The sequence below is a fragment of the Polyodon spathula genome, chromosome 3, assembly GCF_017654505.1.
Source record: "Polyodon spathula isolate WHYD16114869_AA chromosome 3, ASM1765450v1, whole genome shotgun sequence".
Lineage (NCBI taxonomy): Eukaryota > Metazoa > Chordata > Actinopteri > Acipenseriformes > Polyodontidae > Polyodon > Polyodon spathula.
In genome coordinates, this window is record NC_054536.1 from 90556994 (window position 1) to 90629082 (window position 72089).

The window sequence follows — 72089 nt, forward strand, 5'->3', positions numbered from 1 at the left end:
TTTCGCTGAATATTTTTTTTAATTGATCTATTAAACCATTTTGGCAATTTAGTTTTACATTTAGATTTGTCTACTTTAGGGATATAATTGTTTTGCGCCTCTAGTACTACATTTTTGAAGAACAACCATCCTTCTTCTGTGGGTGTTTTCTCTATTTTACTCCAATCTACTTCTGTTAGTCTCTGTTTCATGCCTTCATAGTTTGCTTTTCTAAAATTGTAAACCTTAGCTTTAGTCTTTACTTTTGAGGATTTAAAAAACACTTCAAATGAGACCATGTTGTGGTCTGAGTTTGCCAGTGGTTCTCTGACCTCTGTTTTAGTTATTCTATCTTCGTTATTTGAAAAGACTAAATCAAGGCATGCCTCCCCTCTAGTGGGTGCCTTCACAAATTGTGTTAGGAAGCAGTCATTTGTCATTTCCACCATTTCTATTTCATCCTTCGCGCTACCCACCGGGTTTTCCCATTTTATTTGGGGGAAGTTGAAATCCCCCATTAGTATGGCTTCTCCTTTGCTACACACATTTCTAATGTCATTGTATAACAGATTATTTTGCTCACCGTCTGAATCTGGCGGTCTATAGCATGCTCCTATTATTATGCCTTTTGAATTTTTGTCTGTTATTCTGACCCATATTGATTCGGTTTTATTTTCTTTGTCCAGGTTTAACACCTGGGCTTCAAGACTGTTTCTTATGTATAGCGCTACCCCTCCTCCTCTTCTGTCCTGCCTGTCTTTCCTATACAGTGTATACCCACAAATATTATATTCGTCCCCATCACTCTCAGATAACCACGTTTCTGTAACACCTATCACATCATAGTTACCTGTTAGTGCAGTAGCTTCAAGTTCTAGAATTTTGTTTCTGATACTTCTAGCATTTAGATAAATACATTTAATGGTTGTCTTACCTGAGTTGTTGTTCTTGTTTTGATGTGGTCTCCCTTCTGTTTTTTTGTTGATTTCTCCCCCCTTCCTTTCTAGTTTAAATGCTTCCGAACCTGCTCGAGGATCTTTTCTCCAAGTAGACTAGTTCCCTTGTTATTTAAATGCAGTCCATCCCGTCTATACAGATAGTCCTCGTTGTAGAATGTGGTCCAATGATCAAGATAGGTGAAGCCTTCCCGTGTGCACCACGTCTTCAACCATTGGTTTTGATTTATTATTTCCAGCTGTCCATATGGTCCTTTGCAAGGTGCGGGTAGTATACCAGAAAATACCACAGTTTTGGTTTTCTCTTTTAATTTCCTTCCTAGCTCTCTGAATTTGTTTTGCAGGGATTTTGGTCTGTCTCTTCCAATGTTGTTTGTACCGATGTGGACGACTACTACCGGGTCGTCTCCTGTTCGTTCTAGGAGCCTGTCCACGTTCTCAGTGATGTGCTTGACCGAGGCTCCCGGAAGGCAGCACACTGTTGTAGTAAGGGGGTCCAAACTGCGAATTGAACTTGCTGTGTTTCTCAATATGGAGTCCCCAACAATCATGACCTCCCTTCTTTTTACTGTCTTGTCACCACTGTCAATAGGGTCCTGGATGTTGTTCCTTTCATTCTCTTGTTGTTGGTTCTGCTCATCACAATTCTGAAGTGACTCAAATCTGTTGGTTGTTTTGATTTCTGGTGGTTGTGTTTGACGAAGTTTCTTTTTTTCCCTGCTTCTGCCTACCTGAACCCAGCTGTTCTGACCTTCTATCTCCCTGGTGGCTTTCAGTCTGTTAGGGGTGATGCAGACTTCCATGAATTGTGGGTGTGCCAGTTCCTCAAGATCTTGTTGCTGTCTCACTTCTTCCAGCTCCATTTCTAGCATACTTACTAGTTTATGCAAATCCTGGATCGCGCGGCACTTTACGCACACTTGGTTTAGCTCCGCTGGGTTTTCTCGGATTTCCCACATCAAGCAGGTGTCACAGATTACTGGCTTGAAGACCATGTTGAGGGTTTTTTTTTTTTTTTTTGAAGTTTAGTTTCTTCTGCAGCCGTCAACCTACTTTCAAACTGCTTCGAAACTGCTCTGTACTTTTCCACGCTGTACTTCTCCCACTCGCTGTCGCTGGGAAGACTGCCTCGTTTAACTGCGTTGTTCTGCTGTGCTGTCGGCTCCTCCCCTCGCCCGTGTCTCAAAACGGCGCTGAATTTGAATCAGCTGCTCCGAGTTTCAGCTTGTTTGTTATCAGAAAAACACACGCGGCTGTGTTTTTCCCCAATGTCCTCTGTTTTCTGCTTAAAGCTATTCAAGATGCAATTTCTCCTTTCTGCTTCGAAACTGCTCTGTACTTTTCCACGCTGTACTTTTCCCACTCGCTGTCGCTTCCACTCGCTGTCGCTGGGAAGACTGCCTCGTTTAACTGCGTTGTTCTGCTGTGCTGTCGGCTCCTCCCCTCGCCCGTGTCTCAAAACGGCGCTGAATTTGAATCAGCTGCTCCGAGTTTCAGCTTGTTTGTTATCAGAAAAACACACGCGGCTGTGTTTCCCCAATGTCCTCTGTTTTCTGCTTAAAGCTATTCAAGATGCAATTTCTCCTTTCTGCTTCGAAACTGCTCTGTACTTTTCCACGCTGTACTTCTCCCACTCGCTGTCGCTTCCACTCCTTATGTGGAGAGGACGACAGCGCTGCGTCAGTCTGACCAGCTCTTCGTCTGCCATGGGACACGAAAGTTGCGACAGCCCCTTTCGAAGCAGCGACTGTCGAATTGGATTGCGGACATAGTTTCGGCTGCGTATGATGGTGCTGGCTTTCCTCCGCCTGGGCAGGTAGCCGGACATTTCACGAGAGGTGTGGCTACGTCATGTATATATATATTGCCAGATGTTTCAGGCAAAAGCTTTTCTACAGCTGTGTAGAAAGAAAAGTAAAGACACTGCAGTGAACTTGTTGATTTAATTAGCAGCACAAGGGGTTTGATTAACTGATTCACATCCACTACTTTTTCACTTTATAAAACTCCAAATTGAAGAAAACTAAGTAAACATGTAGATGGAACAAACCATATTTGGTAAAGGCTATCATAATTGGTCAAAAAAACAGTTGGACTATAAACCCAGCCAAATGGATGCACGAGACTCCAACACTCAACAGTGCCGTGATTTTAAGAAGCAACTCTGTAGTTCCAACACCTGAGAACTCCAGTTCCAGAGAGACAGGCTGTAGCAGTTGGCTTTGGTGTGCTAGTGCTGTGGAGTTTCAGAATGCTGAAAATGAGACAAGTGCTCCTGGCATTGTCCGCAGTCTGTGCTCTGCTCTCTGCAGGTACGTAACAAGAGATTAAAGTCACTTTGATGCAGAATTAAAACACGTCTTAATTATTTTTTGTGATATGAGGGTGTTTTGGTTCTAAATAGATTTTTGCAAATTAGATCTGACTCTATTTATAAAAAGTCCTAATTAGGATTTTTTTTTTTTTTTTTCCATTGGCACTAGGACGCTTCCGTAGAAAACTTTTTATCTAAAACATTAAAACATTCTCTCTGCACCTGCTGCCACCAAATAATGTATAGAGCAGTGATGGGAAATTCCAGTCCTGGAGGGCCGGTGTCCCTCCTGGTTTTTGTTCTAACTGTACCCTAAATTACTTAATGGGACCGATTAAGTGCTAATTAGCCAGCAGTTTTGCTCTGAGATCATGTTTCTCATGCCACTGTCTGATTTATTTCTAATCTAATCCGCTAAGCTTCCGCTCTGAATTGCAACTCGTGCGTGCCGACAGCCACTGGAACCTGCACAGACACCACCATGACATGCCCCGGCCTCACAGCCCCAGTGTGCAGTCTTGGCAGAGGCAGTCAACGCAGGTAAGATGGAAAAAAAAAGTTCTTTAAATGAGTCACAGTATTATGAGTGTGTTAAATTGGTGATATGATGGGTTGTTTTTTTAACCTAAACAAATTTTGTATAAGCATTGATTTTTTTTTTCTTTTTTCTTAGAGATGGTCTTATAATTGTTTCATCATGTTACTAATATTTAAAATATTTTCAAACACATTTATTTTTGGAAGTAATATTTAAATAGTTTAAAATAATAACTGAAAAAAAAGAAGTAAAATAGTTTAAACATTTTTTTTAAAAACTAATTTAACCTACATTTGTCCCAGGTCTGATAGACACAGTGTCTATAGTAAGTATTCACCCCACTTGGGCGTTTTCAGTTTGTTGTGTTACAACCTGAAATCTTGTGCATTTAAATGGGATTTTTTTTTCCCTTTGATTTACACAACATACTCAACACTTTGAAGAGGCAAGAGAATTTTATTGTGAAACAACCGTTAATGAAAAAAAAAACAACAAAAAACTGAAAAGTCTTGGTTAGAGAAGTATGCACCCCCCCCCGACTCAGTACTTGGTAAAACCACCTTCTTTTGGGGATTCTGAAGACAATTGGTTGCACCTGAGCTTATTTAGGAGAGTCATAGCAAAGGGGGTGAATACTTATCTAATGAAGACTTTGCAGGTTTTTATTTTTAATTGATTTGATTTTTTCATAAATCAAAGGAAAAAAAAAATCCCATTTAAATGCATCAAGATTTCAGGTTGTAACACAACAAACTATGAACACGTCCAAGGGGGGTGAATACTTCCTATAGGAGCTGCACATAGATAGAAAGTAAACTCCAGAGATACATAGATAGATAGAAAACCCACAATAAAACATGAAAGACAGGCTGTGAAAAGTGCCCCCTTGTTTTTCAGCCGGTACTAAAAAAACGATCAACAGAGTCGTGCTCAGAATCTGAAGCCCGCAATGGGCCAGTATCCGTTATCTTTGGAATCAGAAGGACAACTGTGAATGAAAGACGTTGCACCACAGATTTGTGCAACACTGGGTCAGTTCCAGGTAATAGTATTCAAATTACAGTATGTAGATTAAACTGCATGGAGGGCAGGGGAGCTATCATAGACACTCACTGATATTCACTCTGGGTGGAATGGAGGAAGCTGGCTCGGTCGTGGCGATCGGAGGAGGAATTCTCCCACTTAACCTTCGGCTCTTCTGAGCTGTGGGGGAGGTAGGGAACATAATTGGGTATTTTAAATTGGGGAGATATTGGGTCACTCTGACAAAACCATTAAATGGCCTTAAGGTAAGCAAATGGGGAAAACAGGGGCAGTGGAATTAACAGCAGAATCATCTTTAACCACTCCAGCACTGCTACAGCAAAATATATACCCCTTCTGGTCTGGAGTGTTATGGATGCATGGGAGAGGACTGCAGAGACACTGTGAAGTGCCTTGGCATTGAAGACCGTTGTCTGAAGGTTGTAGGTGAGTCAAACTGCAGCTTCTCCGTAGTTTCATCAAGAAGCCTAGACTAACCAAGCTCCTTTGATTTGGTAGTAAGGGTCGTTGTTCACAAGATCTAAGATATTTTGTTTCTACATTGTGGGAGTACAGCAGCATCTAGGATTGAATCTACAACCCACCGGTCGAGAGCTCAGAGTAAATTGTGCATAATTTTTAGTTGGTCTAGCCTTAGCAGTCTGTTTTTGCGCATTTCTCTTTTACTTACTATATCACGCCTTGCAGGCTCTCATTGTTTAATCTTGTTTTTCCTTCTTTCTTTCAGTTGAAACACAGGGACTTAAGATACTGAGGAAGGGATGCGCTTCCAAAAATGTTTGCATTTCTCAATCCATGCAGATTCCTGGTTTATCCGGACTAATGAACTGCTGCAAGGGCAAACTGTGCAATGAGGCCCGCCGGGTCAGGCAGAACATCCTGCTGCTGTTGCTTCCACTTCTAGCTTTCAAGCTCCTTTTTTAAACCAGGGCTGCCCTCTCATGACCAACGCTGATCCTGGAGATCATACCTGAAACAGAGGAGGAACACAAATAAAAATAAAGGCGGCTGAGGAAAATCAAGGTGAAACATACAGAATTCACGAAAACAGAAAAATACAGAAACTTAATTTGGCTGAAGATCTTGACTTAGAATGTTGGATCCCTCATTTCTCACAGCTAGAAGAGGAATTCAGCCACACCGAACACAGTAACGACTACCTGTTTGTTATTTAGTTTTCTTTTGTTGGTTCATGTTTCGTTTAGATTTACAGTGTCATCGTACTTTTCTGTTTTCATGAGTGACTTTCCTCAGCCTAATCATTTTTTTCTTTCTGTTTCTGCTTCTGTTTCTCTAATGTAATTTGTACGTGGTGTAATATATTTAGACATCGCATTTGCGTGTTTTCTTATATTGTTATTTACAAGTCAGGCTATTTAGGTAATGGACTTACTCCAAATTTTTTTGGTAAAAGTCCACATACAATGTCAATAAACAAAATAAGATGAAATAAACAGAAAAACATTAGTATACCTACTGTAAACCTGGTTCCCTGAAAGAGAAGATGGCCACCAAAACATTGTTATGGGGTATACGCCTGCCTATTGGTAGGTGTCACTGAGCTCTTTCTATCAAAGCTGCTGCCAATAGGTCCCCTCCTTTCGGTGATCCCCTCTGTCCCGCCTACCAAGGGTACATAACCGTCATGCAGGAGAGCCTCACCCTCTTTTCCGACGCGATCTCATGGTTGATGGCCATCTTCTCTTTCAGGGAACCAGGTTTACGTTAACGTTCCCTTTATATTCGAAGAAGGCCACCAAAACATCATTATGGGAAAACGAGTACCAGAGCTGTCGCGAGGGAGAAAAGAACGGCAGCATATGAGGGACGCCTTAGCCCTGCCTGACCGAGATCAGTGGTGCGAGCGTGCAACCTCAAGGACCCTAGTGCCCATAGAGGGCCCATATCACATTCAAGCGATAGAACCTGGAAAAAGTATGTGGGGTAACTCAGCTAGCCGCATCACAGATTTCAGCCATGGAGGCACCTCTAAAGAGGGCCCATGACGTAGCCACACCTCTCGTGGAATGTGCGGCTACCAGGCACTAGGTGCCAAAGTGTGCCTCTCGTCTGACTGAGGAGATCTCAGCGAAGAGGGATCTCCCAGGGCGGGCCGTTCAATAGCTGGCACAGGGTTGAGAACTAGATTCTCCTGTGCCACCTGGGGGCCACTAGGATAACTGACGCTTTCTCTGACCGGACCTTTTCCAGAAAGGCCGGGAGTAATGGCAGAGGCTGGAGTGCGTAAAGGAGCGCTCTGGGCCATATGTGGGCCATAAGTGGACTGCCGCAGCGATGGAGGGAGTACCACAGGGGGCAGTGTGTCATCTCCGCCGAGGCCAAGAGATCGACCTGCGCCTTCCCGAACCGTTCCCAGATGCGCTCCACCACCTGAGAGTGGAGCTGCCACTCTGACGGATGCGGGCCCTCCCTTGAGAGGCGGTCTGCTGCCCAATTCTCAGATCAACCAGTCGTCAAGGTAGTTCATCACTCTGACCCCTTGCAGACTCAAGGAGGCAAGGATAGCGTCTACGCACTTTGAAGGGAGAGACCGAACAGCAGCAGCGAAAACATGTACACGCTACCCTGAAAGGTGAAGCAGAGATATTTCCTGTGCTGTGGACGAATGGGAACGTGAAAATACGCGTCCCACAAGTCCGCAGTGGTAAACCACTCACCCGTCCAGTCAGACTGGAATATGTGATGATGAGTCAGCATTTGGAACCTCCTCTGTTTCAGAAACCGGTTGAGGAACTGCAGGTCCAGGATGGGGCAAAAGCCACCGTCCTTCTTCGGCACTCGAGTAGAACCCCTGTCCAAGAGAGGTGGGATCTACGAGACGAATGGCGCGCTTGTCCAGCAAGGCTGCCACTTCGGTCTAGAGCACCGAGGCCTGAAGCAGATACGTCATATACGCCGTCATGACGCCGCGAGAAAGGAGACTGTCCCAAGCTAAACTGAAGCGCGCAACCGCGAGCATCCATGCATCAGAGGTGCAAGCATGCCAGTAGTGTAGCTGTTGTGCTTTGAACTAGGTCTGAGGCCGCCAGCCCTCAGGGGTCCTGCTGGGGTGGCTGAGGCAGGGTTGGCTGTGGCGGTTGCCTAGGGCGGGTGCCCTGGAACCGCCTTCTAGGGTGCTGCTGCGTGGGCTGGCCACAGCCACAACTACCACGTTGCGGGAGGGTCCCATCTCTCGACTGAGATGAGGCCTGTAGGCTGTAGGAACAGGCACCATCCTGGTGACTGTCAGCGTCGGGGTAGTGTGCCAGCCGCTCGACCTATAACGCAACATGGCTATCTGCCTTGATGCCTGGCATTCCCGAAGAGACCGCTGCAGGATCTCCTCCACTGCTGGGCTAAAGGTATGGCCTGGCGATATAGGCACATCCAACAGCGCGCCCTTATCAGTGTCAGGCATCTGCGCCTGCACCTGCGACAGCCATAGCTGTCTGCACATGACCACGGGGCCCGCCAGGCTCCGGCCCAGGGCCTTCCCCTGCAGGCCGGAGATCTGGAGAAACGTGTGCGATAATAATCGCAACTCTGTGGCCACTGGCTCTGGGAGTGGGGCATCACGCAAAACACCATCCATGTACGCAACTATCATACTGGATGTATTAGCCAAGAGGGTACTCTGGGCCCCCGCCACGTAAGCCCTCCGGACATATGTCTCCGTAACCCTGCACTGCAGGTTCGGGCACACAGGGTCCATGGGCATACCTCCTACCAGTGGAGCTTTGATCAAGGCTGCGATGGTGGAGTCTATGGGGGGGAACCCGGCCAGGCCCAGCTTCTCCGCCCCCTCCAGCGAGGCCAGTAGAGAACTGTCTCAACTGAGCTGGCGCTGTGGCTGGGTGGTTCCAGGAGGAGCGCACCTCCTCCATAAAATCAGGGAAAGCCGGGAAGGGTTGAGCTCGAAGAGCCACGTCATGCGGCTGAAAGACGGAGCGACGTGGCTCTGCCTGCACTGCCCAGGGGACCTGTAGGTACACCTGACAGCGGCAGCGCGCTAGTAATCGAGGAAACCTTGGAACTAGGGGCCGCTTCAGCAGGGAACTCAGGCTCTGCCTCGACCTCCATATCCGGAGGGAAAGTGAACTCCCCCCGTGAGATGGCGATAGAGAGAGCGTCCTCATCCGTGCAGCACCGGGTCTAATGCGCACGGAATACCGAGTGCACCGAGTACCACGTGCACAGAGTACCGTGCAGCACCGAGTCCCGTGCGCACCGCATGCACTAAGTACGGGGCAATAGATACTGTGCACAACGCATGCACCGAGCACCACGTGCACCGAGCACCACGTATAATATACACCGAGCACTGGGCTACCACTTGCACCGAGTACTGCGCACGCACCTGCATTAAGTACAGTGCAGCGCTAGGCACCGCGTACCATGTGCAGAGTACCGGTGCAGCACCGGCGCACTAGCCTGTATCGGTATAGCGAGTCAATAAGCACCGTGCAAACCGAAGTAGCGCAGGCTGAGTCTCACTCACCGCAGTATTAAAAACACTGGGGCAGCTATGCACGGTGCCTACCCTGACCACGTGGTCACACACCTGAGCAGCGTGTAGCGTAGAACAGGGGGACATGGCCGATTGACTTTATAACACAGTAATACAAAAACTGTTTTTATAATACAAAAACAGTTAAATATTACAATATTAAATATTGGGGAAGAGCACACTGTCTGCTTGATTGTAAGACCTACACACATGGTGAAGGCCAACGCAGCCCGCGTAGGTCTCAACTCAACAACGAGAAAGCCTCGGTGAGGAGTACACAGCTGGTCCGGCTGTAAGCAGCCGCGCTGCAGCTAGTCCTTTGTGCAAGCACGGGGATGCGCAGCTACAATCAAAACATGGCCCAACCTGAGGCCCGCAGGTGGCTGGTGGGCTAACTCGACAGCGGGGACAAGGCAGGCCCAGCCCTGTGGAGTAACAGCGCTCTCCCAAGTAAGAAAGGGTGAAAAACACACACAATCCTTAACAATAATACTTACCATACTAAGACGTACAGACAGAGAGAAGCAGCCTGACATGGTTAGCGAGCAGATGCTGAAGAAATAAAAAAAAGGCTACGAATTAAAGCTACAGATTCTGGGAAAGCAGTGTAGGTGGCTTTCAGCACGAAGTGCAGTGGAACTAGCAGCAACTCACGTAGTGCTTTTTAAGAAGAAACACAGAGGTCTTACCGTACCAATCTTGAGAAGTGAAAAGAGGGTGAGGATCCCCTGCACGACGGTTATGCACCCTCGGTACGCGGGTCCAAGAGAGTGACCGAGGGGAGGGGGCCTATCGGCAGCTTTGATAGAAAGAGCTCAGTGACTCCTACCAATAGGCAGGCGTATATCCCATAACAATGTTTTGGTGGCCATCTTCGAGTTTAAAGGGAAACACTGGTTAATCTTGCAGACAGTTCATACATAAAATAAATGAATAATATGTCAACCTAATACCCAGGATAACCCAAAAAGTCAACCATATGGACTTCTTTCCATTGGGCTCCTGTTACGAATGAAAAGGGTCAGCATAGTATTGTGATTAATATTATTGCAGACATATAGCACAGATGTAACATTACTATTGTGAAATAGGGCACCATAGGCATAATTTATATTATAGAAAATAAAAGTTGGTAGACTTTGAAGAGAATTCATAAACTCGTCAAATCTACAAGACTGGTATTTTGTTAGTTTAAAAAAAGGCAATTTTTTTCTTGCCAAGATAATTGTCTATAAAAATAATTTATGTTTAATATCATGCAATGCAATTTTATTCTTAGCGTTCAAGCTGCTCATTTATATATGTTAAAGTATATCACAATCTAAATGCATGTGTGTGTGTGTAGGTTAGGGTTAGTGGGTGTTTTCAGAAGACTTGAAGCTTGAATCTATCTATTCAGCTTCCTGTTTTGTCATTCTACTTATTCTGCTTTAACACAACTGAGGTTTTTTGTTTTTTTGTTTGTTATTATACCAGAACATGAAACCAGAGTGTGCTTTGTGATTCCTTCAGGGCATCAATACCAATAATAATAATTAAAATGTTACAGAGACAACCAGCTGCCTTGTTCTTGTTTATATTGTCAACGCTTTGTTTTTTATATACTGTCACACCTCCCCCCCCAGCCCGATTACTTATATGTTGTTTGCTTATATTTGCTATTAAAGGGTTAATATGAAAAATTTGATTTAAATATTTTTAAGACCAATTTAGTGCTACCACTCCATAATACAAGATTCTGATTGGCTGAAGAGCTTCTCCTAACCAGTAGATAGACAGTCTATCTGGTGACATGACAATGGTGTGGCGCATAAACAAATAGAATCCAATTAAAATACAGTTTCAAGGGTTGGTTGGTTTGGGTTTCCGTTCGCTCAGTATATTCTACTTGAGTAAACCAGGCTTTTCACTCTACATCATGCAAATGAATGGGAAAGGTGGGGGTTGATATGTAAATTAGTTATGCTGTTTTTGAAGATTACCAGTGAAATGTTATGAAAATGTGGTTTCCATGTGTAGAAAACTGGTAACTAGTGAATGTAGTGAAACTACTGCTGTAATAAAGCAAAATATCTTGTGTCTGGTTGGTTAACTGTTAGAACATTGCTTTGCCACCTATTTCAGTGCCTCTAAGAACCTTTTTTACATTGGTTCTATATACTCTACTTGCAGACTTTCTGTTTTGTCATGTAAGCTATGAAACATGTATTGAAAATTGGAGTTTGCAAAACAATACGGTACCGGTATTATAAATTGTAAAATTTACAAACTGACTTGATAAGAAGGGTTAAAAAATGTGCTCTTTGCAAAATGCTATTAAATGTGTCTTTGTCCTTGAAAACGATGTTTCCTCCTTGCTGCAGACAAGTCTCCCACATCACCTTGCCTTTTATATATCACCTTGCCTACTGTCTGACAGCGGCAAATTAATGCCTGCTTTTCAGAGTTCTTAAAATAATCACGCAAATACGAGGCCCGCAATTAACGGCAGCTTTAATAAATTAGACAGAATATTTAATAGACCTCTGTGGCAAAGTGGTGAATGGATACAGGTAAGTGCAGTGCAGAGAGAAAATAGACAGACAATGAACTTCAGGTGCAACGGTGTTTACTGATATGATTAGCAAAGTCCACACCCTTATGGCAAACATCTGTAAATAATAAATGCTGGAATGATACAGCGGCGTGTATGACTCGAACTGTAATCCCAAGGTTTGACCCACAACCAAAAATCCAGGTTTACATGCACACCCACACTAAATACAACACAAACACAGTTTTTAGTGACAGTGAATAAGTGCTAGTGGTGTAAATACAGTTCTCCGTGAAATGCAGGGGTGAAAGTGATGTCCGGGTTGATGCTAGCTTACGCTACAGCTCTGGATTGTGTTACTGGTAGTCTAGTTAAGACAAACAACAGTTACAATGAACACTAACAAACACTCACGGTTTTCAGCAAACAATGGTCTCCTTTAGGTTAAATCCAACCAAATTACAAAGGAGCAGATTACTTCCCTATTTATACCCTCCCTCATGACCCCTTGGTGAACAATCCGTTTCTCCAATCCGCAGATGCCACGCCGTTTCCAGTCCGGGTCATTGAGTTTGGGTACCGTAGCTTCACCCCTTTCCTAGCCGTCCGACTTCCACCTACCCACGGGAATAAACTGTCATACCTTTTAGTCCAAGGTACTCTGTTCTTTTACCTAGCGCCCTCACAGATCAGGAGGGAGATCTAACACCAAGCGTCATCCAATGTCTATCACAACCTCATTTGCAAAATCCCCTCCCAATTTTAGCGGTTTTGCTCAGACACGCCCCAGAATTACATATGCATATAGAGAATTACATATGCATCAACGGCAAAGTACAGAGACATTGCTCCTTCAAATCACGTATTAATTGAGTGTTTTATATAAATCCCATCCAAAAATTGAGAACCCTCAGCGCTTGTTTACGGTTGTAAATCATGCGCAATCCTCTTATAAATCTGGGCCAAACAGACACACACAGAACCCACAGTCTGTGTAATGCTTATCAGTTAAATTTTTACAACATTTTCTGAAAATGAAAAAAAAATTAAGTATGTTCTCGTGTTTTCATTGTCCCGTTTTTTCATTCACAAGGGTCATAGTCAGCCAGTACCGTAACGTGGCAAACAAAAAACAAATAAAATAAATGTACACAAACTTTTCATTTTTTGTTATACTGTTATTTCAAGTATTATTTTAATTATTTAAAATGATGCACATGTGCAAACACCTGTTCAGTACAGTGTTCGTTTTCCCGAAGCATAACATACATTTACTTAAAGCACAACGATGCTGAAGTTGGCTTCTTATTTGTCAGCTTATTACTGGCATTGCAGCTTCTTATTTGCTTATCGCAAATGTAACACAAATTGAATAAGTCACTGGGGTAGTTCAGGGGTTAAATCACTGTATTAGAGTCCCTCGGTGCACCCAGGGACTGTGGCTTGTTTGTCTGCATTGATTCATCTGCAGAATGACAGTAGTTACTGTCTTGCTATGAGGTGACTGATTGGGAACAACGTGGCTGCAAATCAATTTCCAATCAGTCAATCATCCAACCAAGTGTTTAAAGGAGAGGTGATCCTCCATAACAAAGGGATACCAGGGGGGGGACAGGCTGAAGCCGTGGTGGGCGAGTTTAAGCAGACTGAGGTGGCGGGCCTGTGCAGCCGGCAGGGTCTACTTGACAGTGGGGATGCAGGGATGCGGCAAGGCCTAGCCCCATGGAGGACAGCATGGCTGGAAAAATCACTCGACAGCGGGGATAAGGCAAGGCCTAATCCTGAGGAGGACACGTCCGCTCACAGGAGAGAGAGAGATAGTACACTGTTTACAAGGCCCAACTCACCAAGGTTATAGAGAATTGGTTAAATTAATGGCAGTCTTAACCGCACACATAAACATGGCAGAAAAAAAGAAAAGGGAACAAATTGGTGAAGTGTTTCCTTTTCAAGCAGAAATGTTTTCTCCTATTTTCCATCCTAGAAAAACAAATAAAGACAGAAGGCAAAATGGGAGGGAGCATCACTAAGACAAGGCTGGGATCTGATGGGAGAGCACTCGGATGGTAACAAACACCAGTCAGAGGGAGTCGTAATGCAATGTGACCAAGAGGGCGAGGTTACTGGGCCATCTACGGCAGATGCTACACCAGCCCCTCTCAATATACCGCACATGTGGCACTCAAGCGCAGACCTAGTGTGGGGTGAACATAATGACCCATCACTAGTGCATGCTTGAGGACAGGTCCGGTCTATTGAAGGTAAGGATGTTGATGTCGCTGCGGCACTAGTATTTCCGCAAGGGGCAATTACTGCATAGGATAAACCTAGCCGCAGACACAGGACCTCCTGTAACACAATTATTGGTTCCCTGTTTTGTCGGCCCAAGATTAAGAGTCTGGTGCATGATATCCCTTTTGGTGGGCACCTCGGAGCTGACAAAACAAGGGAACGGATATTGGCTCGATTCTATTAGGTAGGACTTCAAACTGATGTGTCGAAATATGTAGCCACATGCCCAGACTGCCAGCGAGTAGCGCCGGGTCGAGAGCGCCTTGCCCCTTTTGTTCCACTGCCGATTATTTCCACTCCTTTTGAACGCATTGCAATGGAAATAGTGGGCCCTTTGCTACCTTCTGACTGGGTATACGGATATATTAGTGGTGGTTTCATTGAGGTCCACTAGTGCCGCTGCAGTAGCCACCGAGTTGCAGATTATGGCTAGAGTAGGGATCCCCAAGGAGATCTTGACTGATCATGGAAACAACTTTCTGTCAAACACGCTACAGCAGGTGTATAAAATATAAAAAATGTGTCCCATCAGGACCTCTGTTTATCATCCACAGACAGATGGTTTAGTGGAACGTTTTAATCAGACCCTAAAGCAGATGCTGATTATCAAACAGTGCTGTTTGATAATTTTATCTATAAACACTAACTTTACATCTTACCATAGTTTAATCCTACTTTGCATTTTTGAGATGAGAATGTTTATGTTCAACTGACATGATTTTATGATACTACTAACTGTACCAAAATCATCAACTGGTCTGCTTTTAATTCATTGCTTGGTTTTCAATCAGTACTGGCTGAATGTTTACTCCACAATAAAGCCTATATCAAAGCTCTATCTATCAGCCAGGCTATAGTAATGTTAAGGACATAGGGTGATATTGCATTGACGTGGATATTGTTAATAAACATAGTTACTTTGTTATTTTTTTCTTCCTTTTTCTTGTTGTTTTCAATGGAAGTAACCCAGTGCATGTTTTCTAATAAAACGAGTTTCAATACCAAAAAAAAACCAAGTGCAAGCCTAAAATTAGAACAAACTCTGACATTAAATCACAATAGAGATTGACATTTGGAGAAAATAGCCAAGGCGAAGTAAGCGTTAACAGAATACCACAATTTGAAGTCTGGATTCAGTTAAAAAAGCTACAGTATTTACGATAGGTTTTTGGTGCACAATAATAATAAAAGATAACCACAATCTAAACATACCTTTTGTTTTTCACACTTTCCAGCTTTGGCTGGCCTGTTTGACTTCCTTCAGGATGTCCTGCTGTCTCCATATCTACTCCAATGACGTCTTTCGCTCCCTTGTGCTGACTAGCCCTTCTTGTCACCTACTTTGTCAATGCAGTCAAGGAAGGAGGGCTCCATGTCAGCTGTCTTCCTCTAGTGCAGCATCCACAGTCTTCACACATTTCTAATAAGCTGATCTCCGGTAAATCTGAGGCACAGCGCAACATCCTCAGCAGATCTCTCTTCCCATGGGCACAGAATTCAGTACTACAGGAGGAGGAAAGCAGAATCCTTGCATGACAGAATTTAAACCAAATGTCGATGTCACTGCTGCTACAGCTGGCTTCCAATTTAGGGTTAGCCAACTTTACTGGATGTATTTTTCCTTTCTTAAAAAAAAAAAAAAAGCTGAACAAATTTGGTGTAAAATGCTTTTTTAATCTATCCAATTGTTGTACTGCACCTGTCAATTAATTAGTAGTACTGTACATGTTCTTGTGTAAGCTCTAGTGTAAAATAGACATCACAGATTTACATGAAGCACAGGCACACTGTAGGCTGCTGAAGCCAAATGTATCTCCTCCAGCACATTTGGGTCTCGAAGTGCTGTTATTATTTGCCAAGCATCCTCAATAAGTAATGGGTTATACCCAGGCTCACTCACGAAGGTTTAAGTCAAGGCTGACACCAATGGCCAACAGTCTATTAGAATTGTTTTAATTCATAAACATTGACTCTGAAAAATAACATTCTTTAAATAACTTGCGAGTTAAAGCTTTGTGACTAGGGTTCATCATGTGGGGTAATCCCCATCTATACTCCTTTTCTTGGAGAGAGCACCACTGATGTGCCACATATTACTTCCAGCAGGTCACATGGTACAGAATCAGTAGCTAAGTCTTCATTCAAACCACAAGATTAAAATTTATGTATCTTTTAAAATACATGCTAATATGATTGTGAATCCCCAGGCAATATTCTACAGGCTGTTATATTAAGTGTATTCTGCTGTTCTTCCACATGGAAGCAGTGCGCTATAGAACAAGGTTGGTCCTGTATGAACAATAACACAACTGTACAAATGAGGCAGCTGTACCCTCATCATAAAGATGCACATATCCAAGTGTCAAACAGAGACAACTGAAGCAACAATGGCACTAGATATACAACTATACATTTAGGAACATCTCAATTGTTTTGGAGAACCAACAACTATAGTTTCATATAAAGATATACAATTTGTTGAACTGAAACTATAGCTGTTTATTTCACACCCACTTCTCAAACTGAGCGCGGATGAGAGGAGGTGGATGATTGAAAGCCATTATATTTAAAATGTGAGGTTCTTAAGCATTTTAATTAAAATAATATTCGTCCTTTAGTTATATCCTTCAATAAATACCATTGTGTTGTCAAGCGAACGTGTTCAGCAACACTAATAAAATGAAGAAGTGTTCAGTTTTTTGCTTTTGAATCCCCAGGGATGGCATATGGTGGCAGGCTATTGAAATAAACAGAGAATTTGTTAAAAATTGTAATAACCACCATTCCGGACCCCTACTTAAACATTCATAAACTATTGTTGTCTTTGACATTGCCATATGCAGTGCCATTTGTGAGCGTATGGAAGGCCATTCGGGTCAAAAACACATTATTTAGTAAACATACTCATTTTAATTTAGTACATATTGTAATTCTAATTATTACACTTACTAATTTGGCCAATCAAATTACTGAAAATGAAATAAGAGCCAATTAATTTAAAGAAAATAGTATGAGTAATAAAGTATCCAATTTAAAGTCACCTTATATTTCTTTATTGGGTAAAATTCTTTTATCATAGTAAAGTGAATATATATTAAATTTGGGGGAAAACATATATATATATATATATAATATTATATATATATATATAGGTTATATATATATATAGAGAGAGAGAGAGAGAGAGAGAGAGAGAGAGAGAGAGAGAGAGAGAGAGAGAGAGAGAGAGAGAGAGAGAGAGAGAGTGTCCAGGAAATTAAACAGATTGTGAAACACATAATCCATAAAATTGTGGCCTGAAAACTGTGACAACCCCAGTTTTCCTGTGGTCTCATGCCTTTCTGCCCTGACGCATAATCATATGTGTACTGACCATCGAAACCTTTGATCCTGAACCCAGCATCTTTGACAGATGTGCAAATTGTATTGAAAATTGGTGCTAAACTGTTCTGAAAGTTTAGCAACATAGCGCTTACTGGTGCTAAATTAATAAATACCGCCCTAATCAGCCCACCTTAGAACTTCTCACAACACACAAGCCTTCTCTCTTGTGGATGAGTGTGGGTGGGTCATGTGAGCAGTCCAGACCAAATGAGAAACTATCATCATCTATGGTTGCTAATGAACAACAACAACAAATTAAACATTGCTCGCACTGAGGTACCCTGCCACTAGAATCCAGCTCCAAATTTGCATGCAGATCCTTGACATCTCAATTGTTTGAATTGACGGAGGAGGTGGAGCTAGAGAGCGACTTGGACGATGGCCCCTAATTTTGGTGAGTTCCGACCCATTTCTGCTGGAACCTCATGATAAAAGTTATGTGAACCCATGGGAATTCATTTATAACACCAAGACAAAACTGGTGATCGGAATTAATAGAAATAAACAAATAAAGAAATAAATACAAACAAACATTCATATACATGTACACAACAAACACTGTTTCTGCATTCAGTATTTTCATGGTTTCCACAACAATACAAAACAGCCTTTTGGAATCTGTCACAACTGGGTTATGCCATTATAATCTAACATACTTAGATTCAGAATTGGGCAGACACATGGCAATTGACATTTAATATATAAAAGAATCTAAGGTACTGCACACAGGCAATAAATATGTACATTACAAATACCACATGGGAGATACTGAAATTGAAGGAGGAGCCTATGAAAAAGACCTTGGACTTTATGATGACTCAGAAAAGTCTTAAATTTAAATTTAAATCAAGGGCCCTGAATGGATGCTCGCCATGGTTTGCACTGGATTCTCCAAAAGCCATGCCAGTATGAATAATAAACTAGCCTCCTTAAAAAAAAATGAAATTAAATATATATATACACACACACACACACACACACACACACACACACACACACACACACACACACACACACACACACACACACACACCGTCAGATGTGGGGGTAATTTTAAAAGTTGAAGACAACGAAATATCGCTTTATAGCCTGGAATTTTTTTTATTTCATTTACCTACACATCCTACCCCACAACTTCCAAGTGTAAAAAATATTCTAGAAATTTGTAGAAAATTAATTAAAAATAAAAACTGAAATAGCTTGGTTGGATAAGTGTCCACCCCACCTTGTAGATGTAACCAATCGCCTTCAAAACCACACACCAAGTTAAGTGGCCTCCATCTGTGTTAAATTGTAGTGATTGACATGATTTCAGGATAAATTCAACAGTTCCTGTAGGTTACCTCTGCTGGGTAGTGTATTTCAAAGCAAAGACTCAACCATGAGCACCAAGGCGCTTTCAAAAGAACTCCTGGTCAAAATTGTTGAAAGGCACACATCAGGGGATGGATATAAAATATATCAAAGGCCTTGAATATCCCTTGGGGTATGGTCAAGATGATTAAGAAGTGGAAGGTGTATGGCACCACCAAGACCATGTCTAGATCAGGCCATCCCTCCAAACTGGATGAAACAGCAAGTAGGAGACTGATCAGAGAGGCTACCAAGAGGCCAATGGCAACTTTGCAAGAGCTACAGGCTTTTTACAGCCAAGACTGGTCAAAGTGTGCATGTGACAACAATATCCCAAACACTCCACAAATCTGGCCTGTATGGTAGGGTGGCAAAAGGAAGCCATTACTCAAGAAAGCCCACCTTGAATCCCGTTTGAAGTATGTAAAAAAAAAAAAAAACACTCAGGAGATTCTGTAGCCATGTGGCAAAAAGTATTGTGGTCTGACGAAACTAAAACGGAACTTTTTGGCCTAAATGCAAATCGTTATGTTTGACGCAAACCCAACACAGCGCATCACCCAAAGAACACCATCCCTACTGTGAAGCATGGTGGTGGCAGCATCATGTCAGGGGGGTGAAGACTTATCCATTTATTTTTAATATATCATTTTTTTCTCAATAAAAACTTTTCCCCTTAACAGTGTGGAGTATGGTGTGTTGCTAACTGAGAAAAAAATAATCATTTAAATGCATAAAACTCTGACACACTGATACAACAAAATGTGAATACATTATGAATACATAGGCACTGTATATATATATTATATATTATTATATTATATATATTATATATATATATATATATATATATATATATAATAAAAGATTAGCACAGGTATTCACATGGCTACTGTACCAAGTGCAATTTCTGATTCACGGTCAAGGGTTAGCAGCTTTACTACCTTGCTACACACTATTCATATTAGCAATGTTTACAGCATAAATTAAATTTCATTAAAGCTGTTCATCAGTTACCAGACAAGGGTCATAGACTACTAATTTGTGCTGCCTAAAATACACATCACTGCCTGTTGTACTTATCATATGCAAATAAATAACAATTACTGAACGGAGCGAACGGGCTGCACCTTCACCAGCAGCAATCACTAAACCTTGGGAGAAATGTCTTTAACAAGGAAGCCTTCTCACATTTCTATCTGATTCTTTATTATTATTATTATATTTTTAATAATACTTCCAATAATAGTCCCTGTATTTTATTGCAGTTATTACAGGCAATACCACACTAAATTAATACAGGCATACAGAATTAATTTAAATAAATAAGCTACTGGGATAATTGAAATTAAACTATATTTGTTTTCATTGGTTTGTTTTTTGGTTTAAATAAATAGTGAACGGTTTTAAAGAAAACCGAAATGCTATGATGAGTTTGAATCCAGTGAAGCTAGCTGAATTCTACTGGGCTCAGACCATTCTACATTACATAAATATAGGGTATAATAATATAGTGGCTGCTGCATTTGTAACTGTACATTGTCCTGCTATTCAAAAGATATGTGGTGTGAATAAGCATAGGGATTTTCAACATGGATAAAGGTTATTGTAGCTTCCTTTCTGCATATTGATCACAAAATGACCGCTGTTGTCAAGGGTCATTTGAGGTCAAGTGACAAAACTACAGACCGTCTGTGCATTACTGCAAATGTTAATACATCAGTGAACCACTGGAGCATCTTAAAGGCCTTTGAACCATGCACCCGCCCCCACCCCCGACTATACAGAATACGTTTGACCTGTTTCCTATACAATAGTGTGTGGGGAGGGGGATAGATAATTGAAGCAATTATATGTTATTAAACTATTATCGCAACATTCTATTAAAAAAAACACAGCGTTTCATAATGCAGTGGCAAATTTTGCTTGTAATAATGAACTACAGGTATGTACATATTCATTCTTCTTTTCAGTGCCTCAGCAAAATAACATATATAAATAAATAAATAAATAAACTCACGGATGTTGTCTCCAGCCAAATATCCAGCTTTACACCATCTGTCATCTGGCTTGGATTCAGCAGGCACACTCCTTCAGTTTTAGCTCTAATTGTGTTTAATGCTGCACTAATTATTTCAATGGGGAATAATTTTGTACAGTCAAAGTTGACTCATTTTATAAAGTGGAAGCTCTTCGGCTACAAATTGGCAGGTCTCATCCTTCATTTCTCCTAAGCGTTGTGCCAAATGGGAATAAGTATATGGTTGCTTTGTGACCAAATGTCATGTGCTGGGCAGAAACATTGATCCTGGCTATTAATCACTCTGCAAGCCCTCCCAGTAATCAAAGGGCACAGCTGCAGTGATATATGGTCAATGTCAGAGCAGAAAGCCCTTTACAAGACTGCATGCCTGCCAGCTGATGGCCGGTATGTTCTACGGCACACAAAAAGCCAGCCCAAACTGCCCAGGACAATTAATCATCACCTCTAAGTGTTCACACTGTCATTAAACACCTTTACTGACCAAATTGTCTAAGGATTCTTACCCCCCAATTACTCAACAGAAGCGAACAACCCTCCTCTTTCATTCTCACCTGGATGCAAAATTCAGCTTTTTACCTGCTCAAAGGCTAAATGACCTGTTTCTTCCTTCCATTAAAAAACCCGTTTTATGTGTAGCAAAATGGAATTTAAAAAAAGTCAACCTTTACTAGCATTTTAATTTAAGAATGTCCAAGTCAAAACTTCCCAGAAAATAATACGAGCATCTCCGAGTTTACTGAGCTTTATATACCACTGAAGAGCTTTTGTCCGAAACAATCTGAAATAAAATATTTTAATTTTTGTACACTGCAGTTATACCTCCTTTCATGATAGATAGACAGAGATAAATCTTGAAGGCATTCATGCACACAAAGATTTTTCCAATGTGTCAAAATGCATTGTTTGTTTTTTTGTTTTGTTTCAACAAATAAAAGGTTTATAAAACTCGTAACAGGAATCTGATACATATAAATATATACTTATAAATATATTAGCGGTCAAGCCTAAAAGAGATTTTTGAGTGTGCAAACAAACTAGTCTCTATAAGCGTCATCAAGCAAAGTATACATGTTTATATGTCATTGCTGCTAACTACTTAACTCTACAGAGACATTAATAAATTTGATCATAGTTAATTAAATCGCACTTCATTTTTTGGAAGATACATTTATTAAAAAAAAAACAAAAAAAAAAAACTTCCCTTGAACAGCGTTTAAAGACAACCACACCAGGATCATGTGTGCCAATTTTTAGTTCAATATGACTAGTGGTTTCAGAGACAAAGGTTTTTGTAAGCCAGTTTTGAATGTTGATGATGTCCTCCAGTATGGCTGCCATGTTTTTTATTGTATCAACTTCCCTTTAAAAACAACCACCCTACGATCATATGTGCCATTAGGTTTGTTTTAATCATTAGGTTTGTTTTAATCAGTTTGGGAGAAGAAGATCTTTGTAGTTTGTGATTATGACATCTGCACCGTGTGATTATGACATCATGCAGCATGGCAGCCATACCACACAACCTATCAGCTTCTTACGAACACCAGTTAATCTTGGCTTATCCCTCAACAACTATACCAACTTGCAGCACTCTGCAATAAGTGATTTTCGAAAGACAAATTTTTACACTGACAAAAAAAAAGTTCAATCCAATATGGTGGCCAAACCATGTGACCTACGACATATGTTCAATTAACAATTACCAACTTCCCAAAAGGATCTACCATCCTACTGAACTGCGTCAGTTTGAGCAACGTTTGAGAAGGGGAAACAGCAGCAGCAGAATCCCAGCAATTCAATAGGCTTCCAAGCCCTATGACCTGGAAGCCTAATAGTAATAAATAGCATCAGTAATACAACAAACTTAAATGAGATGGATGCAGTAATGTCACAAATTAAATATGAGATTAAAACCAAGATTAACTGAGATTAGTTATAAATTGATTGTGAACTATTGATAAGATTGCTATGATAGCCATGTGTGAGTTTCTTCCAATTTTACTTATGTATTAGTTCCCAAACCTATTCAATGTAAACACCATAAATTATCCTGAAACGTGTGTGTAACAGTCTCTGCAAAACACAGATATACATTGCTCTTGGGATGGTTGTAATTTATGAGATGCGGGAGCAGCATTCTGCTTCTCAGGTTGGTTTTGTATATGCATAGTGTGGGCTAAAGAAATGGGGGGGGGGGGGGGGGGGTAGTTCTGTTAAGCTATCACTTGCATCTGGAAGCGGTTTCTCAATTCTCAACTGAACAGAGAAATTGAGCTACTTATGATTAATCATCCTTAAGAACTTGAATGTTTGATATAAAGATGAACAAATTCAAGCACACCTACTGTACATAAAGCATAAACAAATACACAACATATTGCTTTTAAACAGTGTAAGAATTCTAACTGATTAAAAAAAAGCTGCTTCAAAACAAAACAAACCAGTTTAGAGTAATGATGAAGGAACAAGTGCCTGTGTAACTAATTTTTAAAAGCTCTTGATAAATCACACGTTCTACAGCTGTATTTTTAAAAGCTCTTGATAAATCACACGTTCTACAGCTGTATTTTTAAACAGTACAGGAAAGGGGCAAAAATCTGATCTGATTTGATCTAGACGGGCCTAAACCTGATCAGAAAAATCTGACAAAACAAAGCAACATAAAACTGCACTTAAAAATATTCTAAAGACAACAGTAAAGCTTTTTTTTGTTCATGACCTAATGGAAGCACTTGAGTAGGGCATTATAACTGCCACGTAACTACCTAAAAAAACAGAAGAGACTCGAACACAAAAAAAGTGTTCTATGTTAAAATGCTCCATTACCCATTACTGTGTGTACTCTTCCTGTCTGTAATGATAGGTTCCCTTTGCACACATTGATCAAGTTTGTGATAGTGTTAAAAGTTATTTTAAAACACTGCATTCAAGTCAACATTTCTTTGTTAAATTACTTCTTGGGTGCTCATATCCACCCACCAAACAACAGGCCGCAGACAACAAGACAAACTCATCTATAAAAATTACAACTCTGTCAACAATAGGCTAGGGTCGGTGGCACTGAGCTGCAAAATGGACTTCACTCCCCAATGCAGGAAGCATCTTGATGGATTGGGAAGAAAGGAGTTTCACAAACACTAGCAATACAGAAGTGAGAACATATAATGACACCCTATTAATACATCTTAATTAATTAATGAATGGGGCTTTACTTCCTTTATTAAAAGAAACATGGTTGTACTGAGAATCTCACACGTCGTCATACCTTCTTCTCATTATGGTCTCTATTACAAGGTAGTGGTGAATTTGTTACAAGAACTTACTAAGTACCTATATCTTACAGGCTTATTTCAAAACGGTTTACCTGCGAACCCATGCCAAGACTGTCAAGTCTCATGTCCTTAAGCTATTAGAACATATATTATGACAGGACCTCAGTTCAATCGCAAGACTTAACAGCAACGCATAAGCAAAGAATAATTTAAGAAAGGAGGCACTTATTTCCAAAATGATTTCTGTATTGCATTCTGAACTGTCCTCAAGAGAGCTGTTGTAGTAGTTTACTTGAAACTTACAGTCAGCGTAACAAAATATATTTACAATACCCCACCCCAGAAAACAGATCAGTAATAATGTTACTAAAACTAATAAGAGGTAAGAACTTCTTTAGGGCAATACAAACTGATACATTTCTACTAATTCAGGATCGCGAGAGTGAATTATTTTGGCAAATACATACAAAATTAGCGCAGAAAGAATAATTTTCCGAATCGTATTTAACAGAGAACCAGTTTAGTACAAATGGATACTGTTCATCTTGCATGTTTTATTAACTTAAATGTTGTAAGTATTTTCCCCAATGTTTAACTAAAGCATTTTAATTACTGGTACACACCTAAAAATAAATCTACAGGAGTTTTTGTAAACAAATACAAAGCATCCCTGTAATGTGAGAACGGCATGTCTAATAGAGTTGTTTTCTTATTATACAATAATGTAACTGAACTGAGAATTTCATATAAAACACTGGTTTACCAAATACTAAAGACACGACTCAAGATGACTGTCTCTGTACCCAAGAAACAAAGTCAACTGCTGTGTTTACATAACCCTGTCAGTCTGAATTCACTACCTCAAATGACGTCCAAGATATGAGGCTTTAAATCCATGATAGCGGCAGCTTTGTAAGATTACTGTCATGAAATGGTTTATTTTTCTGGTGCGATACCCATTACTTAACTTGGAGATTCAGAACACAGTTGTTACAAAGCAGAAGGTATTTATCATCCACTGGGTTTACAAAAAACTATAAACTCTCCTGACAGAGGGGCTAAATAACCACATTAAAAAATAATAAAAGTACTTCTATGCACTAGCAGAGATTTGCTTTAGGCAGTTTTGAATTTAGATCAATCATGTGTATGCTTCAACAATTAAACAATGAGCAAGTCTTACATTTGACCCACAGAATGAACTTCGCATTTACATTCAGAATACTAGCCAAAATAATTCTGCAAATGGATTTATTCTGATTTTAAAGGCTACCAAACCAAAACTACAGCTGCTGACTGAACACACGCTTTGGTTAAAGTTGTTGTTTGTGATCAAATAAAGATACTGGATAACGGTTTGACTGAAATGCATACTGTAGGGTTAGATTACAGTGAAACACAATTTGCTCCATTGAACAGATTTTTGCCAATTACCCCCACCCCCTATCTTTTAAGCTCAATGAAAATGTAGCCATAGGGAACATCCATAAAAACAATAAAACGGCATGCCCTTTCCTGCCAGAGCGTCTGAAAAGGGCTATAAAACCAGACCCTGCACTGTTCAAATTGCACTTTTACAGCTTCTTTGTCCTTGACGCAACATTATAAAATATCTATCTACTTCAAAATAGTGTTATTAGGATAGCTGCTGTTTAGATCAAGACTTTTAGACCATGACTTTTTTTTTTTTTTAAACAAACATGAATCAACATCTTCAAATGGCTGATCACCCCCCCCACCACCCCCACCCCCGTTGTTTTTTTTAAACTGATCCAAAAGTAGCAGTCTTTTGAGAGTATTATTTTTTTCAGTGTTAAAATGTGTACATATTTATGTAACCTTAACAGTGAAAAGTGAACTGGCAACCCAAATAATCCTTTTGTCCATTAACCAGCAATAAAAGTATTATTCTGCAATCACAAAGGAAAAACCTTTGTAAAAATGCTTTGTTGTGTGATATGCAGTTGCTAAGAAGCAAATATGCCTTTTCTTTATTTTACCCCCCAAATCAAATAGTCAAGCTCTGTAACTCAACTGGCAAGAAGTAAATTCCACCAGCTGCAAACTTAGAAACAATCTTGAATTATTTGTTGCTGACCGCTGGCTGAACCCTGTTCTGATGAGCACTGTCACCATGAGGCTCCTCTTAGTGCATTCCATCAGCCAGTGGCTACAGCAATGTGCTATAGTTCAGGCTGCTAGGAATTGATCAAACAGGGTAATGAGACTGTTTTTCCTCTGCGGATATTTTAAATGAATATAAATATTTTTCTTTTACATAATTTATCACGGAAAAGGTCAAAGAACTCCAGTTATCCCCAAAAGCAAAAAATAAAAAGACAGGGTAACATTACTCTTTGCTACTAGGATTTGCATCTTATACAGAATAATCAAATGCAGCTCTTACTGCAGAACTAGATTTTTTTGGTGTGTTTTCTTCCCACTAAAATTTGGCAAAGATTGAACTAAAATAAATACCAAGAAAAACACTTTGTAATGAATCTGACATTATACTCTGTGTAATGTCAAAGTAAGTGGAATTTCATAATGGTGCAGCAGACAGACACTTAAGTAAACCAATGTGAACTATTATCAAACCCTACATGAATGTCTGTAGTTATAAGTGTTTCTTATCTGAATCAGATACAGCAAGATTAACATAAAACTGGTTGTTGTATGCTCCAAGGCAATTTTGTTTAATAACAAACTTGTTCAGTTTGTGATACGCTATTTGGTGAAAGTCAATAATAGCTACCTCCCCACCTCAAAAGACTTGCCTCTCCTGGTTTGATAAATGTGCCTGGGACCTTGATAAACTAAACAGTACAGTCTGGAAATTCATCATTTAGCGGATGTATCCAACTCGTTTTCCTGATGACATCTGTATGCATTCTTTGAAATGAACCTCTCAAAAGGTTAGGAAAACTGAAACTGAATTCTGCTTATGAAATTGAAATGAAATGCTTTTGTATTTCTACATGCTGTGCATTTTGTTGCCACCCCCCCCAACCCCAAACTATCTAAAAACTCTTGTTGTTTGCAAGCACCAAGATACTGATGTATAAAATGTAGGCTATACAACGCATTGAGTATGTTCCAGATGCATTTATTGTATTTAAATATTTTTTTAAAAGTTGATGCAAGGCCTTCTGTTACACTTTTGTAGGAGTTTGTGAGTTTACAGAACTTCAAGGTCAACGTTTACCACCGATGACAGAAACAAATAAAAGAAACATTCGGCACACATTAGGCTGTCTCTAGGAACATTCCAGTTGCCTTGGATCTGTGATTTACAACCACCTCCTTCACTACACCAATCCATCTGTTACAGAAAACCCAACATGGATTGCAAGTGTATCTGCTCCACCACAAACCCATATATGTTTAAACTTATTTGTATTGCTTCAGCTTTTGAAACAAATGTTTAAAAATGTCAGTTACACTATTTTGAGACCTTTTCCATTTGAACACACTATTCTACTGAATTAATCAGGCAGATGAGATATGCAAATAAATTCAGGCAATAAGCAATAATCCTATAATACAATCATCCATATTGTTCCTGTAAAGGTTTTTCAGAGGATTATAACTGAATGAAAAATATATATATATAATTAAAATCAATGAAATAACTTTTCCAGAATGATTATTACATGCCAAACAACTAACCATAACGAAGTACAGTAACCAATTAATCTAGCTGTTTAAATCAGTTTTGTTGGATACAAATGCAAAGTACCAGTGGATAGAGAATAACTAAATCAGCTTACTTATACATGAACACATTTCAAATGTAAAAATTAAGCACGGTGCCATTATATCCTTTCTCCTAGTTCTCCTTCTGGCGTCCAGTAAACCATGAAGCATTTACAAAAGCAAACTAAACCCATTTCAGTGTTAAATAAGCCAGGTTGGCACCAGAAGATAAACTGTGGTTTAAAATGAACCAGCTTCTAAAAATCGTCAATACTAAGATAAACAAAAAAGTAACCCTCTTAAGACTTGGTTATTTCAAACAGGCACTTCTCTGTAGTGTATATGCTGCTGACAGCCATCCTTTATGTTAGATCTAACATCTGTAACTTAAAGAAAACCAGGACCTGGTTTAAATCAATGATCTGAAAATCCCCAGTGGAAAGAGCAACACACCTTTGTTAATGCCAATTACTTGAATCTGACACCACTATAGAATACCCATCTGTTTTTCACAGATGCGGCCGCCACTACCTCACTCATTCATTGGAATTTCATTAATCTGGCCGACATGAAAATCAAAACTTCATCCAGCCCTTTATCTGCCTGTTAGCATTCACCCACTTAGATATTTTTTCTATCAATCAGTCTGGTAGTCCATGCAAAAAGGTAGGTTTGTAGCAAAGCGTATGTGTTTACCTATTGTCAGATTCTGTGGAGTCTGCGTCTGGAGGGCCCCATGTATTACCCTTCCTTGCCCTTGTTTAATTGCTGCCGGCAATCAATTGGATGCCAAAAGTGTGTTTGAATTTCATTAGAAGATATAACTAATGTTTCTTTCCTACAGCTCCTAATAATCCATTTAAAAAAAAATCCCAAACACATACGGCTCGAGGGAATAAATAGAAAATGAGGTGGTCTTTTGGGAATTGGATGAACTTTTGAACCAGATTCATGAAGACAGTGAAATATTAGAAGTAAAAGACAAGCACAGAATGGGTACAGAGGTGTGGGATTTGACCTTTTGAGGAACTTAAATTCTATTAACATTTTGAGATATCTATCTCTGTATACACACACGTTTGCTCATTTTGAAAAGCAAGCCATATATATATATATATATATATATATATATATATATATATATATATATACACACACACACACACACACACACACACACACACGTTGTGTTTTTTTGTAAAAATATATTTAATAAGAATCGAATACTAATGTCAATACGATGATCGTCATGTTTTAACATTCTACAATGTACAGTGTGCATTTCTTCCTTATTTATGAACTATGTATGCACTGTGAAAACTCTATTCATCCCAGTTCGGACATAATTATCACTTTCTTCTTAACAGAAGGAATGTATGCTTCCAAGGGGAAATGGCAGCACTGTGCAAACATATTCATCATGTATTAAAAACAGTTTAGCACAGGTTGCAGCACTAATCCTGGAAGCCTTTGACGAAGCATCAAACATGTGCTACTATATATTTCATTTTTCTAAGCACTCAATTATAAATGAAGCAATTCCTCCAAAAATGTAACAGGTTAAATGTGCAAAGAATTTTAGAAGATAATTTTAACAGAAACATAATAAAAAAGGGCAGTGAATTTTGTGTGGGGGATTTATTTATTTATTTTTTTAAACCCCAAATAAGTTTCTAATAGGCTGCAGTATTAACCATTTCTAAAGGATTACAAATATATACATTTATACTAAAGCACGCCAAAATTCCTGTGAAGCCTTTGTATGGTTTATCCTACCAGTACACAGGAGCAGATTAATTCTCTTGATGTACCACTAGAGAGTGCTCTTAAGTTCCATTGATCTGCTTTAAAGCCAGGGTGATGATATATTTAACTCTGTGACTGGCTTATCTCCTCACTCACCACAAAGCTACAAAAACACAGGGGAAAAAAAAAGCAGGACCCACCAGATAACTGGGCACATAATATCACAAGGAGATTCTTCATCTTTATCATTTATTTTTGATGTCAAAGAAACAATATCGCTTTCCAGGTCTTCACAGTCATCCAACCCCCCAAAAAATAAAAATAAAAAATAAAATGGATTAGTTTAGATGGAAAAGTTTATTTAAAATCAAAAAAACTAAACTTTAAATGGTTGTACCTGTTTGCTGGGTATTGCCTTATATGATAGTTACTAACTGGTCTTATACGGTAGCTAATTTATGTCTTGTTCAACATTTTCAAACAAACTTGTGACCTCAGTACACAGTGGAGAATATGGAAATCACGATTGCAATTTGACAGGTACTGTACAACCGGTCTTCAATTGAGGTTTAAATGGTAACCACTGGTTATTTCTAGTGTATTCTCTGGTGTGTAGCGTGCTTACTTTACCGACTAGGTACTTTACTTACTAAGAATTGCAATACTAAATGGAACACATGTTCTTACCTACATAGATCGATACATTTTGTATGAACAAATGACCAGGAAACAATCATGCCTTTGCTGCACAAGCATGCTAATCTCAGCATTGACTAAAGGTTATTTAAATCAGGGGTCTGCTGTAATAATAACAGAAGTGTAGTTTTGCTCGACTAGTTTTTGTTATGAGAGTTAATTTCATAAACAACAACATAAATCAATTAATTATGCAATGGATTAAAATATGTTAAACATAATAAGAGTAACATTTGTTAGAGAAAAAAAGATGCTGTAAAGAATCAGGACCAGTTCATCAAGAAATGTTCCTGCTTAAAGTTTTAAGAAATAAAAATATTATAGCCATATGGGTTCATACAGTTAGTGTTACATACAGTACTGTAAACCAACCAGAAGACTGCATATAAATAAACCCATAACCCACTCGATTTCTATTCTGCTGCAATGTGTTACTACAGTAATGATGCCCATGTTGATTCTTGGCGAATACCCTACAACACTAATATATAGCAGGTATCTTCCAGAGACCTGGAACTTGTAAACAAACAATTGGGTCATATAACATCACATTTACAAGGGTGTCCTGAAATATGATTTAAAAGGAAATTAAGAATGACAGCACATATACTGTACTGACAATGATCTGAGACATACAAAAAAAAAAAAAGATTGTACAATTAAAATCATAATATTCTCCAAATGACAATACATTATTATTATTATTATTATTATTATTATTATTATTATTATTATTATTATTATTATTGAGATACCAATTAACTAAACTGATTGACTATTACTGTAAAACAATTGTTGTAAAAATATTTGTTATGTATATTATATATAATATATATATATATATATATATATATATATATATATATATATATATATATATATATATATATATATATATATTTTCCCATCTGAAGAATTTATTAAACAAACAACATCATTAGTTGTTCTTTGATCTGCAAGAATGCTGAAACATTACCATTAAGGGCAGTCGACTACTCTTAAACTCTTAAAATTAACTGCAAAAGCTATGGCCAATAACAGGCTCTATCCTTGACAACAGAGTCTCCATGTATATAATTCGTTACATATATTAGGGGGGGGGGGGGGTTGACAGACCCCCATCAATTGTGATCTTATGTGGGCACAAAGAAATATTGTTTTCTGTCCCACGAAGTGCACGCATTAATTAAAATTGTACTTTGCCCAATAATTGTATTCAAGTGTTTTTTTTGTTTTGTTTTTTTAATAAACAATAAACAAATAGCATCTTAAAGAATGATCTAACTATACAGTATAACACTGGAACATTGTATACAGTACAATCACTTATATTTTTATTCTTAAGATTAGTCATTAATACACTTAGAAAATGAACTACAAGCTACACAATGAAAAACAGTCTGTCTTTATTGGAACGCAATCCTCAATAAATCTACATTTAATATAGGATCGTAATTGGGTTTTCAACTACCCAAGACCCTTTCTAATTAACTTTACTACAGCAGTCATCTTGGTGCTTCCGCCATGCTGCGGATTATATTATTTCCTGTTATAAATGAATGCTGCACTATACTTAGAAGGGCATTCATTATACAATATTATCCAAAATACTATCTGTCCATGTTTTCTGACATCATTATGAACAGCTTTGTTTTACCCACATCTTTACATCACTAATTGGCCAAATTACTATAAACTATCAGCGAGTACTGATATTAGTTACAGCCAGTGCATCTTGTGTCTGCAGCTACAACATGTCAGGACACTGCTGCTTACAGATTCACAGGGTTTTCTTGACCCCAAGCTGTGACCCTCACTAACAGGCTGCAGGTCATGACCCTTAAAGGGAAACTCCTCTGACACTTTAGTGGGTTCAGCAAAACACAGCAAATGTTAGGGAAATGTTTTATTACCGTCAGATTTTCCCCCACTTTGACAAAAATCAATGAAACTAATGTAATTAATTTAATTTCTTACACAAATTAAAAATAGTAACTTTCATTTGTATTTAAATTAATAATTCTACTAATTATAATGACATACTGTATAACAACTGAGGAAACATGAGTAAGTATATACTAACCAAACAATGTCTTGATTTGCAAGACATTACCTGTCTTAACCAAAGCAATCTGTAAATCAAATGTTAAAACAAAGTGGTCATGTTGTTTCATATTTCCTCCAGTAGAGGGCGACTGCACCCTCATCTAGGTTTTGAAATGCAATCACTGGATACACTCCAACATGATGTGTAGTCAAGCACATAGTGCACTGTTGTATTTTAGTTTAATGTATGACACATAACGTACTTAACTGTAAAAACAGTAAACGAGTAAGTGAATAACAAAAAATTGATATCATATTTAAAATGTAATTTCAAAAATTCTGTTACATATGGATTCTAAAAATCATATTTATCAGAATGCTTGGATTTTTATACAATTGTGTTTTTTAAACACGTATATACATCGCCAGCCTTCATAACAGACACACACAACAACTCAAAACAATCATTAATTACACAATAAGATGTGACAACAGTGCTGGTTTTGGGGTTGTTTTTGAAAACTTAAGACATGATAATTTAACAATACGGTTTGAATAATAATCTGTATCTAGCCTTTCGCACAAGCGATTTACACCACTGCTTTCCTTATTCACAACACTATAATTCTCTCAGTTTCCACATAAAAATGAAAAACATCATAAAAATGAAAAAGGTCACAGTGCGCATGGGTCTTATAACACCGTGTAACAATTTTTATTTTATTTATTTATTTATTTTTGTTCCTGGGTAGTAAGTGTTATTTCCTAATTGCTTATGTCTCAAAAGTATAGAAAATGGCTATTATTCCCCACAAACTTTGCTTTTGTGACCAGGACAGGTACATTTCAAAATATCACTATTTCCAATGAGAAAACGGGCGAATTTGTGTCTTTTCGTTCACATAAAGTAAAAAAAAAAACAACATATGAATCCAAATTAACATGTATTTATACTAAAGTAATACACAAATGACTACAAAAGATTTAGAAGTGATCAGTTTTTCGAGATTTACGATTATATAGTAAATACAGTATAATCGTAAATCTCGAAAAACTGCTCACTTCTAAATCTTTTGTAGTCATTTGTGTATTACTTTAGTATAAATACATGTTAATTTGGATTCATATGTTGTTTTTTTCTGACTTTATGTGAACGAAGACACAAATTTGCCCGTTTTCTCATTGGAAATAGTGATATTTTGAAATATCACTCTCCTGGTCACAAAAGCAAAGTCTGTGGGGAATAATAGCCATTTTCTATACTTTTGAGGCATAAGCAATTAGGAAATAACACTTACTACCCAGGAACAAAAATTGTGTTACATAGTGTAATTAAAGCTACAGTACCACATTAGCTGAGCAGTAGACAACACAACACATCAAATAGCAACCGAAATGTTATACATTGGTTTAATTCTAACAAATAACAACATCTCCAAGACGCATGATCAAACATTATATTTAGACAATGAGGAATTGATATGTTAGTTCAGTTTTTCCAGTATAATAAAAATTACATGTCTAGCAATTGTAAGGGATAGGAATACACTTATTTTTTTGTTAAAGAAGGTCAAAGCATGAAAGGTCACCTAGTAAACACAGTGCAGGTAAAGCAGGGATGTCACAGCCAAGCATACAAAATGGAGTGCTCAGTACCTTCTTCCAAAACGTTTCTATAATTGACAGTACCACAGTGCACAGACATAGCTGTCTAGCTTATCTCCTGAACAGTACTGGCTTGTTTGGGTGTCAGAAAGACCCATCAGAAACAACTTTCTGTAGGAAAATCTGTGAATTATCTTGTATTGAATAAGGTTCACTTTAGCATTTCTAGAAACAAAGAGAATGGCTACATATTTTACCCCAGAAAAAAAGAATTGTATGAAAATTTAAGATCCTCACCTACTTATTAATGGGGGCAACAATCTCCCCTTCCTAGAAACAAACAGATTTGTCCCTCTGTATTTTAAAACACTCTGAGCCAGAGCCAGAGTGTAATGTCAGGAGGGAACAAGAGAAAAATATGTCTAGTGGCCATGAGATAGTAAGTCATGCATACAAGATATTATCTCGGGCCATGAGATATTAAGTCATGTGCATGGAGATAGTAAGACGTGCACACGAGATACATTTTATTCCCCCTCTCATGTCCCCTCCCGGGCTCTAAATAAATCAGATAGTTTCATCATTTTATTTTAAAGCATAAGTCTGCAATGTACAGTTGGTGCTGCCTAATCAGGATACTGATAACGCTGATTTCTGCTTAAATGTACATACAACTCTTTGAGACTGCTATTCTATTTATGTTGTTTAACTGAGACGTGACTTTGTTTAATTGGGATACAGCATTTTCAAATGATGAATGGAGATAGCTTTTCAGAGCAAGACAGGTTCGCATAGCGCAGAGCAGTGAGCATGGGAGTGCCCGATTACACTGTGACTTGATTAAAACACACTGAACTCTTGAAGAAGGAGGAGTTTCCTGTGCTTCCTCGGCTGCTGTTGCAAAGAAAGTTGACATGTCAACATCACGGTGCCTCGCCTTGTGATAAGATGTAATTTCATTATTTTTAAATTGTTTAGGAATAAAACTATTTAAAAATGTGATGTGATTTCATTCTTTTTCTTTTCATTAAGAAACAAAAAAATGTGACTAAGGTTGTCTCAAATTCCACTGGTTTAATTGGGACTGCCGCTTATTGGGGATATTTTCCCTTCTCCCGACGCGTCCCAATAAAGCAGCGCCGACTACTTATTTATGTATGTATTTATTTTATTTCCAAAGTAGCATAGTTTGATACATTTGGGGCTACTTCGGGAATATATCAAACTAACACATTGTTGGAATGTATTTTCTATTGTTTTGGCCTACAACATTTAAATCAATCAATCAATGTATTTTTATATAGCGCCTTTCATGGCAATGACATCCCAAAAGCTAGGAAAAACAAATGTGTTTTTAGCAGTGCTTTACATTTCTCAAGGGAATGAGAGCCTCTCACAACTAGTGGCAACAAGTTCCAAAGTTTAGGACAACTAGTGGAGAAACTGACCTCCCAGAGTGACACACTTGGTCAAGGGAACAGCCAGCAGTTCCCACAGTGACACACCTGGTCAAGGGAACAGCCAGCAGCTCTGAGCTTGAACAGCACAGCTGACATGCAGGGATGCAGCAAGTCTGACATACATACATTATATATATATATATATATATATATATATATATATATATATATATATATATATATATATATATATATATATATATATATATATATATATAATATATATAGGCCAGTTCCCCAGACAGCCCTGTAGGTCAACAGAAGAACCTTAAAAATAACCAAGTATTTCAAAGGCATCCAATGCAAAGTTTCCAAGACAAATGTAATATGTTCAGTTCATCTGTATTTGTTAGTATTCTTGCAGCAGCAGCATTCTGAACAAATTGCCCTGTTGAGGTGGATTGTCGTGGATCAGTCGTATACTCCACAACCCAGTTTCTCAGAGACATCGGATTCAGTGGCCAAGAGTTGCAACACATAGTGAAGAACTTATCTGAAGCAGCAGAGAGGAGCAGCAACTGGCTCTGTTTGAGATGGAAATGATTCTGGTTGGGGACCTCAAGCAAAGTAGAAATAAAAAATGATGTAAAGGAAGGTTAGTAAACTGGGCTTAGCTGAGTGGGGGACGGAGGGAGGTGATGCCGGGATTCCAGATTACTGTCAAGCCTGCAAAAGGGGTAGCGGGCTAGTCAACGAAACACCAATGACGGAAGGTGCCGACCTAAAGAGCCCAGAGTACCCTACTCAGCTCAGTCCAGACAGTTGTCATGCTGTTGCGATAGGGAGGCCGCACTGTGGTTGATACCTGGAGCCGCATTGTAACTGCTGTGTGTGCTGATGAGCCAGGGAGGCAAAAATAGGCTGACCCTGGAGCAGGCATTACACTTCATCTATCAACATCAGGCAGAAGGATATTTACATCATCAGATGGAAGGAAACACAAATGGATCTCATTAGTTTACAGTAAAAGAAGCTATGTCTTAGTTGGTGCTTACCTTGGCGACAGCGGAGTCCAATATCAGCATGAAGTTTTAACACCTAATCTAACATAATAGAAATCATGAAGATCTGGATACGTCCAGTGACTGCTGTGAATAATGCAGCTGGCGACGAGGGAAAGACCTTTTGACAGCCTGGAGAGACAGATGACAGGAAGAAATAGACCCCTTTGGGGGTGGCAGGGGTTAGCCACCCTAGATGACAGTATCCAGCTCTGTGTTTTCAAATGGAACAGGATGCTGCATACACCCGCCCAAAGCTTCTAAGAAATGATTGAGAAAAATACCCCTAGAGTCTACAAGAAAGGGGTGGAAGATGACTCAAGGTTTGACAACACGGTTAATAACTTAGGAAAGGAAACAGATATGAGAACAGAGAATAGAGTATTTCACAAAGGACAAGCTCAATTAGCAAAGACATAGAACGCCAGGTCTGTGTCTCTGGCTGGAGCCAAGTGGCAATCGTTAGGAAGTTGAAGATTAATCAAGGGAGAATGAAATGCTTGAGGGAGAAGGGGCAAGGACCAGTACTTTTTAAGACGTCAGTCAAGTCAGTCGAATGAAATCCAGTGACAGGAAGCAAACCACAGTTCGCAGGATATCATCACCCCTTTCATAGATGAGAGGAAGGCTTGCACAACCACACCTAGTGATAAACCTAATGATCCTTTTGAACCCGGTCAGATGAACCAGCTTAAGAGAGAAAAGAACCTCAATGGGCACAAGCCTGGAGTTAAATGGCCAAGAGCTTCTGAGAAAACAGTGTGGGACACAGTAAACACAGATCTCTGTTTTGCATTGGAAAGGTTATGTGGAACAGTCGAAAAGTACAAACTATTCCTGTAAAATCTAGATGGCAGCAGGAGATTGAGCACCTAGTTAGAGAAAGGAGGCAGCTGAGGAAGCAATGGAGAAGAGCAGAACAAAGACAGAAGGTGGCACTAAATCTATTGCAAAGGGCCATACAAGATAAGCTTGCAACATTGCACATAGCTGAGTGACTACGGAAACGCTGCAAAAAGAAGGAGCGTGCTAACTTTTCCAAAAACCCATTCAAATTTGCAAAAAAATCATTCACCAGGGAGAAAAATTGCACACTAAAGCAACTAAGTCTGAGCTGGAGAAATATCTCGACGAAATGCACACAGACTCAAAAAGGAGCCTATGTCGAGTCCTTCAGACCAGAATACCAAATGGAGGACTGCACACCTAAGTGGAAAGAAGTAGAGCAAGCTGTGAAGGTGGCAAGGGAGTCATCATCTCCTGGGCCCGATGGAGTGTACAAGAGTGCCCCCGGTGTTCTATGAATCCTGTGGAAATTGATGAAAGTAGCATGGGAAAAACAGATTGTACCAAGAGCATGGCGCAGAACAGGTGGGGTCTTTATACCTAAAGATTCTGCAAGTATCGGTCAGTTTCATCCTATTTCCCTGTTAAATGTGGAAGGCAAGATTTTCTTCAGCATTGTTGCTCAGAGATTGTCAGCTTACCTATTGAAGATCTGCTTCACTGACAATTCAGTACAGAAAGCTGGTATTCCAGGTCTCCTAAGATTCTTAGAGCACATCAGTATGATTTTGCAGCAAATTCAAACAGACATTCCTAAATTTAGCGAATGCATATGGTTCAGTGCCACATGAGCTGCTTTGGGCAGCACTTGATTTTTTTCAGAGTACTAAGTACAATAACAAACTCCGTGAAAGCCTACTTTGGAAATTTGCAACTTTGTTTTTCAACTTCAGAATTCACCACTACATGGCAATGTCGAGAAATTGGAATAATGGCAGGATGCACCATTTCTCCACTGGCTTTTACCATGGCAATGGAAGTAATTATTAGGGTGTCAAAATGGGTAGTGGGAGGAGAATGCTTGGCTTCTGGAATGTGATTGACACCAATTAGAGCATACATGGATGATAAGACAATTATGACTACAACAGTAGCCTGAAACATTTTTATAATTAGATGTAAAGTAGTGGATATGAGGTTTTACATTAACGGTGAGGCAGTACCAACAGTGTCTGAGAAGCCTGTGATAATCTTGGGAGTTGGTATGATGGGGACATAAAGGAGAAGTGAGACAAGCAGTACAAGGGTTGAAGAGCATAGACAGCAGCTCTTTACCAAGCAAACTTAAACTGGTGCTTTCAGTTTGGTCTACTGCCAAGACTTCTATCGCCACTCACTGTATATGAGGTTTTCTTGACAACAGCTGATAAACTGGAAGCGTTAATCAGTTTGTATGTCAGAAAATGGTTAGGAGTTCCACGCTGCCTAAGCAGAGTGAGACTGTATGGTAAAGGGATACTGCAGCTGCCTGTCTCAGCTCTAACCGAGGAGTTTAAATGCGCCAAGGTTCGATTGGAAATTACATTGGTAGAGTCACACAACTAATGTGTGAGGGAGGCAGCACTTGTTTTGAAAACTGGAAGAAAGTGGACGGCAAAGGAAGCTGTGGAAGATGCAAACGCTGCCTTTCGTACGAGTGACATCATAGGGCAGGTACAGCATGGAAGAGGAGGCCTTGGTCTCAGTTCAGCTCCTCCTACATGGCACGAGGCAGCCCCCCAGCTCAACGGAGGAAGTTGGTAGCCAACGAGGTGCTCAAGCAGGAGGAGAGGTTGATGTGCGTAAAAGCAGTTTCCCAGGCCAAGAGATCCATGGACAGATCCATGGACACTGGAACACAGCAGGATCAGCTCCCTCACCAAGTCAACATATGAAGTTCTCTCATCACCACAGAATCTTAATCTATGGGTAGGAGAGGTTCCATGGTGTCCTTTGTGTTCATCACCAACTACATTAAGACACATTTTGACAGGATGTAAGCTGGGTCTCAGAAAAGGACGGTTTACTTGGCATCATGACCAGGTGCTGCGATGTTTGGTCTTAGCATTGGAAGACAAGCGCAGCACGACCAACAGGTTTCCACCAATGCCAGCAATAGGACACAAGAAGAACAGCATTCCACCTTCCAGGGGAGCAACCTCCAAGATAAAGTATTAAAATCAAAACTCATCTACGACAACTGAAAGCTTCTAGAGACTGGGAAATGCTGGCAGATGTTGGACAATGGCTTATTTTCCCATCTGATATTGCTACCACTAACCTTCGATTTGATATTGTCTTGTGGTCTGGATCAGCATGCCTTGTTCATCTGGTAGAGTTAACAGTGCCATGGGAGGATGCTGTGGATCAGGCGTATGAAAGGAATTAACTTTAGTATCCTCAACTAGCTGCTGAAGCAGAACAGCAAGGCTGGAGAGTCCAGTTCTACCCAGTGGAGGTGGGTTGCCGAGGATTTGTGGCACACTCCACAACCCGGTTTCTGAGAAACACTGCAGAACTTATCTGAAACAGCAGAGAAGAGCAGCAACTGGCTCTGGTTGAGACAAAAAAGATCCTGGTTGGGGACCTCAAGCAAAATATCAATAAAAAAATGTTGATATAAAGGAAGGTAAGTAAGCTGGGCTCAGCTGAGAGGGGGACAGAGGGGGGTGATGCTGGGACGCCAGAATCACTGTGAAGCCCTCTTAAGGTGTCATGGGCTAGTCGACAAAACACCAAGGATGGAAAGTGCCCACTTGAAGACCCTAGAGAAGGGCAGACGGTTGTCATGCTGATGCGATAGGTAGGCCGCACTGTGGTTGATTCCTGGAGCCAGCATTGTAGCCATTGTGTGTGCTGACGCGCCAGGGAGACAAAAATAGGCTGATCCCTGGAGCCAGCACTACACTTCAGCCATCAACAGCAGGCAGAAGGATATCTACATCATCAGATGGAAGGAAATGCAGTTGGATCACATTGGTTTACGGTAAAAGAAGATGGTACTTATCTTGGCGGGAGCCGAATCCAATATTAGCATGAAGTTTTAACACCTACATTCATGTTGTATACATACCACTGTTGTGTACATATAATGCACCATTCTTCTATACTTACACAGTACAGAGGTGTAAATAATCAAGGCTTTGACTTATAGTGTAAGTCTATTTAAAAAAAAATCTATATTCCAAAAACCCAGTCACAGTTCTCAAGTGTCAGGTGGCCTTAGAACATATATTGTACATTGGGTGTACAGATTAAAAAAGTGAAGTTATAAGGCACCGGTGACAAAGTAAATGAACAGTAAGGGAATACTGAGGTTTCCTAAAAATACAGTTTTAGATTCTTAAGTCATTGCCACTGCATTACTGAATGACAAGCATTTGGTATTAATGTTGTTAGAAACACTGCTTATTTTCTTTTTAATATTTTATTTTAGTATTTTTTTTTTTTTGATGAGGAATACTAAATAGATCAAATATTAGAATGTAGCTAAACTACATGCATATAGGCTATTCTTTATAATTTTGTATTTATCTTTTGGTTTAAAAGTTTGGTTTGTTACATTCACAACTATAACACTGTTTGTAACACTGACTGTGTATTGCATTTCCTGAAACTCTTAACAACAGACACACGTGTACGTTTGGTCAAACGGTTTACCAGTCTGTTCCCAGCAGCTACCAAAGCAAAATGCCACCCATTAATATCCGAGGTCAGTACAAACTGTGATTATACAAATTGTGGTTGTCTCCGCTAGAACAATGCAGGTATTGTTTTTAGAAACGACAGTGCCACGAACTAACAGGAGAGGTAGGAGGAAAAAAAAAACTCAGCAAGCAATCTCAAAACATTATGAACCCATACATAGTATTTACTCAGGTGAGATGAACAAAACGCAAAATATGAAGGACTAAAAACAACACACAAATCCTATCACTGTAAAGTTCACGACATAGTAATTAATGCAGTTAAACGCTGCATTTTTTTCAATACAAAATTCACAACTACAGCAGAAGCCCTACTGACAGATATAGTATTAACCTATGTCGTTTAGGAACCAGTTATTAATATAACCGAAAATAACAGAACCAACACACAGCCCCTATAAAATGTATTACTACTGGCGGATTTCACTTTACGTTATATAACTACAGCAAACAATAGTTTAATACACTATCCGTGTCGACTCATTTTTAATCGTGTTTTCTGTTTGTGCACTAACGCCTATCAAACAATACTAAAAGTTATACACAAGCAGCTGCATATATATTGACATGGAGTTTATTGTTTGTTTGTTTTTACCTGGTATGATGGTCTAATCTTGCGGTATAGGCTGCATTTCTGGTTTTATTTAGGTTTTTTTTTTTTTTCAGTAACGCATTTAATAAGGAAGTTCTGCAGTTAAACAGACTAATGAGGAAGTCATCACAAACATTTCACAGATTCGTTAACACTTCCACAGCCTGACCAGGGAAGAAAGCGGCAACAGAAACAAACCCTTCACAAATTGTTGAAAGTACTTCCTCTTTCCCAGCTTGCTGGAGACTCTGCTCTTCCCGTTGGACAGTTGCTCAGTTTTATCTTCTCGTTGGACAAAGTACTGGTATGCAATATTGCTTAACCGCGGAGAGGACACGAGTTGCTTTGTGGTTTTGGTCTGTCTTTACATTGCAATTTTGTGACATTTAAAACAAGGTATTTAATTGGTGTTAAAAGGAAATTCAGTCTTTCACCACATTTCGCTTTTTTTTTTTTAACATTCTGTATTTACAACGAATCTATTATTAATAAAGCAAACGTGACAAATTGTTGCAGTAGGTTATCTTCCATCTCCGTTTTGTTTCTTCAAAAAAGGTGGTTAATATGGTGCTATTCATTTAAATGAACATCTAAGGACCACAACACGTAAGTAAGCTTCCATTTTTATTTCAATGCATGGCCACAGTCTTTATCAACATCACAATAAAATACCATCAACTAAAACTCTGAATATCTATCTAAAATGGCAATTCTTACTAAAATAGTTTGATTAGGTTAACACTATCTAAAAACAAGTTAAATTATACAAATAGGCAGGGAGGGTCCTGGTGCTTCTGGACCATGGGAAGGGAGGATGCAGTACAGGAAGACACAACCTTGTATCCCTTGGATACCCCTGCTTGTAGTATCACTCTAGGCCAAAGGTGGCCCTTGTCCTCTTCGCTGTAAGTTAACCCCAGGCAGGCCCCGTAAAAACCCAGGGCTAGTTTCTCCCCATCCCAAATGCTGTCCCACTGGTCACTGTCCAACAGCCCAAAACCCCAGACCCAGGTACCTGTTGTAACATACAAAAACAAACAAAAGCCATAGTCAGTGCAGTTGCGTTGCAACATATTGCAATTTGACATTTCTAAGAACTAGTCCTTATATACTCTTATTTACAGACCACCACAGTAGTTATGTACCACCAATATAATGCTATTTGACACACTAACACCTATATAGTAGTAAATTCCATATATGTGTTGTACTATCAAATAAAAAGGTTTCCAATCACACACTGAACAACATTATTCCAGCCCTGTGCACTTATCTGCAAGCTAGACAGGGTTCACCACTCAAACAAAAATACTACTACTTGGTGGTAACTTCCCCTGGGCAAGCTTTTCCAGGCACTTCCTGGTCTGGGTTCTCCAGCAGCACAGTTTATCTTGTTCTCTGCCTGCACTGTGCAGGCAGCACACCTTTTATAGGCAGTTCGTAATTAAATGAGGTAATGGGTAACAGGTGATTCAATTAGGTTCCTCAGAATGTCAGTCAGTTCTACTATTTCATTACCCGTGTAGTAATAATAGATACAAATAAATAATAAAACACAAAGCAAAAACTGAACATAGTAAATAATCTAAAATAAAACAACCAAATAAATCACAGCAAAATTGTAACAGCGCAAATCAATCAATCAATGAAAAGTGAAAAAGTGCAGTGCTCAATTTGGTCACTTATGACACATACAGTAGGTTAAACAGTTCTTTCAAAAACAGGATACACTAATAAACACTCAGTTGAAAACGGTTTCATTAACTGCAAACTTGACTTCATGGAATCGATCAAACAGGCCTTAACAACAAAAACAAATCTTTTTCAGTGTTCCCTTGTATTGATTATGTCAAGTATGGTGTATTGGTGATGGGCACATGAGCAGTCGCTGTTTTAACAGATGTACAGAGTGCTAATCACTCTCCCACGCTGGATTGTGGGGGGTTCGCTGAGCATGACAGGTGGTTGCATTATCAGCTTGGAAGGTGCCCTTCTCATGGTAGACTTTCAGCATTGTGAGGTGGACTTCAGCAGCAATGATCAGGTACACACAGCAGGATAGAATAAGAGGACCCAGTCTAGTTTTCAAATGGGTGGTGGATGCAATGTAGTGAGTTGTATTGATAAAGTGACCAGCAAATGTGTTTGTGTTTGTGTGTCTCTCTCTCTCTCTCTCTCTCTCTCTCTCTCTCTCTCTCTCTCTCTCTCTCTCTCTCTCTCTCTCTCTATATATATATATATATATATATATATATATATATATATATATATATATATATATATATATATATATATAACCTTAAGTGTATTTTTATTTTAGTTTTTCATTCTTTTTCTAAATCTCTTACAACTGCAACTGTTAATTTCCCTAACGGAAATGTCCTGTAGGATCCTATAACGGTACTATAGGACATTATGAGACTAAAAAGGTTTTAGAGAAATCCGAAAGGATTCTTTTAAAAAAATATCCTCCTATAGTACTCAAAAAGGTCTCCCTACAGTAGTACTTTAGGACACTCTATAGGACTAAAAAGGTTTTAAAGAAATGTTATAGGATATTCTATAGGACTTGGCCAATTTACTATAGGACTTTATATAGGTTATTTCCGTAAGTGTAAGCTGTCACGTTGCCTGTGATGTAAAAGATACATATCAAAAGTATAGGTTCTATTCATTTTGTCGCATCTCTGCACAGTTTTCCTTGCCGCATCTTGTCTGGTTTGTAGCAGCCTTTATTACACTCAAAACTTTTGGACAAACCCGGATTGATGTTCAGCTGGATGAGCAGAAGCGTTTGGACACAATACATCACAATGAGCAAGTAAGAAAAAATCGTAAGGTTCTTAAACACTTGATTGATTCTGTTGTTTACCTTGGCAAGCAAGAATTGGCATTCAGAGGGCATGATGAAGGCACCAATTCCTCAAATAGAGGTAATTTTGTGGAATTACTTTCTCTGATTTCTGACTACAACAGCATGCTAAGCAATTACTTGACAATAGCCACAGTATTCTCAGGTACCTCTAACAAGATTCAGAATGGCTTAATTTCTTCAGTGCCTCAGGTTCTGCTAGATGCAGGAGTACAGGAAGCCAGGTACATAGCTGTAATAGTAGATTAAACAACCGATGTTGGAAATGCAGGTAATACACAGGTATATATATACAGTGTGCAGGTGCAGGTGATTAAAGAACAGACAGACAATTATAATCCAGGTGAAAAGGGTTGTTTTGTTTATTTTTATGTCACGCGTCTGACGGTAAAACAAACAGTAAATAATAATGGAGGTAAGTAATACAGCATCGTGTATTACTTAATTTATAATGCCTGGGTTGCCCCGCAAATAATAGTGCTGTTTTTATTATACACCTGTCACAAGTGATGTTTTTTCAATTATTGATGTTATATAATATATATATATATAAATTATATATATATATATTATATATATAATATATATATATTATATATATATATATATCTATTATATATACACATGGCCGTCAGTATCGCAGTCACCCAGTCATATCGCAGTGTGCCTTTAGATAGCAATTTTCTCAGTCATATCCTATATTTAATATACAGTAAGTTCATAGGAAATGATAACTGGCTAATAAATCAGATGCAAGTTTTAAAATGCTTTCTGCAATCAGAAAAACGTGTTATTAACAATGATGCAATAGAAATTCCAGGATTATGTTCCAACAGAGATCACAACTAAAAAGAAAGTTAACCAAGTTAAGCCATTCATTTAACTTAAGAAAGTGGACGTAAACTGAAAAGAAGGCCATGATATACCTTTCTCATCCCACTAGGCAGCAGAATAAATCAGTCCCTCTGGACATCTGGCAGGAAGCCCAAGGTAATAGACAATACACAAATCTGTAATCCAATCTGCAGATTAACAATATTGCACGCTTATTGGTTAATTTAAATCTATCGGTAGTGTTTTAAGTTAAACCTTCAGCAGATTTGTATAACCCCCTTAAGAGATATTAGGTGTTCAAATTCTCCTAGGCTTTGTGTTTTATTTATGTTACAGATCTGGTGTCCCTCTGGCCCATGTGATTCCCCCGCAGCAGTGCTGTGTTGATATACTCGTTCAGTGCAACCAGACAGATTGTAAACCATAGAGCTGAACCAAACCTTCTATCCACTGTGCCTAAGGCTTGTCTGGTATCTAAACAATTGAGTCATTCTTCTTAAAACCGCACATTTGTCACCCAGTAGCATTAAGCATTAACTGTTTCACTATTTTTGAATGTCTCCAATATGGGAGGAACTATCGATGGTAAACCTGAGACTGTAGGAAGAAGGGAATGTTGCAAATGTTCACACACAAGTGTACTATATAAGGATTAACTCAGGAATTAGTACAGGACCAGTAGCATTCTTAATTTGTGTTGATTTTTATCATTGTTGTTTTTCCAAGGGTACAGGTACTTGTGTTTCATTTTGAGTCCTTCTAAGCTCAGAATTCAATTCACATTTTACCTGGAGGGTTCCAATGAAGTAACTCATTTCTCATTTGAATAAAACTATCATTTTCTGGAGCTAGTTTTTTTTTTTAATCCAGTTTTTCCACCAGTACAGATAGAAATTATGCATTGAAAAAAAACTGAATAGAGGACACTCTATGAATTCTTCGTGGAGCTCTGTAGTTTTTCCACAAATGATGATGAAACAAACAAAAAGGCTTGGCTACAGCCATCCCCATGAAATAAATGAACAAAGGCACCCATGAATGTTCATGTGATCTGTTTATAAAACAAATAAATTGTATGGAAAAGACCAACATTAAAAAGCTGAAATCAAGTTCTGCATCTGTTTTATCAACGCGGCATAATTTGGGGCAGTGCGTTTCACACAAATATTATGCTGTTGTTTTTGAATGCAATAGGAATTCCAAAATGAGAACCAATAAAAAAATATTCACTTTGCACATTGATAAATACAAAGAAGTTACTTATCACTAGCTCTCTTGTATAATGTGTGTTATGCTTGACTAGGAGGGCCCTCCTAACCAGTGGTCTGCAACCATGTATGTTCATTAAAAATACAGGGCTTTCAATTATTCAAGTAACTGCATTTTTCAGGTAAACTAATTCAGAAAATGTGGCTTTGAAAAATCAATTTTCTTTGGAGAAAACTCAACGTATACATCACCAATGGTCTTTTAATTGAATGATCAGTGCAAGGAAATTATTACACATAATATGGCACTGTCCATGCCTAGATCAATGTGCCACCATATTTGTGCAGTTTCATCATTGTTAGACTGTGGATTAACTATAGTTTACCATGGTTTGGCAATTTTTTAAACATGCTTTTCCATAGCACAATGGAATTTAAATGCTTAAATGTTTTCACTATGCTGTATTACACTTTGCAATGCGTTTACTATGGTAAATCTGTAAAAGGAAACATGGAAACTGATTTATCTCTAACCTGTGAAGAGGGCGAGCTCTCCAGTTCAAGACTGGGGTCGTTGGACGGTCAGCATGTGGAAGATCGGGTTTCACTGAACCTGTGGATAAAGAGATGACTTCAGTTTCCAGTTACAGATTTTCGAGGTGAGGCGGAATGCAGCAGAAAATTTTACCAGTGATAAATAATATTTTTTTTAAAAAAGCATGCACCCATCATTTTTACTAATTGAATTAATCTTAATGTAAATTTAAAGTAACCTGATTTATTGTGCCCAACAGCAGAAAAATAATTAAAAGTAGAAAGAAATGTAATGCCCCATTTTAAGGATACTGTATATTGGGAATATAATTATTTAATTAGACGGGTATGTAGAAAACAAACTAAAGTAATTACGTATCAATTACCACAGTAGGAGTTTAGCCTTGCTAGCTACACAATTCACATTGTTGTTTTTATTTAATGAAATGTGGTGCCAAAGAGGATTTGCAATGTAAATGTCGGATAACATAGAAACACGTTTTTTAAAAGCCATACATGACAAATGCAGCGTTTAACATTATAACTAACAATGAAAGAAACAAAAAAAAAAAAGTGTCTTCAGCCCAAACCTCAGATATATGCAAAATTTATTTTAAAAAAATCTTGCTTTGAACAAGATTAAAATGTCTTTGGCTCTGTATATACTATGTTTTACATGTGATATTAGATTGATTAACTCCAGAACCAAACAGCATACAAAGAATATAATGAATTGCTACTGCCATGAAAAGACCTCGATTTTAATTGCTTATTTGTTATTTTGTTGTGCATATTGTACTGTGTAAACTATGGTCTGAATTGATTGATTGTATTTCATATCAGTTTGTTTATTCTACCATGTAGTTTATTGAATGTCTTGTATACTGTAATTTATGTATCTTCAGAGGTCCACTGCTTTCATCTGAAACATTTTTCAATTACTAAAGAGTTCAAATCATATGCTAATGTTTCTTGACCTTTCGCTAATCTGACAAATTTAATTCAGGTGGTGATGGTTGAGCCATCATTACTATGGCATTAACCAAAGTTGTTGCCATGTAAGTCACCCTATATTACTGTTTCTTATCATGTCAGACAACAGTTGGCTCTCATAACTTCAGTCTCTCATAACTTTACTTGGCTTCTCTAGTAGTTCTGTTCTCTGTTTTAAATTTCCCATCACGTTTCAACACACCCTTTACACTGAGGAACCAGAAAACCATGATAGCTTGAATCATGCTTTGTCCTGGTTTTGTTGTGGTGCGTGATGACAATGGTAGCCACATCTGATAGATGTAACCATTACTTTAGCTGTAGCTATTTAGTGGCTACTGGAAGATAGTGATAACCTTTAGATTTGGGATGACTGTTTCAATATGCATGCTTTATGTAAGCCACTTATAAATCTTATGATCATTGCATCTGGTTTCTTAACACATTCAATAAACCTTCACCTTAACCCATATATATATATATATATATATATATATATATATATATATATATATATATATATATATATATATATATATATATATGTAGCCTAGGTGATAGGTGATGGACTACAAATGATCTCCACGCAAACAAATGTCCTTAAAAAAAAATAGACACACATTCATTGAAGTGATGTGAATTTTAAACACATTTTGTACATTTTTAATAGTGCTACCTTAAAATAAAGTGCCGAAAATATTAACTCTACAGGTCTTTCCTGTAAAATGTATATAAAATAACACCATTTGGAAAAAGGCGATTCCCTTTTTAAGTTTCTGTTTTGCTACATGAGATATAGCAGAGCCTGAAGATGTCAGTGGAGGAATGTAAACAACAAAGACTGCTTTCTGATAAAGTGAAGAGCAGGAATGTAGTAAACACACACCAAGGAACTATGCTTTCAGTATAAAATTGAACATGTACTGTACCGAGCAGAGTTACAATGAGGATGGCAGTGTACAAGGGTCATTACAATTGTAACAAACTACAAAAACTGCACGTTAGCAATCCATTCATTTTTCATTACAGCTACAATACTAGTATTTTCTGTCATAATAAAAAAAAAAAAAAACATGGATAACGTCAAAAATTAAGCAGTTCTTTTCTACATTTTGATTGGCTAAAAGTATCTTGCTGCTGGTAAAGTGAGGAAAGCTACAGTGCGTGTGTGCTTTGGTTTATATTGGTGCACATGCAAGGGTGCCATTATCACAGGGGGCAGTAGAGAGCTGGGACTTCTCTGTCTCAAGTCAAACCACAGTACTACTCAAAATGAACAGTGTGGGAACATTGTGCTTGTTTTCAAACGTCACGTCTGACATTTGGCTGCAGAGGGCAGACAGCCATGCTAACACAGCCAAGTCTTAATATGGCTATTTCAAAGAGCTGTGCTTTCAGCTGGTGTGCAAAAACATACAGATGAAAATTATATATTTTGTACTGATTAAAAGATAATTGAATGTATGTTTAGCATGGCTATAGTTAAATTTGCATAAGTGTCACATGTGTATGTATTTAAATCAACACCTGGTAGGCAAGCTGTTCAGTGGAATGGGCAACATCGCAGTATATTATTATATTGCTGACTTATACAATCTTTATAACTCAATTATCCTAATTCATCCTGTATCACTGAACAGACCAGTAGACTTGATGCTGAATATATACATCTGCAAACAGTCAACATGTAACGGGTACAGATTAAGTATCCCTATGTAAGGGAGACTGAACTGAATCTGAAAAGGGTAATTATGTACAGGTGATTTAACATTTCACAAAATGGTCACTATAAAGATGCAATCAAAAAGTATAGCACCACTTTGTATCCCTGTGTTAACAGGTAATAATAGGGAACATAGGACTTTAGTTTTTACTTCAGTTAAAAAAAACAGTGCTTTGTATTTTCACATAAAAAATGGTAATTAGTGATAGAAAGTCTACATTAACCCAGTCAGTAATGGACAGTTTATTTCAAACTTTACTCTTCTGTTCACATTTGTTGTCCTCTTAATTGTCAGATATGCCAAATGCCCCAGAGTGGCATAACCATCAGAGAAGGTTTAGACATCAATTAACTATAAAAAATCTGCTGGAGAAGACATTATTAGGATTGACTAAGAGAATCACACCAAATTTTGGGTTGTTGTGTAAAGAAATTGTTACATTGGCAGAATGTAGACCCTTTTTATTATTGAATTACAGGTAATGTACTGTTTGATAGGATACATTAGCAAGTAATGCAAACCAAGGTTACTCTTCTGAAATAATTTGTTTAGACCCATTTGCTGCTGTGAGGAATCACAGAACACAAATCTGTTTGTGTATACTTTGTTCCTTATCTTCCCTCCAGAGTTGGACCAGCTTATCTCTAGCTGCCTTACAGCCTCTTAAGTGAGACCTGTCAGCATTGTTTTTTGAGGTATTGATTTGGAGGTGTGCAGCAATGTGAAACATACACACATTGATATATTTTATATCAGGGCTCTAGTCAAATGGGTGTGAAATGCACTCTGTTTCACAGCTAGTGAAATTCCTTTTAAAGTAAACGTTTAAACCAGCCAATCTTAACTGAAATTTAGGTGGATGCTATGTTTGGATGTAAAAGAGAATGGATTAAAACTAACTTCTAGGGGAGATGTAGTCTAAGGTTGTGGGAGTGCCAAGGCATCAAAGTACAATTTCAAACCCCACAGTAAAATTGCACAGCTGACCCCACAGAACATATGTTGTTTTTAAAGTATTTCTTTAATTTTATAATTTGAGCCATTATTTTTCATTTATACATTTTACACCATTATACAAGAACCAGTAGTTTTTACAAGAAATGCCCTTCTTTACCTTTGCTGTATCCCTTGTTGTCCGTATGAGTTGATATATTTTTAAACATAATCCTGATTGTATTGACATTTTCATAGACACCTCGTGTCACAAGTAAACTGGGGAATTATACTGAAAACATTTCTCCACAAAGATTATTTGTCTTATGAGCCTCATGATGTGTCAATACCATGCTCCAGACATTGATGCTCTGACTGAAAATGAAGGTCTATTGAGGGAACAGAAAATCAGCAGCAGTGTTGAAGGAGGAAGCATGATCTGGATACGCTATGACACAAGAAAAATCATTGTTCTGCTGGACACTACCTAGTGAATAGAGCAAAGTCATTATTGTAAGCACTACAGGATGCTCTCGTCTTGTGTGAAGGAGCGTAGGTGGCAGTGTAAACCTATATAAATGATATGTAGTAGTGTTGTTTTTGTTTGACCCAAGTATCAAGTTTCTAGCAACACCACTATTGACAGAAATGGTCACAGGAAAAAAGTAATGGGCAGAATTTGAATTTAACTACACAGTATAGTAAAAGCAAAGGGGGAGCGGGGCTGTAAACTGTCATGTTTCAAATCTTATTTAGGAAAATGTACAAGAACAGTTGATGTCAAGAACTTGCTAAATTACAGTCAGATTAAACTATTTATACTAAATGTAGCTGCTTTTTGAGGTTACTCTGTAATGCAAGTGTAATGTATTATTGTATAAGTTCATACATTGCCACAGCTGGGATTTCTCTTATTGTTACTCTCGTGCAGTAATAGCAGGTTCTGGCTGCTAAAGTTTAAATTGTTATTTAAATTTTGATGTATGTACAGGATGACATTTGAACACAAGATAAAATGGTTGGAATTCTTGACAGTTATTTCTCATGCATGATTTCTAATCAATGGTCTAATACCATGTTAGACATCAGCGTGGTATTCAAAACTGATGCATTTTGACAAAACAGACCTATCTGTGCTGCTTTGCCATCATAATAATTTACACTGTGTGTAAACCAGAACACTTCTTCTTTTAACCAGTGTAACCAATCTATAATGTTTAGTGGTACATTACTTCATAAATCATATTAAAAGGACAATGTTCCATTTGTGGTCTTCAGCTGTGTTTTTTTCAAAATGTATGGCTTCTTTATTCTTCTTCCAGGAGCATGCTGCAGTTTGGAATGCCAGTTATTAATGCCAGCTTAAAGATCAAGTTCAATATAAATGTGGTAAAGTTAACAATATGCTAAAGAACCTGAAATAATAATGTTTATAGATATAATTTACAGTATGTTACATTCTAGAGAGCCACAAATGTTGTTTTTATACTTATATAATCAGAATATAATCCAAAAGTATGTCACTAAATTAAAATACTGTATAAAGCACCAGCACAATTTTAAAATCTGAATAAAAATGCTTTTAAAGCACACAAAATGAGGTTAATAATATTGCCTCAGCAGCAGCTGATGAGTATGTAATTGCTTTAGTTCTGTAGTTCAAATGAATTAGCCAAACATGAGAGAAACAATGATTCAGTCAATTAAAATAGCATGCAGTAACAGTTCTGTTAACAGTACAGTGCTAAACCTCTGATTACAAACAGGACAAAGAAATAAAGCATTTGTAATTGACAAGGTCTTATAGTCGAGGTTACAGCAGTCTGCAGGATTGTACACAAAATATTTTTTTCAGGTAATTAGCTGCAAGGGATTGCCATGCATCTGTCATTTTTCAAGTGTGCAATCCATTCAAGTGAATTAAGGTCAAATAATAAGGACAACTTTCCTTCATGCAGCACCATTAATCAGATCAGTGAGCCTCTGGCTTCAGATTCTTGCCATGACTGCTAAATTGTATGCACAGTATGATTAAACATATTGTCTTCTAATATACAGTACACCGTGTCCAATGATGTAAAGCGTCTTATATGTTAGCATGACATACTGTGGTAAAAGCATAGTAAAGTGAAGCCATGGCAAAGCACTGAATTCTGGTACAATAATCTATAAAAACATTAGGCTTTGGGGCTTTACGTTTGATTTATTTATACTGAGAGTGAGAGGAAGAATGTCATAATCAGAATACTCATTACATAGAATACATTATAGTGCTACTAAATGTTGTTTAAAAATGACATAAAGGATGACTAACGCCTGAAATAGCATACCAGTAATAATTACAAACCTCTCTCACATCCCTCAATATACCCTTAGACAGTCTTATTGCCAGACATGTAAACATGTCCTATGATAAATGATGATGAAAGACAATTGCAGTGCTCAGTATTGAAGTTAGTGCAGAAGGGATATTTAAATAGTTTTAGTGCCAGATGTGGATCCTCGTCTTCAATATATATTTAATGCTGGCCAACATTCACTTGAGGTTCCGATATGGTAGGTCCAAGAAAAGCACAACACAAACACAGCAAAGCAGCATTAGCTCTACTCACGTTTGAGTGGTCTACATTAAAAGCCCTTGGGGATCATCTGATTAGCTGCTGGATAAAATATGTTTTAAGTAAATTATTTATTTTCCAAATTCAAAAAAGCATAAAGGTAATATTTCTGACTGCAATACAGGAATAGCCTCAGTATATTTTGTTGTTGCAGACTCTTGGCGTATCCCTTAACTAATAATATGTATTAAATGAATCACATACATTCTGCAGGGGATAAATCTGCTATCTGCATAACCCAGTTTGAATTGGAACCAACTCCATACCAGGTGACCCACAGTTAGGGTTATTCTAAATGGGCATTCAAGCTATAATGAATATACATTTCTCATCGGATGGGCTTGTTTTGAGAATGTTACAATACTGTATGTGGTGGAACGTCTCCTGATTGGCTGAGCTTTTCTCACCTTGGACCAACATTCCGCCCTCGGTCCCTTTTAGTTTATGCTTACTAACACCTTAACAAATGCTGTTCATTTTGTTATCATATCATTCAGTATATGATATATATATATATATATATATATATATATATAAAATCGATACAAAAAATTATAACCATATGAAAATGACAAGGTATCAGTATTAGAACGCAAAGCGCAGAACACAGAACACAGCACAGAGCACAGAACAAAGAGCGCAGAACGCAGAGCGCATGGAGAACAAACAAATAACAAAGAACTGGCTTTCCAGACCCTTTTTAAAGGCAGGTGAACAGGGTTAATTGATAAACAATTAATCAGTTCACACCTGACCACCTGCTTCACCGTGGGTTTTATTAGGCAGGGAGAGAAGTCTAACCTCCCAGCCCTGCCATCTAGCACACACTGTGTTTTTACAAGATGTAACATATTCTATTTACAACCAAAACGAAAAACCACATTTAATTTAAAAACCCCACCACATACATCTTATTTACAAGGGCAGGCCTCAGCACTGCCACACAGTCTAAAGTGACCAATCAAATTCGGATTTTTTTTTTTTCCACTCGTCCCAGTCGAGCAGACCAGTCAGTAATCAATGTGTGTCTTTCATGTGGAAACAGCAAAAGAAATGTGCGTGCATTTCTCACCATATATCTCTGTTATGAGGAGGCTTCATGGTGGAAACACATAAGCACCACTATTAGATATCTGTTAACTGTTAACGTAGTGGAACTTCAGTAAATGGGTAATTGCATATCAGGTAAATACTTATTTATGACAAAATAAAGCTTTGCCAGCTGAAGATACTAGCTAATGTATTTTTTTCATTCGAATTACCCTGTTAGCATGTTTTTTTAGGGACTGTCCTATTGATTTATGGAAAATAATTTCACTAATACGCATATGGGTATACACTCTGTGGCACTTACAAATAATGTCATAGTTTGAAAAGCTAGAATATTAAGTCAAAAGCACTGTTTTAAAATTCCCAAGTTCAATACAAGTTTCTGGCACAGGTCTCTAATTACCTCGACTAGTATTTTCCTCTTGTAGCAGAAATGTGCTTTTACATTCTTGTCATTCTGGGTTCCATTGCAAACACCTTTATTTGACAGACATCAGAGACCTGGCACACGGCAAGAAAGAAAAGTAGCCATCACTCATGCCTCATTGGATTCCTATGACAGAACAATCAAACTGTGTGGAACCTGGCATAAGAACATCATTACTGGGCTCTGCCTTAGCATTTCTTAACTGATCACGAATGCAGAAGTCCTTGGTGGCTATTGTTTTCTGTCACTATTTGTAGTTATTTGACCTTTTCACAGTGGATAATCCACACAAAATAAGCCCTAATTACTTCTCCAGCTTTGAACGGCTCATCAGCACATGAATAATCAATAGGCTTGATTTAGGTATTGCAGCGTTAGATGCTTATACTGTTTAAAGAAAATTTTTTCCATTGACCTGCCACAGCTGTAGGACAGTAACAAGCCTCAAAGCTGCAGCTGTAATCACAAGCTGGCCAGTTGACCTTATTGGGCTGAGGTTGATTACCACAGCGTTAATTTAAGTAGCATCATTTTAGCACAGTTTCTTATCACAGCCACTTAGGTGTATTTAAAAAAGAACAGTGTCATATGTTGATTCACATCCATAAGTCGTGTTTGTGTGCAACTCAATATATTTCAATAAATATGATCAAACTTGAAATAACATGTCTGCGTGTAAAATATTTCAACAACTAGGAAAGGTGTTTTAAATAGAGAATTACTGCTCTCTGTTTATATATATATATATATATATATATATATATATATATATATATATATATATATATATATGTATCTGGAGGAACATTTCCAAGACACATGAAACAGTACGGTGCTGATATTATGTTTCACATTTAAAATTAAAACCCAATTTACAATTGATTTGTGGCCCTCCAGTGACAGTGCAATGTTTCTGTTTCATGCATTTTGGGAGTGAATGGGGTGATTTCAGCAAATATGTATTTTGGTTTTTTTCTTTCCATTTGAAATACAATTATTATACCATTTGCCATCTCTCAGAAATCATACTGTTAATCTAACAAGCATTATTCATACTTGAAGGCTTTTTATGGCTGCAGGAATGATCCATTTCTAAATAGGGTTATAACAATAAGCAAACAATGCTTATAAAATTTGAATTGCCACATTATCTATCTATCTATCTATCTATAGAGAGAGATTAAAAAATATCTATCTCTAAAAATATATATGTTATAATGAATTCATATTTCTGAATATCACAGTTAACAGTATAAACAATATCAATTCTTGCAAGCAATTATCGCAATTACCTCAATTATTATTATTATTATTATTGTTATTATTATTATTTTTTTTTTTTTTTTTCATGGGCTGGCTATCAATTTATGGAAAACAATTTAACTCTGGAAAATGGACAGAGATATGATAAGTATTATTGGAGTTTCTTAATAATGTAGCTTGATAAGAGATAATATTGAAAAATCTATAATACAGTGTTGGAAGAAGAACTGGAAGCATGAACTGAGTAAACTGTACCTACTACCAAGTAGAGGAAGGCAACATAAGGAAACTGGATTGCCTCCTAGAAATTCACAAGTGGAAGTTAACTTAGTAAAGCTAGAGACAATTATAAGGTAAAGTTGAAGTGAAAACTCATTAAAATATAATTTACAGTAGGCAATCCACTTGCACTGCACAGTACATTTTTAACATTCTGTTGTCACAAGGAAATAATTAAATGGATTTGAACTATGAAGTGTTTTACAATACTGTAATGCAATCAAAGAGTTTGGGATGATTTCACTGTTATAGATAAAGTCCCCTGAAACCCAAAGATTGAATAACTGACTTGTATTATAGTTTATAAGGTAAAAACTATTTTTTATAATACCATGTATATGAGCCCTCTTAAGGTGTCATGGGGTAGTCAACGAAACACCAAGGATGGAAGGTGCCCACTTGAAGACCCCAGAGATTTACCCTACTCAACTCAGTCCAGGCAGTTGTCATGCTGATGCGATAGGGAAGCCATACTGTGGTTGATTCCTGGAGCCAACATTGCCCTTCTGCCATCAACACCAGGTAGAAGAATATCTTCATCATAAGATGGAAGGAAAAACAGATAGATCACATTAGTTTACAGTAAAAGAAGCTATGTCTTAGTTGATGTTTATCTTGGTGAGAGCTGACTCCAATATCATTAAGTTGTAACACCTACTCTCATGTAATGGAAATCATTATATTAAAAAAGAAAGCTTGTAGTGTTAATGAGGATTTAGGCTTGTGTTCAGTGGGTTATATTTATTTATACTACAACACAGCAGTGACCATCTGGACATTTTATGTGTAGTACAAGTCTAGAGAAGAAAGAAAAGCAGTACAATGTGTTTCCTTTTGTGGTGATGTTCAAAGCAATTGAATCTTTAGGAAGAAATAATTACTAATGTGCACATTTACACCTGTATATTTGTCATTAGTAAAATAGTATATGTCTGTGCTTAACCATGTTTTCACTATGCTTTTACTATTTTAAACTTTTAAAAGGGATAAAGCCACCCATAAATGAGTGATAGCTCTGTCACATATCACGCCTTTTTAAACTGCAGACATCAGAGCATATATTTCAAAGAAGAGCACTTTGCAGGAGTAAATGAATGCCCAGAATTACATTGCGCTTGAATAGCCTGAAGCAGTGAAGTTAGAAGTACATCTTAGCATGTCAGCATAGCCACAATCGCAATCCGAGGGCAGGAGGTGCTTGATAATATGCCTAGGGTACCGTACTTGTTGAGTGAAATGCTGAATAGCTGTTCGCTTTGCAAGGACTCCAGCATGTCAGTCATCAGCCAATCAATGACACTTGAACCTGTTTCAGCCAGGTCATGACTTCAGCTCAGCTTGAAGAGGGCAAAGCAGAAGCCTTACCTTTAAAATTATATATCATACTGATTAAATTTATGATGCTCCAACTCTCTTCAATATTCTCCTCCAAGAATATTTGATCTCCCACCCTGTGTGTTAAGCCAAGCACCTGCTTGTTCTGCTTCTTACAAAGAGCAGGGAGTTGGTAAAGGTCTTTCAGAAGCTGCCATCTCCCTGGTGGCTCTTGTGTGATGAGAGGGACCCAAAGGGATTAGCAGTGTGAGTTTCACAGTTTGTGCGTGCAGCAGGGTTAGAAGGGCGTGCTTAGATCAAGGAACAAGCAGATTAAAGCAAGCATGGCCCATCAGCAGTTCCTTTGCATGCGAATGAACGTCTTGTTTTAATGAGGAGCCCTTCTGTCACCTTCCTCTGAATAAGCTGTTGAGGCTTTCACCAATGAACAGCCCTCATCCCAAAGACTACAATATCGCTATTCTCAGTCACCTTATCGTTAGAACATCAACATGCATCGTCCTTTATCACATGACTCCTGATGATGAAATAAATCAAAAGGCTATTTCCAGTTATGTATCTCCTGATATTGATCTCCAAACACATGCTGGAACTACTAGGATTTATATTACTAGGATATATACCCAGACACATGTTAACATATCGTATGTAATCTGTTCTTGCTAATCTTAAGGGAGACGTTTTTAAATGTATTAGTTATTTACAACTAGCTTACTACTAACAAATGTTCTTAAAATACTTTTTTTATGAACTAATAAGGCTCAGCAAACATCTGGTCTCTACGTTGGGTTTATCAACTCCAATAATACTGAAATTTGTTTAATCTGTTTAAAGATATTACTGTTGTATTTTTTTAACAAAGGAGCTAAGGTTTGTTTTAAAATATATATATATATATATTATATATATATATATATATATATCTTATATATATATATATTATATTTGAATGATACACAATTTTATTCAAAAAGCTAGGAAGCTTGCTGCTGAAGAAAAAACTGTCCCTTAAAATAAAGCTTAACCTGTACTCTTTCAGTTGGTTCATGATAATGTTATAATACCTAAAAGATTTCTCATTTTCCCAGGATATGTTTGAGTTTGCAGATGTGGACTGTTGACTCTAACAACCCCCCGGACTGTTCACCCAGGGAGCATCCTCAATCCCCTGTTTGCTATGCTGAAAATCATTATACTAATCCTGCTGTTTTAAAGAGATTTTACCTAGCCCATTTATCTCGTTGTACTCTGACATCCCTAATTTAGGTTTAGTATTTTTAACAGGTTTGGCCACGTCCTTTCCTGACACTCATTTGCATTTTATATTCACACAAATATTTATCAGCAAATACAGATACACAAAAAAAAAAACCTGTATTTCACATATTTATTAGCCAGCCTACTTGTGTGTCTTAATCTTCGAGAAATGTTGCCTACCGGCATTTATTCTGATCCTAGATAACAACATTAGTTGAGATTACACACACACACACACACACACACACACACACACACACACACACACACACACACACACACACACACACACACACACACACACACACACACACACACACACACACACACACACACACACCTTCAAATTTTACATCCAGTCATTAATAAAGTAGCTTGAGAGTTATTCCAAGACATATTATAAAACACAGCTATGCTGTTAATATCTACGGCTGTCTTAACAAACAGTAGCCACACAATTATACACAACGCTCCACTGATGCATATTTTGTTTTGATGGTCAGATTTAGTTGGATTGAAGTTTAGGATAATCAGGTTATAGTCTTTAAGATAATGGAGTAGAAGCTGCATTCACTGCCTATATCTGTTCTTTTAATTTAAAGGATAAGTATCTCAATAAGGTAAGGAAATGTGGAAAAACTAAACCAAATAAATGAAAGCTGCTGTACATAACCTTTAAGATTGCTTTACAAAGACATATGATATTGTTTACTTTAGGACAGAATCACTTGCAAAATGGACTACTAAACGGAGTAACCAAAAAAAACAAAATAAATAAATAAAAAATAGGCATGTATCCAATATCCAAATATTGGCTACAGCAGCTTTAAAATGCAAGAGAGGGTGCAAGTTGCTTAGCTGATTCAAATGCCAGTCTATAGATTTGAAAGACTAAAGATCACATCATCCTCAGGCAGACAGAACTGACACTTAGCAAAGTGCCAAATGATTTATGCCAATGTCCTGCCTGATGATACTATTATAGACAGCACTGTCATTAAACAGTCCCCACTGACTTCAGCCATCGTTCGAGCTGCACAAATTATAGCCAAGCCCAAAGATCGAAACCTTCCTGCCTTTGGGTTAGAATGCATACATGATGGGTTCAGTCGTTGCAGAGCACATTGAGGTTCTGCAAAAAAAAAAAAAAAAAAATATATATATATATATATATATATATATATATATATATATATATATATATATATATATATATATATATAAGACACACATGATATTTAAAATATCCTATTTATAAGGATAACATATTTCGTGTATTGCACTTTCACAAGTTACATAATATTGCTATTGTTAACACCTGTGGACAAAAAGTGTGCAATAAATTTATTGGTTAAATAACAAATCGTTTCCGACCTATAGTCTTAGGTCTCCAGTGTCGAGACATTTGTAACAATCCTAAAACATGTTTTTAGTATACTGTTACATATTCTTCAATAAAATGAATACATGTGGACTCTACCTTAGCTACCAAAGCTCCCAGAAATACATAACATAAAGGACACGCCAATCAACTGGAATTACAAACGGATGTAACTAACCTGGAGAATTATATATGACAATGGAAAGAAAGAAAGATACCTTAAGGAACAGTTTGAGATGAAATTACTGATCTGTATAAGATTTACGATTCGCAGTTGTAGAGACATAAAAGTTAGTTAGGCTTCACCTCCTGGGCTTTTAGGCATTAAAGTACTCAGGTGTTGTTTTAGAAGGGATTAGTGTACATTTACATTCTGCTTCAACATTGTCTTGGAACAATTACAAACAGACACTGTGCTAATAAGTAAAACCAGCCCGGCCTGCAAGTGCCGTTGCTGCATATGGGTTATGCCAGTATTCACATCAGGCCAAGCACATGTGTTTCTTTAAGCTGTTCCTAGCCATTTATCAAAAACAAACACAAACTTTGGGGGGTGGGGGGTAGGACAAAATGATTGATACAGGTCTATTCAGTGAATAATCTTTCTTTGAAATGCCTGCATGAAAGTGAATGCTCTCTGGAAACCACACATTGGTCTTTAACTGTTCATTGCTGTTATTCAGCACTGCACACTGGAGTCTTCTCACTTGAAGTAATGAAGGTTGCCAGTTAAATCATTTCCAGGTGTTGAAAAGCTGCTGTCTGTTCATGTTTTTTTTTTTTTTTTTCTAAATAATGGATGGTGCTGACCTGGAGGATGAGACAAATCCTCAACTCATCATCTTCAACGATGACATCCTTCATTAAGCAGCCAGCAGTTCTTGTCATGAGGTAGACCCCTGCTTAAAACCAGCAGTCAGGCATTGATTGGTTGCACTGGTGCCGACATATAACATATAATATTGATTAATCAACATAATCAGCTGTCAGATATTAAATTTATCTAATGTGTGATAAATATTTGATAAGGGTATTCCTTCTGAAACAGTGAATTTCCATCTTACATAGGTCATATAGTGACAATGCATTTATCACCGTTGCTAAGTCACCAAGTTTCAAACTTAATCTAAGAATGTACTAGATGTACCATAATTGTTTTGTTAGTTCTGTAACACATCTCAAAATACAGGTATATTAACTAATGCTGCACTTTTGTTGCATTATTTAATTTATTTTGAGTGTTCTTATAAATAACAAATTTATATGATTAGAAAAGACGGTTCTTAAATACATCTTGATCCCATGCAGAGTTCCACTTTCACAATCACACAGTAAATATAAGCTATATTCATAAATGGAAACTACACTGTAACTACATGTTGCTAATAGAAATACATGTTGACAGTTATCTAAAAATGTTGAAGAACACTGGGGTAATGCTCAACCCACTAGAGCAAATACAGCACAAACAAACATCAGATGCAGTTTGTCAACTTTTAAATAAACACACCCATTTACACTTTAAAGACATTTCCCTTTTTCTGTGCTTGCCTTGTGTGTGCAAGAGATGTTTCTCTGTACTTGCTGTGTGAGAAAGAGATGTTTCTCTGTACTCGCCCTATGTGAGAAAGAGATATTTCTCTGTACTCGCTGTGTGAGAGAGATGTTTCTCTGTACTCGCTGTGTGAGAAAGAGATGTTTCTCTGTACTCGCCCTATGTGAGAAAGAGATGTTTCTCTGTACTCGCTGTGTGAGAGAGATGTTTCTCTGTACTCGCTGTGTGAGAGAGATGTTTCTCTGTACTCGCTGTGTGAGAGAGATGTTTCTCTGTACTTGCTGTGTGTGAAAGAGATGTTTCTCTGTACTCGCTGTGTGAGAGAGATGTTTCTCTGTACTTGCTGTGTGTGAAAGAGATGTTTCTCTGTACTCGCCCTATGTGAGAAAGAGATGTTTCTCTGTACTCGCTGTGTGAGAGAGATGTTTCTCTGTACTTGCTGTGTGAGAAAGAGATGTTTCTCTGTACTCGCCCTATGTGAGAAAGAGATGTTTCTCTGTACTCGCTGTGTGAGAGAGATGTTTCTCTGTACTCGCTGTGTGAGAGAGATGTTTCTCTGTACTTGCTGTGTGTGAAAGAGATGTTTCTCTGTAGTTGCCCGGTGTGTGAACGAGATGTTTCTCTGTACTCACCCTGTGTGAGAAAGAGCTGTTTCTCTGTACTCACACAGCCCAAGTTCCTAAAGTTTTCTGTTAAAAACACTTATGCCTGTATTCATAAACATCATTTAGTTACGGTGCTCACTTAAATGTGCCAAAATAGTCGATACTTGTATTCAGACAGCACACTGTTTAAAAAAAATAAAAGGTAAAAAATATTTTAAAAAATATACCCACACTTAATGAGTAAGTAGTGGGGTTCCACATGTTGCTACAACTGTTTAAATAAGGTACCTGTATTTTTTTCTTTTCATTGTTAACATCCTGACAACGTTTTATACTTTAAACTTTAAACTTTAAAGTCTGTTTCAATGTTGTTTTCAAAATGGCCGCTCTAGTGCACTGGGGTTTGCGATCTGTCCTCTAAATCACTGCAGGAAGCGATAAAAAAAAAAAAAAAAACCCATAACAGCAAGTGTTCTGGCTTTTCTTTTCCATACCACATCATGGATCGTTATTGCTGTGTTTCCTGGTTGATTATGTGGACAATAATCCTTACATTATCAGTGCACTAAAGCAGACATTTTGAAAAGAGCTTTGAAACAGGCTTTAAAGTTATAAGTGTAAAAAGTTGTCAGGATGTTAACAAGAAAAATAAAAACTGCAGGTACGTTATTTAAACAGTTGTAGCAGCACGTGGGGACGTGTAACGCTATATTTTTCAGAACCCTGCTACTCTTCCAGTGGCAATAAAAGGAAAACCACCACGCAACCAACACTGTGCTGAGCTCTGTAGTGGCTCATGTCAGAATAATAATATACAGGCAGTCTGCACAGGTGCAGTCTGAGGTGGCTGCACACCAGGTCCCTCACAGACCTACTGCTTCCATTTTTCCAGATGGCTCAGCTGCAGTTTGGCCCTGCAGCTTGTAGCCCTCCAGGGTTTCTCTTTCAAACCCTACTGTGTTCAGTGACAACTGCAGGCTTATCTCTCCCATTAAGGAACCATGCCAGGTGTTGATGAAGTTGCAGAGGCATGAAAACATTAAATACATGCAATGCTTTAATGAATGGTTTGTTTTAGAACAGTATTTCAATGTTTAATTCTCGTATACATGCCTGTAATACAGGTTTAACAAAGCATTCTTTGAAGTAGTTTAATCCAGGTTAATGCTGACATGAGTACATCAATAGAAAAAAAGATGCTTAAACTCATATTCAACTTAAAGTTGGAAGGCTCGGAGATGAAATTGCCTCTTCATTTACATATGCAACATATTGAGTCTATATTATAATTAGAAAATAAATTACTGTAAAAAACATACCCTGAGGGATACATTAACTTGCAAATGTTGATCCATATGGAATTCATGTGTTTGTAAGGATACATCATTTCTACATAATAATTTCCATGTCAGCACAGTAATTAATGAGAATGGTAGCATTAAGGATTATTCTTTAGCATTTTGTGGCATTTATATACCAGAAATACAAATCCTAACTAAAACAAATATTAGCATTCATTCAATTATTATAATAATGCAATAAAGCCTTCAATGCAAGCTATTACCAACAGAAGACACCTGAGCTTTCTAGCAAATACTGTGCTTGTATTCCTCAACTTTCACTCAGCTTTTAAGATTGCCAGTGGTTTTCCACATGTTAAATCTTTTTGTGAAGAACACTACACGATAGTATGAATTGTGTCTAAAATGTAAATTTCAGACCCAGCCTTTATGTAAAATGTCCAGACCCAGCCTTTCATATCATGGAGATCCTCTTAGTTTCCAGTGTTAATGATTTCCACCAGGTTTTAGTTACATGAGAAAAGTGTAGGTTGAATACATAGATTGAATTATTTATTTAAAAGGGGGGTAGGGTTAACATATAAGTCTTAGTTTATCGTATTATAGAGTGAAACTTGCTGTATAAACTAAACATATGTAACGGGCAGTGGTGTGTGGTGCACTACCATTACAGATTCTGACCTCTATCAGAGAGAGGTGATGAGGTTAAAATGCAGACATGGTTTTACAATGTATAGTGATTAAGATACTCCGTGCCCATTCCTCTGGCCTGTTACATATTAAGTACTATAATGTTGTTATAAGGTTTACAAGCATTGCATAAGAAATAGTCTGTTTCTTATTGATGTATACCAGGCTGTGGAAAATACTAGGGAAAAATAAGATGTCTTCATGCGATCCTCAATCAGTTATAGAGTTCTACTGGAGAACACTAGAATTCCTCAAGGTGAAGGCCTATAATGAACTTCCAATAGAGTTGGAGATACTTAGAGTTCCATATCTCCCTGTTAACTGCCATATCTCTGGATCTTAGCGCTCCATAGCCCCCTGTTAACCATCACATTTCTAGATCTTAGCTCTCCATAACCCCCTGTTAACCCTCACATCTCTGTAGTGTGGATCTTAGAGCTCCATGAACCCCTGTTAACCGTCACATCTCTGGATCATAGAGCTCCATAGCCCCATTAACCCTCACATCTCTGAAACTTAGAGCTCCATAGCCCTCTGTTAACCGTCACATCTCTGCAGTTTGGGTCTGAGAGCTCCATAGCCCTCTGTTAACCATCACATCTCTGAAACTTAGAGCTCCATAGCCCCATTAACCCTCACATCTCTGAAACTTAGAGCTCCATAGCCCTCTGTTAACCGTCACATCTCTGCAGTTTGGGTCTGAGAGCTCCATAGCCCTCTGTTAACCATCACATCTCTGAAACTTAGAGCTCCATAGCCCCATTAACCCTCACATCTCTAAAACTTAGAGCTCCATAGCCCTCTGTTAACCGTCACATCTCTGCAGTTTGGGTCTGAGAGCTCCATAGCCCTCTGTTAACCATCACATCTCTGCAGTTTGGGTCTGAGAGCTCCATAGCCCTCTGTTAATCATCACATCTCTGAATCTTAGAGCTCCATAGCCCCATTAACCCTCACATCTCTGTAGTGTGGATCTTAGAGCTCCATAGCCCTCTGTTAACCATCACATCTCTGTAGTGTGGATCTTACAGCTCCATAGCCCTCTGTTAACCATCACATCTCTGTAGTGTCGATCATTCCTTGTCAGCTCAGAGATGATTATATCAATGTAAAGGGGTATAAAAAAGAAACTGGTCATCTTCCTTGTGTTCTGTACATGTGAACCTGTTCCCCAATGTGTTTGTGTGTGATTAAACTGAATTGTAACCCATGATCCCTCACATATAGATGCAATGGATAATGTGTGTATCAGCTCTGCTTACCTGTACCTAATATTAGTTACACACAACTACATCATATCAAGTGAGAACAGAAATGGACCATCTCTCAATTGTGTCTTCAGTACTTTTACAATAATTAAAGTAGACCTCATCCTGTGTGGCCTGTCCTAGAAACCTAGATGTCAAAAGAGTAGTACAATCCACAGCACCAGCAATTACCAAAGCCTGGGGCTGTACACTTGGAACAGATGAGACCTTAGCAAATTCCTTTACTTACAAATGGTTATATGATCATAATCTGTTTTGCCAGGGTCTGGTATGAAAATATACAAGGATTGTGAAGACTGGAATTGCTGGACATGTACAACATGGTTATCACGTTCTAGCTAGTCATACAATTGAGGGATAGCTGAATTTCCCCTTCTTATGTTATATTATTATATTATCGCTGGTACGTATTGTTTTATGTGTATAATGTGGAACTGGATTAAATCCTGATCCACTCACCAGTCCTGCTTTATCAGAAACATGTCAATAGTTTACAAACTATACAAACTATAATCTGTTTCTATAAGGGTTTGTGCTCAAAAGAGCCAACTTCCCAAAATTTCAGTATGTTTAACACACCTTTGTCAATGGAAAGTCTGATTGAAAACATAGTGGAGGTATAGGCATTTGATGACACATCAAAAACTGATACTACATAGTTAATCATGCAGCAATCTACTATTCCTTTCTATTTAAACCTTGGTCACGCTTTATTTGACGGGGCTTTTTTTTAGTTTATTAACTGCTAACAAACTCTTAATTTTTAGCTAAGGGTTAGGGTTAGGATTAATGTTAGGGTTAATAAAAACCTGATTAAATTTGTTACTATAGTAATGCTTAGCAATCTGAACGGATTTCAAGCATGTGATTCACTGGGTATTGGTCATCAATAGGGCTCTGGTGTTTGTTTGATCAGCCATAGGACTCTGATGTTTGCAGTTTAAGCTGGCCTGTTTTATATTTACTAACAGTTGACAGAAAATAAATAATGTACATTAACATGTTTATTAGCTGTTTGTTAACAGTTAATAAACAAAAAAGTAGCCCTTCAAATAAAGCATGACCTAAACCTTTAGGCTTCATGGTATTGAGTCTATTTATTCATAAATGTTCCTTTATTCTTCTGTATTGTACGTTATCTAATTTTGTTTCTTCTAAAACTAATTTTAGGTAATTCGTGCATGTTTAGTTTTTGTAAAGTGTTGAATTATTGGTTATTTCTTGTTTATGTTTGATATGTGACTCTGCATTCTTTTATGTAATGTTGTACCTGTCTCTCCTACATATTTTATTTTGTTCCATTTTTTGCAAAATATACCATAAACAAGGTTGCTAGTTTTGCATGATGGATTTCTTAAGACTAAATATTTATTTTCTCTATTTGAAATTTCACTTGTATCTTTACAAATAGATTTCAATTCTTCATATGTGCTCTTACAGGTTTTAATGTCCTTCAGTGTGTCTGTGAGCCGTTTGCTTACTGTGGACTTAAGCTAAATTTGCATCCTAATATATAGTATCTCTCAACAATACGGCCAGCTTGAGTCTAGACCAAACACTCTCCCTAGTGTGACAAGAGCATGATTTTTATTCACTACAGCTATGGCAAAACGTTTTGCGTCACCCTTTAGAATCAGCAGATTTTGCTTCATAAAATCAAATGAAACCTGCTGAATAGTGTTATGTTAACATATACTAAAATTACTAACATTTTGAAATTTGACATTTTGAAATCTAACTATTATATCTTGCAGTAGACTTTTGTGATATTATTTTGTATTTTCTTAGACTACAAAATATTAAATAAAAGATCAAAATTATGTTCATGTTTTTTTATTTTTTATTATTATTATTATTATTATTATTATTATTATTATTATTATTATTATTATTATTTATTTATTATTATGTCTTAATCCTAAAATTTTAGGCCATAGTTATATCTTATTCATTGCTGACCAGAAACCACATTAATAAATCATTAGCATATCCGTAGATGCACATGACCTCAGTTGTAGACGTGTCAATGGACAAGATCTTCTTTTCCACTACTTTAAAGAAATCCTGATGGTGGTGCGCAGCTTTAGAAATTTAAAGTCGTGGTTGAAAAATAACCTTTCCACTTTCATTCCCCTGGTTGCACACTGCCCAGAGGCTTTTCTGCCAGATCACTCCAGCTGAAAACCTTAGTAAATGACAGAAGGATCAGTGATGCTTATCAATCCTTCACCGGACTCCTCGGACATCAGCACCCCTCACCCTCAGATACTACTTCCAAATGAGAAGGGCCATCAGTGATAAGCTGAGAGAAGTTCCACGTCACCTCAGGTCATACTCAGTTCATTAAGTGCGTCCGGGGTTATTGGCTGTCAAAGCTTTAACAGAAATAGAAACCATTTTAGGTTCAGATATAAAGCAGATACACAATGACTGACCTTGAAAACATTGTCAGCTTCAATGTGGTAACCTGTCTAGAAATATATATTGAAATGATATATACAGTGCCGAGAACAAGTTTGTGAACCCCAGTGATAATTATGAAAGTTCCATAGTTTTATTCCATTCCTTCTTGAATCAAAACTAGTCTTTTCTTAAATATCCAATAGGGTTTATATTAACCAATTCCATGTCTTTTGAAACAAAATGATGTATGAATTACACAAGCAATGAGTAATTAAGATTCAGGGTATGTGAAAAAGTAAGTGAACCCCTGGTTTTATCAGCTCAATTAAGGTGATAATTAGAATCAGGTGTTTAAATAATTAGGTAGATCTACAGGTGTGAGTTTGGGAGACCCACATTATATAAAGATTAGAAACTTTGTGAGTTTGATCTTCACCATACAGGTGTGTGCCATGATTAAAAGAAATCTCTGAGGACCTCAGAAAAACAGTTATTGATGCTGATCAGTCTAAAAAGGGTTACAAAACCATTTCTAAGGATTTGGGTCACCACCAACCCATTGTCAGGCAGAGTCTACAAATGGAGAAAGTTCAAGACCACAGTCACTCTACCCAGGAGTGGTCGTCCTACCAAAATCTCTCCAAGAACAAACTGGAAAATCATCAAGGAATTCACAAAGAACCCCAGAGTAACATCCAAGGATCTGCAGGCCACTCTCGCTTTGGCTAATGTGAGTGTTCATGACTCAACTATTAGAAAAAGACTGAACAAGAATGGTGTTCATGGAAGGATAGCCAGGTGGAAACCACTGCTCTCTAAAAAGAACATTTCTAACTGTCTGAAGTTTGCCAAAGACCACATAGATGATCCGCAAGACTTCTGAAACAATGTTCTCTGGACAAACGAGTCAAAGGTAACATTTTTTGGCCTCAATGAGAAACTTTATGTTTGGCGAAAACCAAACACTGCACTCGAACAGAAGAACCTCATCCCAACCGTCAAGCATGGTGGTTGGACTGTGATGGTTTGGGGCTGCTTTGCTGCCTCAGGACCTGGATGGCTTGCCATCATTGACACAACAATGAATTCTGCATCAGAATATTCTAGAGGAGAATGTCAGGCCATCCGTCCGTGAGCTGAAGCTGAACCGAAAGTGGGTCATGCAGCAAGACAATGATCCTAAACATACAACCAGATCTACAAAAGAATGGCTGCAGAAGAAGAAATTCCGCATTTTAGAATGACCTAGTGAAAGTCCGGACTTAAACCCCATAGAAATATTGTGGCATTAATTGAAACAAGCTGTCCATGCAAGGAAGCCCTCAAATGTCACGGAGTTGAAGCAGTTCTATAAGGAGGAATGGGCCAAAATTCCTCAAAACTGATGTGAGAGACTGATCAACAGTTACAGGAAACGCTTAGTTGAAGTTATTGCTACTCAAAAGGGGGGGGCACCAGTTACCGAATCTAAAGGTTCACACACTTTTTGACACATGGACACTGAATGTTGAATCATTTGTGGATAAATAAATGTTGAAAAAGTATCATGTTTTTGTGTCATTTGTTTAATCAGGTTATCTTTATCTATTATTAGGACTTAGATTAAGATCGAATAACATTTTAGGTTGGAAATATGTGAAATATGTCAAATTCCTATGGGGTTCAGAAACTTTGTTCTCTGAACTACATATATATAAAAAGTCTGGAATTAAAATGCATTATTTTAATTTTTTTTAATTTATCTACACATCCTACTCCACAACTTCCAAGTGAGAAAATTATTCTAAGAATTTGTAGAAAATTAATTAAAAATAAAAATGAAATGGCTTGGTTGGATAAGTGTCCACCCCCTTGTAATACCAACCCTAAATTAGCTCAGGTGTAACCAATCACCTTCAAAATCACACACCAAATTAAGTGGCCCCCACCTGTGTTAAATTGTAGTGATTCACATGATTTCAGGTTAAATTCAGCAGTTCTTGTAAGTTCCCTCTGCTGGGTAGTGCATTTCAAAGCAAAGACTCAACCATAAGCACCAAGGCGCTTTTAAAAGAACTCTGGGACAAAGTTTTTGAAAGGCACAGATCAGGCGATCGGTATAAAAAAATATCAAAGGCCCTGAATATCCATTGGAGCACAGTCAAGATGACTATTAAGAAGTGGAAGGTGTATGGCACCACCAAGACCCTGTCTAGATCAGGCCGTCCCTCCAAACTGGATGACCGAGCAAGAAGGAGACTGATCAAAGTGGCTACCAAGAGGCCAATGTCAACTTTGCAAGAGCTACAGACTTTTATGGCCAAGACTGGTCAAAGTGTGCATGTGACAACAATATCTCAAGCACCCCACAAATCTGGATTATGTGGTAGGGTGCAAGAAGGAAGCCATTACTCAAGAAAGCCCACCTTGACTCCCGTTTGAAGTATGCAAAAAAACACTCTCGGGAGATTCTGTAACCATGTGACAAAACGTTCTGTGATCTGACGAAACTAAATTGGAACTTTTTGGCCTAAATGCAAAGCGTTATGTTTGGTTGATGGACAGCAGTCTTCAAGTCATGCCACATATTTGATTTAGGTCAGGGCTCTGACTGGGCCACTCAAATACATTTATATTTTTGTTCCTTAGCCACTCCAGCTGTAGCTTTGGCTGTGTACTTTGGGTCGCTGTGGGGATGCTTCTCATCAGCAGGAACTTAGCATCCTGTTACAATTGAAGGAAGAATGGATGGAGTACAGGACAGGAAAATACTGGAAAATACTGCAAGAGAATCTGCTTCAGTCCGCTAAAAAACTGAAGCTTGGGAGGAAATTCACCTTTCAGCAGGACAATGATCCCAAGCACAAGGCCAAATCAACATTGGAGTGGCTCAAGAACAAAAAGGTGAATGTCCTACAGTTGTCCAGTCAAAGTCCTGATCTCAATCCCATTGAGAATCTGTGGCACTATTTGAAAATTGTGGTCCACAAGCGTCATCCAACCAACCTGAACAATGTGGAGCAAATCTGCCAAGTAGAATGGACCAAAATCACTGTGTGCAAAGCTGGTACATACTTACCCCAAAAGACTTAAAGCTGTTATTGCAGCGAAAGGTGGCTCTACCAAATATTAATGTGTGGGGGTTGAATAATTATGCAAGGGGCCCCACAGTTGGCCAGTCACGTTAATAGAAGTCAAATGCATATTCATGAGTATAAGTCAGTACACAGCCAAACAGCCAATCAAATCGACTGGTCAGTTGATGCTTACAACTCACGCAGCTAAACTCTCTCCATCTTGTTCACCAGCTTAACTCATTGATTCAGTGGAAGTGGTTGTGTAATCGGAGGGGCTCCCATGAAAAGTTACTGCTGGCCTAAGAATCTTTGTAATAACGTTGAGCATGTTATTTCCTTGAGAAAAAAAAACAAAACAAAACATTTATACATTTATTGTTAATTTGAATTACTATTTCTAATAGAATTTGAGCCATAAGTTCAAATAACCTAGGATAGATAGATGTGCTTTTGTTCAGTTATCCTTTAAAGTAAGCCTATTGCTTCATATTTAATCATATTTAGTAATTTGCATTATGAAAATTAATTACTAGCATTTCATGTTAATAATTATTTTAGAAAAGAATATAAATGCTATAGTGAATGAAAAGCAGTTTTGTGTCTCACCGTGTGTCATTGTTGTTGTCAAATGTAATCAGTATTAAGCTGACTACGTTAGATTTGGGAACAAGGGTGCCAACGTGTGAGGTGAATTCTAAAGGAGAAAAACATGCTGTCGGTCAGAAGTGAAATCAAAGCAAAATACTTTGGCATATAAATACTCTATTTCCTATTATATACTTTGGCATATAAATACTCTATTTCCTTTCACATTTGTACAGTGCAGTTCATGAACTCCCACTGGTTATCCTGACAGTGAGCTAGGCTTCCACTAGAGGATCCGTGAAGACAAACTGTTTCCCTTCCACATCAA

At 38.1% G+C, this 72089-nt stretch overlaps 1 long non-coding RNA gene across 1 annotated transcript; it reads right to left on the reverse strand.

The window, feature by feature from the left end:
• Positions 1-4550: 4550 nt before the first annotated feature.
• Positions 4551-41850, reverse strand: LOC121313624. The gene is made up of 3 exons (XR_005950019.1): positions 41594-41850; positions 15376-15666; positions 4551-5801 (listed from the first exon to the last, which is right to left on the reverse strand). It is a non-coding gene; the product is annotated as an uncharacterized LOC121313624 (long non-coding RNA).
• Between the last annotated feature and the right edge of the window lie 30239 nt (positions 41851-72089).